The sequence below is a fragment of the Magnolia sinica genome, chromosome 9, assembly GCF_029962835.1.
Source record: "Magnolia sinica isolate HGM2019 chromosome 9, MsV1, whole genome shotgun sequence".
Taxonomy (NCBI): domain Eukaryota; kingdom Viridiplantae; phylum Streptophyta; class Magnoliopsida; order Magnoliales; family Magnoliaceae; genus Magnolia; species Magnolia sinica.
Genome location: NC_080581.1, coordinates 25,615,815 through 25,687,903, shown reverse-complemented (window position 1 = coordinate 25,687,903; position 72,089 = coordinate 25,615,815). Strand labels below are relative to the sequence as shown.

Below are 72,089 nucleotides of genomic sequence, written 5' to 3'. Positions count from 1 at the left end.
AGGTATTGAAAGTTTAAAATGGGCATGGCTAAACCAGTTATTACACCCCATATGCTCACTTTCGACTTTCTTTAGAGCAGTGTCCCATTACAGATGAAGAAAAGTAATTTATGTCTCGTGTGCCCTAATCGAGTGCACTTGGCAGTTTGATGTATGTCATGGTCTCTAAAAGACCGAACATTTCACATGCAGTTGGTGTTTTTAGAAGATACATGTCAAATCTCGACAAATAGCATTAGAATGTAGTGGAATGGCTACTTCGTTATCTATGAGGTACAACGAACTACGTGTTGACACTTGAAAAATTAGAAGAAGTTTTGGTAGGATATGTGCACATAGATTACCCAGGAAATATGGATAATAGATGGTTGACTTTTGGTTACTCGTTTGTGTTAGCGGGTGGAGCGATCAGTTGGATGTCGAAGCTTCAGTGTGTGGTTTCTCTTTCCACAAACGAAGCTGAGTATATAGCAGTGACAAAGGCTTTAAAGGAAGATGTTTGATTGTGTGAAATGATGAATGAGTTGGAGCTTCAGTAGGAGGTCGTGTCGGTTAATTGTGATAGTGAAAGCAGGATCAACTAGGGAAAGAATTCAGTTTAATACTTTAGAACTAAACATATTGATGTCGTCATAATTTTATCCGACAAATGCTTGAGGAATGCGGTGTTACTCTTAAGAAGATCCACATGAGCGTAAATCTAATGAATATACTTACAAAGGTGGTTCCGATAGAGAAGTTCAAATTATGTTGAACTTCTTTAGGTCTAGCAAAGGTTTGATGAATACGAAGTGTGCGTGAAAAGCAGAGATAATGGTGAAGATATGATGGAGGCGATTAGAGATGGAGCTTCAAGTTGTGGTTCATTATGATAGAAGCCATGGTGGAGATTGTTGTCTAGATGTATTCAATATGTACATGAAACAGGAGTCTTGATCGATCGACCAAACTGATCAATCAATCGAGCCCCGGATTATACAGATTGATCTTTGTACAGTTTTGGACATGTTCAGTTGATCGACCAGGGAGGTTCGAGCGACCAATTATTTTGAGATAATATTTGTAAATTCTGTGAACCCTTTTGAGCATGTTCAAGCGATTGAACATGTGGCTCTTGATCGATCGAAGGTTGCTTGATCAACAGTGCGTTCATTTTTGCATAATTGTGCAAATTGTTTCTTATTCCGAGTGTTATGCTATAAATATAGGTGTAATGCGAGTTAGGATATTATTAAGAGAGCTTAAACATTTCTAAGAGGGTTTTGAAGGGAGGTTGGAGTTTTATGAAGGATTTTGCATTTATAAGTTCATCTAATTTCTTGTAATTTGTTCTTCACAATGGATTTGTTTGTCGTTTTATGTTGTGGTTTTTTTTTGTAAAAATTTTTCATATAAAACTGTATGTTTCTCTGCATACTTTGTTGCGTTTATCCTTCGCTTGTTTGATTCAAATTCGGGGTTTGCTTCAACGGTCCCCCAACACCTATCTCCAGCCAATGGATTTAAACTTGTTAAGACTAATCGGCTTGACTCTGAGAATCCTCATATGGTATGGTATAGCCCATGGAACCTGAGCATGATAAAGTCATCTCTTCACATTACAATTAAAATGAAGATGTATCAATTGATTATTATCCAAATAGTCTCCCCTACTTTCGACAGTGAAATGGTCCAAATCAAACATGTATAGTTGATGGTTAGAATATGTTAGATTGAATATCTACACGACCAGATCTACCCCAAACATCTCAAAATATCCTCACAGTAGGAAGAACTTTTATATCCAGCCGTTGCTTTGGACCCTGCAACTTTAAGAAGTTTAATATGTTAGTTCATTATAGCAAGGGAAGCAGATTCCCTGATAACCCTGCCAAAGAGACTCTGTGAGACCCATTGTAATGTATGTGTTTTATATCAACGCCATCAACCAATTTTGCCACCTTATTTTATGACACCAACCATTGAAACCTTCCAATGACCCATCGTGATGGTTATGCTTATTTTCCATCTAACTTGTTCGTACCGTCACACAAACCTAGACAAAGGGAAACACAAATATCAGCTTGATCTAAAACTTTTATGGCCACCGAGAAGTTTTTAATGGTGGGGTGTTCAATCTCCATCATTTCTTGTAGTGTGGTCCACTTGAGTTTCGAATTTGCTTCAATTTTGGGCTCATACCGTAAAATGAGCTGGCGAAATAGATGGATGACATTGATGCAAAATACATATATCACAGTGGACCCCACAATGCTGCTACCAGGCAATAGACTTCTAACAACCAGGATCACACCAATACAAAGTATCAGCTAGGAACGAGCCCCAAACATCACAGGCAGTCTCGGGTCCATTAACCACCTGCCATGCATTATAAGAAATATTGCAGAACCAAAACTAGTGTGCAGGTCACTCATCACCTCATGGAGTTTCAATTAAACTAGTGGTCAAAATAGCTGATAATAGACGGCAATGAGCAAGCCTACTGAAAATATTAATTTTTGCTAGCACAGGCTTGGCCCATTGCCAGCTTTAATCATTCCACAAATGTAACATCAATATCAACATCTTACTAATAATCAAGTGGTCCATTCTTTCTTAGATTCCATTTAATTGTCCATAGTTTATCTACTACTGAGCGTTTCTACGGCCCATCTACCACTCAGATCCACCTCATTTTTTGTCCAATGATATAAAAGGAGATGGAAAATTGTTTGATGGTATTGATCAACAATGTTAAGTATGTAGGTGGGCCCCATTTCAATCTTCCAAAGGCTCCACGAATTTCATTGTAATAAAAGAACTGAGCAGAGGTAGCAGGGTAAAAGACTAACTCAGATTCCAAAGAATGTATGATGAGCAAAGATTTCTTTTTCGATTTCTTTTGCTTTTGCTTTTTTTTTTTTTTTGACTCCCTTATAAAAAGACCAAAGTAAGCTGTGTAATCGATCGGTCTTCCTTTTTGAAATAGCCCTCATATTAGCCGTTTGAATCATACATCTAGTGGCACTAACTTGGAGTATCGCCCAGCATTCCAAAGTGGTCTCATGATGAGAACCAATTGACCTGTAGAATAAGCTTATTCTATCGAGGGGAACCGCTGCTGGACAGGTTGATGGCAGCTCTCATCACAAAATGCATAACCCTCATCAAATTAGACTTGTTCTACTAGAGATCTGCGGAGGAGCCATCCTGGCATAATTAGCACAAGGTTGGTGTAAATAATACTAGGCATTGTATAATTAAAATTTATTGAAAATAAAGTATTAATTAACTAACACTCACCATACACATGGCACAGATGAATGGATCCACAATTTTCTTCGACCGAAGGCTCATTAGAGAAGAATTTTCTCATTGGATATTGACTAATCGCAAGTCTTGTTTTTCGGGTTCGCTCCCGGTCTTCATCCAATGTGAAAACACATGCAAATCTATTGAGAAAGCAGATGCACTGCCTCACCATACACGTGGTCTTCATCTAACGTACAAGGAAGTCAAGTCTAGCTACAGAAGTCATGGCTTATCTTCTCCAACCACTGAAAAAGTGTAGGGACAACAGCAATGCCCTGTCTCAGCCAACTTGAAAAGTAATTTTGGCCAAGGAGAAACCATGCCCCATCTCTTATATGAATCCTGGGATGGTATGGTGTAGCCAATGGAACCTGAACATGATAAAGCCATCTCTTCTGTGAAATGAAGGTGTATCAATTGATTACTATCCAAATAGTTTTATCTACTTTGGATGGTAAAATGGTCCAAATCAAACTTTAATAGGATGTCCCAGCTGTTTATTAATTAGCATGGAAACTTGGAGAAAATTGATGGATGAGATTGTCTAACATGTGTAGTATTGATGGTTAGAACATGTTAGATTGAATATCTACACCACCAGGTCTGCTACAAACATCTCAAAATACCCTCATGGAGGTAGGAAGAAATTCAGATCCACCTGTTGCTTCGGACCCCACGGCTCTTAGAAGTGAAATCGGATTGCCTACTGAGTTACTCAGTAGGCTTTTCTCATACTGAGTAAACTCAGTTGGGCCCACTGTTAATGTATATAGTTTATTTACACTGTCCATCATTTCTCCAGCCCATTTTAGTGGTTAAGCCAAAAATTGAAGCATATCCATGGCTCCAGTGGACCACACCACAGGAAACAGTGGGAATAATGACTTCCACCATTAAAAACTTTCTAGGGCTCAAAGTGATTTTTATTTGTCATCCAACCTGTTAATAAGATCACATAGATATGGATGAAGGGAAAAAACAAATAACATCTTGATCTAAAACTTCTGTGGCCCATGAAAATTTTTCAACGGTGGAATTTCAATTCACACTCTTTCCTGCGGTGTAGTACTCCACTTGAGATTTCGATATACTTCATCTTTAGTCTCAAGCCATAAAATTATCTGTTAAAATGGATGAACAGAGTGGATAAAATATATAAATCACGTTGAACCCGACAGTGTTTACTCAGTAGGCAATCCACTTTCCTTATAGGTTCATTACGTAAACAGTGGGAATTATGACACCAACCCATTGTGAAACCCACTGATGTATGTATTTTATATCAATTCCATCAATCATTTTTACCTGTTCATTTCAGGGCAGGAGCCAAAAAAAAAAAAAAAGGCAATCCAAAAGCTTAAATGAACCACACGACAATAAACAGTGGGAATTATGACACCAACCATTCATACCTTCCTATGACCGATCGTGATGCTCTTGCTCATTTGCCATCCAACCTGTTCATACTATCGCATACACATGGATGAAGGGAAAGACAAATATCATCTTGATCTAAAACTTTTGTGGCTGCCAAGAAGTTTTTAATGGTGGTGTGTTCAATCTCCATCATTTCCTGTGGTGAGCTTTGGATCTGCTTCAATTTTGAGCTCATTCACTAAAATGAGCTGGAAAAATGGATGGATGGTGTTGATGCAAAATACATACATCAAGGTGGACCTTACAGCGCCTGACACAACAAGGATCACACCAATATAAAGCATAAGGTAGGAACCAGCCCCAAACATCACAACAGTATCGGGTCGATTAAACACCTGCCATGCATCATAAGAAATATATTGTAGCACCAAAACTAGCCTTCAGGTAAATCGTCACCACACGGACGGCAATGAGCTGCAGTTGGCTCAGGCCTACGCAAAATATCGATTTTTCCTAGCCCAGGCTTAACCCATTGCCAGCTTTAATCATTCCACCGATTCAACATCTATACCTATATCTTACTAATAAAAATATTCTACTACATGTTTTTCCATTAATGTTTTCAATAAACTGTTGGACTACAGATTGTACAATTGAATAGACATGTAAATATCTTTGCACTGAGATTGATGCAACCACCTAATAAAAGCAGAAACAGGGAAACCAATGGCCTGTTTAAATCAACCACACATTTAGGAGGACAAGCCTCCATCCTAGATCTGACAGTAAAAATGGTGGCTGACAATCATGGCCGGAATTCAGTTGCGCATAGCGGGCATGACATCCATGTAGTTGCCCCATCTTCATCCCATGCGAAAAGAAGTTAAGTCAAAAAAGAATTAAGAAAAAAAAAAACGATAAAGAAAATGAAAAATGAAAAATGAAAAACACGATGCATTGTCTTCTCCTTACACACTGAAAAAATAAGTCTACCCCCATCTTCATCCTATAGGAAAAGAAGTCAAGTCAAAAAAGAAAGAACGATAAATAAAATGAAAAATGAAAAACACGATGCGTTGTCTTCTCCTTGCACACTGAAAAAATAAGTCTACCCCCATGTTCATCCTATAGGAAAAGAAGTCAAGTCAAAAAAGAATTTACAAAAAAAGAAAAAAGATAAAGAAAATGAAAAATGAAAAACACGATGCGTTGTCTTCTCCTTACACACTGAAAAAATAAGTCTACGGACAGAATCAATGCCCTGTCTCTTTCTGTTTGAAAAGTATGCCCCCATCGATCTCCACCCTATAAATGGAACAATTGATGCCATAAAAATTGTTTTCTCTACTTTGGATGGTAAAATGGTCCAAATAAAACTTTGATGGGATAGTCCCAGCCATTTGATTAAAATGGGAAATTGAAATTTGATGGGTGGATCTATCTAATAGATACTGGCCGTTAAAACATATTAGATCAAATATTTGCACTGTCATATTGTTAGATTAAAATGGTTAAAAAGGAATATTTGAAAATTCCAGAAAAAATTAAATTTTGTCTTTATCAACCCACTTACCTTAACTGTGTTTAATTTCGTCTAATATTAAAAAGCTGTTAACAAAATTAAGTTTTTATATTAAAACCTCTCACTAATTCTTTGTATTCGAAAACAAGGGTATGCCATGGGAGTAACCTCACACAACTACGGGGGCCGCGGTCGGGGTCATAGCTTGGCACGGTATGATGTGTCTTTAATCGACACTTTCTTTCTTTCTTTTTCTACGCATATTTTTTTTCTTACTCATGGACATGAAGACAGAGTTATCTTGCACCTACCTTATAATTAATGAGAGAACATACAATTATTACGTTGCTCGCATGCATCTCAAGCTCAAATGACTACCTATTTTTCCTTTATAAAGACATCTCCTCTTGATTACAAATCCATTAAAAAATTCTTCATTCTCTCTGGTTTTTCTCTATGCTTTTTTTTACAAATTCTGTTTGGACAAATGAGTACGAGCAATCTTGGGTTTGTGTGGCTAAGATCATGAGTGCACCTAATCAAAGCTGCTAATCTTAGAGGAGAACTGTTGTATCCCAGAAGCATACTTATTGGAGCCGAGTACATCAGGGATCGTCTTCCTGTGAGGAAAAATTGTCTTTAAGACAACAACGGTAACATGCCCCAGCTCTCAAGATTCTTATTTTATTAGTTATTATTTTTTAATTTTGAATTTTCTACTATATCTTGGTATATTATAATCAATAATTTAAAGACAGATTTCTCTCTCAAAAATATCAAAACTATTGCTACTGTGTTTAAGAATTCTAGAATCAAAATTTTTTTATTGGAAGAACTTTAAGAAATGATAGCAGAAAATGGAGTTCTATCTCACTACCCTCAAGCTAATTTACGTTACCAAAGAATCTACCCCATCCTTTGAGGAAAATGAACCAACAACAGTTTTTAATCAATCAAAATGTAAGAACGGTGACTATCTGTACAAAAATCATATTATCTATGTTATAACAAATGAAAACTATGATATCTATTGTCATTAATCCACTACCAAAGAGCTGTGGGAGCATCTTGAAAAGAAATTCAGGCAAAGCATGCTAGAACAAAAAAATATGTAGCTAGTCATTATATTAATTTTAGAATGTCGGATGATAAGTCCGTGATATATCAGGTATATGATGTACGAAAGATTGCTCATAAAATATCATCTGAAGGTATGATGATTGATGAGGCTTTCTAAGCTATTATAATAATTAAGAAACTTTCATTATCTTGAACAGATAATAAAAATTCTCTAAAGTATAAGAGAAAGGACATGAGCTTGGATGACCTCATCATTCATATACATATATAAGAGGAAGCAAGAAACCATAATAAATATTCTTTTTAAAATCTGTAACTTTGGATATGCTTCAATTTTGACCTCGTGCCCTAAGATGATCTGATAAAATGGATGGATTGTGTGGATAAGCCACAACTTCATGGTGGACCCTACCTATCCTCATGAATTTACATGAAGTGACGATTCATGGAATTAATGAACCGAATAAAATGGGAAAGAAATGGATTGCAATACCGTCATTTGGCAAATATAAAACATGGGAAGGGGTCAAACAATAATATATTGGGTCAACAAGGTGTAAGACAGACTTTTTCACAATTAACATTGCATCCCTTAAGGGCTCGTTTGATATCTGTACTAATAAGATCTTATTTGCTTATTATTATTTAAAAAAAAAAGAAAAAAAAAAGACTCTTCTGTTTGAAATAGATTGTTCGATGAAACTTTAATTTTAAAATTTATTCTTTTAGTAAATATTAAAAAATTCTTTTAAATAAGTGATGGGTAAATTTATTCTTTTAGTAAACATTTTTTTGTTATTTTTTTTTATAAGTTTGTTCTTAAATTTTTTTAAGTAATTCCCATCTTACCCTCCCCTCTTATCTTTTTAATATCTCTAAGGTGGACCTCACATGATGAGCAACACATATTAGAATTAAGTGGGGCTCTACATGATGTATGATCTACATTACGGTGAGCTCACATAATGCACAGTGACATCAAAGGTGGGCCCCACATGATAGATGCTCCACATTAAAGTGTGGCCTCACATGATGGATGACCCACTATTGAGAGTAAAATATTGCATATTTAACCATTCAATTATATTAGCTTTCTTGGCATATTAGTGTTAACTCAATTTAATTATATGAGTTTTTATCATGCAAGGTAATTTGGAAGCTTATGAAGAATATCGCTTAAAAGGATGAATTTAGAGCTCAAAAAAAGATAATGAAAAATTAGAGATTTGGAAGTCATCATTGAAGAATTCACATGCCAAAGATCCAAGGAAACCAAGTGAGGAATGAAGAGAATCAAATATTTGAAGTGAAGGAAAGGAATCCTGAAAATTGGCCAGAAAAAACATATTTTGAAATTCCGGGTCTAAAAAAAGAAAGTTATGAAATAATTTCAAAAATAAACTTTGATAGCATCGACAATTTAGGAATTTCGGGCTTAACTCGTTGGACAGTTCTTGACGATTTTCAATGACATTGAAGATAGTTCGATGCCATCAAAGACCTCTCCAATGACATCAAAGTTGTCATCAAAGATGCGCAGTGCATAAATTTGAAACAGTTTGCGAACTTTTTCAAGGCGGTGTGAAAGTTTAAGTTGTAAAACTATTTAAAGGAGTCCTTACGCTATTCAAAATCATCTTCTAGTGTTTATAATGGAAGAGAAGGCCTAGGTGGAGCACCGATCATGTTCTTCCACTTCGATTTTTCCATGGGTTCTAGTTAATCATTTTGTTTTTCTTCTAGGATGTTAGTCTTCTCAAGCTAATCTCTTAGTTAAAGCTAAGAGATGAAACCTGTAGTTTATTTTGATGTTTAGTTTACTTTGATTCAAGAATATATTAAACTTTCATTAAGTTTTGAAAAGGCCGAGCTAAGAGTCCTAGAAGGGGGGGTGAATAGGACTATGTCAAATTAAAAAATTAACAGGGGAATTTAAACAAATATAAATATTGATAGCAATAAACAATCCCACAATGCAGAAATGTAAAACAACCTCAATAGTACTAGTATTTAGAGGTTGATACAGATGTTGTTCTAAGGACAACCTTGCACCAAAAACCAAAAGTTTATAGTAGGACAACCTGATTCCTAGAACGGTCTGTGTATCAAAAACTCAAACTGATACAGAGGAATAAAGAAATAAATAGCAAAGGAAATAACTAAGCTATTACAACATTCCCACACTTGCATAAAAGAAATTACACATTCTCCACAAATGCATAAAGGAAAATTTCAACATCCACAAAATAAAATAAACAATCAATCACCACAAGACCAGAAATTATAGTAGTTCGCTTGTGTGTACACCAACTGTTTAGTAAAACAACCACACAACTACTCCACTCCTAATATCCTCACATAGTGGATATTAGCATTCTCTATGAAAATAGGTTTTTCAAGGTTCACCTAAAACCCTCACAATTGTGTCTTTCAAGTGGGCTTACACAATTCAAAAACCCCACACTGTGAGTTTTCTAGATCAACTTAGACGAACTAAAACAAAGAGATTTTTCTGGTACAATCTCAATGAAACTAAAATAATGAATTTACAAAAACTGTAAGATACTTATCTGGATATTCTCCTTTTGATGCGGCCCGGAAGAACCAAATCGGAGTAGAAATTCAACGTAGAAGTTCAATGTTCACACTCACTTGTAAAATGGTTCTAGGTTCTAAATTGATTTTAAATTAAATCACCTTGGGCCAGCTTGATTTGATTTTGATTCCAAGAATTGGAATCCTTTAATCCATCTTTCAAATAAAATTGGAATGCAGAATACAAAATCAAATGCAAAGAAAGCTAATTAAAGAGAATATAAAATGAGCAATATATAGCTTAAGAATATCATTAATTTATCTATTAGAGCGGCGTATTGATTTAGCTTGAATTGAATATGAAACTCTGAAATTCGTGCTCTATTTATAAGTGCAGAAATCACACTCTCGACTGGTCCTGAGGTCGGCATGACTGGTCGTAGGACCAACAAACTTTTAAAAATTTGGGCGCGATAAGATAAGGTCGTTCCACGACTAGTCGTAGGGCCTGCTCAATCGGTCGAGTGGCCTCCACGACCAGTCGAGTTCTGTCTACGACTGGTCGTGTAGGACTCTTTTTAGTTGCTAGGCTTTGAGTCGAGCCTACAGGACTGGTCGAGCACAGTTCACACGACCGGTCGAGCAGTCTCTAGGACTTGTCAAACCTTTAACAAAAACTTTTAAAAATCAGTAACAAACTTAGGACTGGTCGAGGAATTCTTGGACTAGTCAAGCTAGTGCTAGGACTAGTCGAACTTAATCCAAGACTAGTCGAGAAACAGTCTATGCACTTATAAAATGACTCAATTAAATTATGTATACAAAATGACCTACCCTATGGTCAATCTAGAGTCATTCATACCTTATTCATGATGTATGAACATTGAATCTTCTTTTTTTGCTTCAGTTGACAGTTGTTCTTTGAAGTTCACGAAGCTTGATATCTTATCATATGATGAAGCTTGAACTTGAGACTTCTGAAGCTTGAATTTGACTAACATTGAAGCTTGAGCTTGAGATTCAAAGTATAAGAACTTTGTCTTGACTTGGACGAAGCTTTGAAAACTTAAACTATTGAAGCTTGAAAGATTGAATTCACACTTGATGTTATACTTGAACATGAACATATAATCTTGCATTTGAAGTTCTTAAAATAAAGACCTTTGTCCTTGTACATGAGATCCACTATCTTGAATATGTAGATTCGCTATACAAGACATAGATTCCAAGAGGTTTTGGCACTACAAATTTTAACAATCCTATGAGCTAGATACCATAGAACTTACAATCTCCCCCTTTGTCAAATTTGTGACAAAACACACTTCATAATAACATAAGCATTATACGCACCAGTTATCAATATAAACCAGTTACAAGCTGGTTAAAGAATCATGTACCAGTTATAAACAGGTCAAAAATTCGCATCTACTCCCCCTTACAAATGGATGTACACTTATTAGCCGCAATCCACATCCACAATTCACATCCACATGACAAAATTCTCCACCTTTTTTGTCATAATATGACAAAGGAAGGAACCAATAGATGAGGAAGTAGATAAAGAAGGAAGAATAAGAAGAGTGATGAGGAAGAAAAGAACAAGATAATTAATAGATGAAATCTATAAACATGCAATGTTCAAGCATAATCAACCATGTTCAACCAAATTCAACCAAGTTCAACCCCATAAGACAAAAGAAAGCCAAGTATCATAAAAGTTATTACAAACCAAGATAAGCAAATACTAATCAGAACTCGATGAAGGAGCAAGAATGGTAGGATCAAGTTTATGAATTCCATTGTTAAGGCGCCTAAGATGTTTGGGCATATATTTGAATTGCAAATCATGGGATACATTCATGTTTTCTACCTTCTCCTCAAGTGAGCACAACCGCACATCAAAGTCAGATGGCTGATAATCAGGATCATCTACTGAGTTGGATTCGATCTCATAAAAAATATCATCCATGTTAATGTCATCTAGAGGTAAATCACCTTCCTCTTCATTCACAGCATCAGCTCCACCAACACGCACATTGACTTAGCCTGCGGCCAACCTCAAATTCATTTTGTTTATATTGGAGTTGTTGAAACTTAGGTATTGAATGGGAGCTTCTCCAACAGGCATAGCCACTAAAATATGGGTAGCCAGCACAGTCATAAGATTAGCGAAAGGGATATCACTATGTCCAGGATGGAGAAGGAATTGAATGATACAATGACAAATTAGAGAAAGAAGATATATATTGGTTCCAGAAACAATGGAATGAAGAATTCGAACCATGAAAGTAGTGAGTTCAGTTTTGTTACCAGAATGAGGATAGACATTTGAAATGAATATCTTATGAAGGACTCTGTATCTGGGTAACAAACACTTTAAGGCAAGCGCATTTCCTAGAGTATTCCATTCTGCATCTATATTACACAAAGCTCTAGTAAGCATACGCTTCTTAGATTTAGATGGTTTAGCCACTAGAGTGCTGAGAATACCTTCATCATTAACAAGTATGTCCATTAGACCAGAGATCAAATGTCGGTTACTTCAACCGGACCTTCTCTAGTTGCAATAATAAATTTCAGATTTTCAGCAGAAAAATTAAAAATACATGCATACATAGCTTGCACAATGGACCGGTATGCCGGCCCACCCCAATGCAATATGTTATCCCATCCTACAGATTGGAGGAGAGGAAGGATATCAAATGGAGCAGATGTTCAACATGAACAGGTCGTTCAACTATAACATTGCGCAACCTAATATCCCGCACATAAGAGGGATCATCTTCGGGTGACCGAAGGTGGTGCACTGTGATAGGAGTCGACCTAGAAGTTAAAGGACTATGAGAACTTTTCTTTTTGGCTCTACCTTCCATTTGCAACAAAGAAATTAAGGAACAATGTAATTGCCAAAGAAGTAAAGTGGGTTTTCACTAGATCAGATTTTTGAGAAGAAAACCCCACAAACTACTATGAATCAAGAAATAAATCACACCAATGATAAAAAAGGAGTGTTAAAAACTTGAATTTATAAGAAAAACGTAAATAAAGTACCAACCTTAAAGAACTAGGAGATGGGTTTGACCGGTCGACCTAGGACCCGTTGGAAAAGAAACCCAAAATGAAGAAAAATGAAATTTTCCCCCAAATAAAGCACCAACCCGCGTTATACGGCTGATCGAGTACATGCTCGATCGATCATGCCACGACTGGTCGTGCACAGTCAAAAATATGTAATTTTCATATAATTTGAAATTTTAAACATATAAAATAACAAATATATATACATTATGATATAGAAATACATGAATAATTAATTCAAATTGCACATACCAAGATCAAATTTTAATTTAGAAAACCTTCTTTTGTCGAGCGATTTTGTGAATATGTCAGCAAGTTGAGTCTCGGTCAGAATATATTCCAAAGAAATTATCTTGTCTTCCACTAATTCATGAATGTAGTGATATCTAATGTCAATGTGCTTGGTTCGTGAATGTTGAATTGGATTTTTAGATATATTAATTGCACTGGATTATCACAATATAAAACCATATAATCCTGTGCAATTCCGTAATCGCTTAACATTCTTTTCATCCATACAAGTTGAGTACATGCATTACCTGCTGCAATGTATTCAACCTCAGCAATTGAGAGCGATACAGAACTTTGTTTCTTACTTTGCCAAGAAACTAAATAGTTCTCAATATAGAAACAACTACCACTGGTTGATTTTCGGTCATCAATGTTACCAGCCCAATCAGCATCCGTGTAACCAGCTAATTGAACACTAATATCATGTGGATACCAGAGACCAAGATTAGCTAAACTAACGACATATCACAAAATGCGCTTAACAACAATTAAATGTGACTCTTTAAGGTCAGATTGATATCTAGCCCAAATTCCTACGCTAAATGCAATATCAGGTCGGCTCGCAGTTAAATATAGCAAACTACCTATCATACTGCGATACAATTTAGGATCCACTCTCTTACCTGTAGAGTCTTTTGAGAGTTTTAAAGTAATACTCATAGGAGTATCAAAATTTTTTTCATTCTCAAATCTGAACTTTTTAGCTAAGTTCAGAGCATATTTGGTTTGAGAAATGAAGAAGCCATCAGGTTGGTTTTTAACTTACAACCTAAGAAAATAATTTAATTCTCCAATCATGCTCATTTCGAACTTAGATTTCATAAGATTTGCAAACTCAATAGTTATGTTAGCACAGGTAGATCCATAAATTATATCATCAACATAAATTTGAACAATTAAAATATGATCATTATGTTTCTTTACAAATAATGTCTTATCAAACTTCCCATTAAAAAGTTATGACTTAGTAGAAACTTAGTCAACTTTTCGTACCATGCCCTGGGAGCTTGTTTTAAACCGTAGAGTACCTTTTTCAAGCGATGGACATGATTAACATTCTTAGGGTCTTCAAAACGCGTTGGTTGTTCAACATACACTTCTTCATGCAAATCATTATTTAATAAAACACCATTTACATCCATTTGATATATTTTGAACTTTCTAAAACATGCAATGGATATAAATAGTCTAATTGATTCAAGACAAGCTACTGGGGCAAAGGTCTCATCATAATCGATGCCTTCAATTTGAGTGTACCCTTGTATAACCAGTCTAGCCTTGTTTCTAATAATATTACCAAGTTCATCAGACTTATTTTTAAAAATTCATTTTGTTCCGATAATGTGTTTATCTTTCAGTCTAGGAATAAGTATCAAACATCATTTCTAACGAATTGATTAATCTCTTCTTGCATCGCAACTATCCAGTTTTTGTTAGTAAAAGCTTCTTTTATGTTAGCCGGTTCTATCTGAGATGTAAAACACACGTAGTTACACATATCTTCTAGTTGTTTACGAGTGCGCACACCAGTGAGATGGTTTCCAAGAATTTGATTAGTTGGATGGTCTTTAACAGTCCTCAGTTAAGAGTTATTTTGACTTGATGAAGAATTTGGTTTATCGATTAGAAGTACTTCATGATTTTCTAAACTTGAAACAGGTGTATTCAAGTGATCGTCAATAACAACATTAATATACTCTTGAATTACACCGGTCCTCTTATTAAGAACCCAATATGCTCGACTATTCAAAGCATACCCTAAAAATACCCTTTCATCACTTTTGGTGTCAAACTTACGCAGATTTTCTCGGTCACGTAAAATGTAGCACTTACTGACAAAAACTCGAAAGTATTTGACAGTAGGCTTCTTATCAAACCACATTTTATAAGTCGTTTTACTATTTAATTTTCTAGTATAAACGCGATTAATTATATAACACGTAGTATTTACGCCTTCGGCCCAAAGATTTTTAGGGAGCTTCATACTATTTAACATTACATTTGTTATTTGTTAAAACACTCTATTTTTTCTTTCTACTATACCATTTTGTTGTGGTGTTTTGAGTATAAAGAATTCATGTGATATTTCTTGATCACTGCAAAACTTCTCAAAACCGCTATTCTCAAATTTTGATCCATGATCACTACGGATCTTACAAACTTGAGACTCTTTTTCAGTTTGGATACGTCTAAGTACCCTTTTTACTTCATCGAGAGTTTCTGATTTGTCTCTTAAGAAGACTACCCAAGTATATCTGGTAAAGTCATCAACAATTACCAGTATGTACTTCTTGCTACCTCAACTCTTCGTTCTAGTTGGTCCAATAAGATCTATATAGAGGAGTTCAAGCGGTTTAGATGTGGCATTGGAGTCCACCTTTTTATGAGAACTCTTAGTTTGTTTGCCAATCTGGCATTCGACACATATTTTATCTATTTTTTATATTTTAGGTAAGCTTCTTACTAACTCTCTTTTGCTCAATCGATACAAGTTGCGGTAGTGTACATGTTCAAGGCGTTTATGCCATAACTCGGTCTCATCGGTATGGACCATGTAACACGATAAATTACATGAGTTTGAATCACTTACAATGTAGCAGTTTTCAGAAGTTCTGTAACCAGTTAATATTACAGAACCATTTTTATTTAAAATTTCACACCCTAGGTTAATAAATTTTACGCTATGATTATTATCGCATATTTGAGAAATGCTTAATAAATTGTGTTTTAACCCTTCTACATATAAAACATTCTCAAATAGAGGGAGGTTAAAGAGTTGAACCATACCTTGGCCAACAATCCTGCAATTGCTACCATCACCAAAAGTGACTGAACCATCAGTCATGTCTTTAAGATTGGTGAACAGACCTTTGTCACCAGTCATGTGTCTGGAGCATCCACTGTCTAGGTACCACTTTGAATGGCTTGTAGCTTTGAAAGCAGTGTGGGCAACCAAGCAAGTAACCTTAGGAACCCATTTCATTACAGTCTTGCGTTTAGGAGTATAGTTAGTCTTCTTATGTTTGTAGTTGACATAAACCGACCCATTGAGTTAGATTTTAAGAGCTCCTTAAGTAAATCAACAATTTTTTCAGCTAAAGGATTATGATTCTGATTTTTATAGTTGATATGGTTGCTTTTAGGTCTTAAGGATTGAAAAGTTTTAGCATTTTTAGGATAATTTTAATTTAGACTTTTCCCTTTTGAGTTTGAAGACTCTCATTTCACAAACTTAGGAGGTGTGTTATTATGTTTAGGAGGAATACTTTTGTCATAGCCTAAACCAGATCGGTCTCCACATTTTCTTAATCCGGATAAGAGTTTTTCTAACTTAGGATCACCTTGGGCATACCTCTAAGTGTCTTTTAAACTCAAAACTAAAGAGACTTCAAGTTTTAGCTTTTCATTTTCAGATTTCAAGTTTTCAACTTGGGAGTTTTTGAAATATAAGTCACACTTAGTTTTTTCAAAATAATCTGAAATGTGAGATTTTTCTAAAACAATATTATCAAAATTTTCTTTAAGTTTTAAAAACTTTTCTTTCTGAAGTTTTAGTTTTACTACAATTTTACAACTTTTTTTGTATAGGGCATTATAAGCATCTTAAAGATCTTCTTCATTTTCATGATTACTATTCATATTTTCTTCACTAGTTGAATCATCATTATCTGAAAAAGTGAACTTGGATAGAGTCATAAGGGCTTTAACTTCATTACCCGACTCGGTTTCAGAATCTTCTGACTTAGAAGAGGCTCCAGAGCAGGAAGATTCATCCCAAGTAGCCAACATACCTTTCTTTTTTAAGTTTGTCCTTTCTAGGACACTTGTTTATTAAATGCCCATGGTAGTTGTAACATTGACTGTCTTTTAAAGATTTTTAAGTTTTAGATTTAGATATTTTCTTTTCATCAGGTTTTTGAAAATTAATCCTCTTTTTATTTTTGAAAATCTTATAAAACTTTTTAGCTAAAAGGGCCATATCATCTTCAGAATTTTCTAAATCAGAATTACTACTATTTTCTTGAGAAATAAATTTAGAAGATTTAAGAGCAATGGATTTACCTTTAGGAGTTTTAAAGTTTAACTCATAAGTCTGTAATGAGCCAACTAATTCCTCTACCCTCATATTATCCGTATCATGAAGTTTCTGGATCGCAGTCACCTTTGAATTGAACCGTTCAGGTAGTGAGTGTAGTTTCTTTATACAGACTTTGCCTTCTGGGATTCTATAACCGAGACCCCACATAGAGTTGATAATGTTATTTAATCTTGTATAGAAGTCCATGAAAGTTTCACTTTCTTCCTTACGTATTTTCTCAAATTTGGTTGTGAGGATTTGGACTTTAGATTTCTTGACAATTGTTGTTCCCTCGTGTGTCATTTCCAAAACATCTCAGGCTTGCTTTACAGTATCACTGGATATAATTCTCTTAAATTCATCCGGTAATAGTGTGCAAGTGATTGCATTTAGAGCCTTTGCATTGGCACTACTTTCACTTTTCTAAAGATTGGTCCAAGTAAAATAAGGTGTTACTTTAACAGTTACAGATCCATCAGCACCAGTTACTTTAGTGGCAGGAGGGGTCCAATTAGTCACTGTGGCTTGCCACACGCTCTCATCCATGGATTTTAAGAAAATCCTTATCCTGGCTTTCCAATAGGCAAAATTAGAGCCATCAAATGGTGGAGGTCTAGTGACTGAAAGGCTATTAAAATTTGACATCTTACAAAGCTTAGATCGATTAGCTCAGGAAATTAATCCAAAAGAAATAACAATTAAAACGAGTTATTAAGCTCCAATACCACTTGAAAAGGTTGATCTTAGAGTCCTAGAAGGAGGGGTGAATAGGACTATGCCAAATTAAAAAATTAACAATGAAATTTAAACAAATATAAATACTGATAGCAATAAACAATCCCACAATGTAAAAATGTAAAACAACCTCAACAGTACTAGTATTGAGAAGTTGATACAGATGTTGTTCTAAGGACAACCTTGCACTAAAAACCAAAGGTTTATAGTAGAACAACCTGATTCCTAGAACGGTCTATGTATCAAAAACTCAAACTGATATAGTGGAATAAAGAAATAAATAGCAAAGGAAATAACTAAGCTATTACAACATTCCCACACTTGCGTAAAAGAAATTACAACATTTTTCACAAATGCATAAAGGAAAATTTCAACATCTACAAAATAAAATAAACAATCAATCACCACAAGACCAGAAATTATAGTGGTTCACTTGCGTGTACACCAACTGTTTAGTAAAACAGCCACACAACTACTCCACTCCTAATATCCTCACACAGTGGATATTAGCGTTCACTATGAAAATAGGTTTTTCAAGGTTCACCTAAAACCCACACAATTGTGTCTTTCAAGTGGGCTTAGATAATTCAAAAACCCCACACTCTGAGTTTTCTGGATCACCTCAGATAAACCAAAATAAAGAGATTTTTCTGGCACAATCTTAATGAAACCAAAATAATGAATTTACAAAAAACTATAAGATACTTATCTAGATATTCTCCTTTTGATGTAGCCCGGAAGAACCAAATCGGAGTAGAAGTTTAATATAGAAGTTCAATGTTCACACTCACTTATGAAATGGTTCTAAGTTCTATATTGATTTTAAATTAAATCACCTTGGACTAGCTTGATTTGATTTTGATTCCAAGAAATGGGAATACTTCAATCCCTCTTTCAAATAAAATTGGAATGCAGAATACAAATTCAAATGCAAAGAAAGCTAATTAAAGAGAATATAAAATGAGCACTAAATAGCTTAAGAATATCACTAACTTATCTCTCAGAGCGGCGTATTGATTTAGCTTGAATTGAATATGAAACTCTGAAATTTATGCTCTATTTATAAGTGCAGAAATCGCACTCTCGACTGGTCTTGAGGTTGGCACGATTATTCGTAGGACCAACAAACTTTTGAAATTTTGGGCACAATAACATAAGGTCGTTCTGCGACTGGTCGTAGGGCCTGCTCGACTGGTTGAGTGGCCTCCACAACCGGTCGAGTCCTGTCCACGACTGGTCGTGTAAGATTCTTTTTAGTTGCTAGACTTTGAGTCGAGCTCGTAGGACTGGTCGAGCACAGTTCAAGCACAGTTCACACGACCGGTTAAGCAATCTCCAGGACTGGTCGAGGCTTTAACAAAAATTTTTGAAAATCAGTAACAAACTTAAGACTGGTTGAGGAATTCTTGGACTGGTCGAGCCAGTGCTAGGAGTAGTCAAACTTAGTCCAAGACTAGTCGAGAAACAATCTATGCACTTATAAAATAACCCAATTAAATTATGTATACAAAATGACCTACCCTATGGTCAATCTAGGGTCATTCATACCTTATTCATGATGTATGAGCATTGAATCTTTTTCTTTTGCTTCGGTTGACAGTTGTTCTATAAAGTTCATGAAGCTTGATATCTTATCATATGATGAAACTTGTACTTGAGACTTCTGAAGCTTGAATTTGACTAACATTGAAGCTTGAGCTTGAGATTCAAAGTATAGGAACTTTGTCTTGACATGGACGAAGCTTTGAAAACTTGAACTATTGAAGCTTGAAAGATTGAATTCACACTTGATGTTGTACTTGAATATAAACATGTAATCTTGCATTTGAAGTTCTTGAAGTAAAGACCTTTGTCCTTGTACATAAGATGCATTATCTTGAATATGTAGATGCGCTACACAAGACACAGATTCCAAGAGTTTTGGCACTACAAAATTTGACAATCACAGGAGGTAGATACTATAGCACTTACAAGTTTTTGTTTAAATAAATATATATTTTCACTTTTCTATGATTTATTGTGACTAAAATTACAGTAGATGCTGTAAAAGCTTTTGATATGATCTTATTGGCTTTGGAATTGTGTGATCTGTAAAAGTCGTTATTCACCATTGTCTATGGGCATGGTGGATGATCGAATTTCCTACAATCATTGTAATTAGACAGATATTTGGGAACTAAACTAATGAAAAGTTCATAATTTTATTATGTTTTAAATGCTCCATCATTCGATTGGATATGATATGACTTTGATTCCAATCGAGTTATCGTTAAATCAAGTAGATTGAATATTGAGACTATTATAGGTGGATTCCTGGATCCTTAATATTTTTATCTTTATTTATTTCAAAACTTTTTTCTTCATCGCTTAATTAAAAATCTAAACAAACCATTAGACTTGGATTAGTTCTAGGTTGTGTTCCCCATTACCTATGGATTCAGCCTCGGTCTCATCGAGTTATTACTACATCGCGGCCCTACACTTAGTGTTGTGAACACCCACATCAAAGGTGGGACTCACATGATAAATGGTAGACATCGAAAGTGGGACCACATGATAGAAGGTTGACATCAAAGGCGGGCCTATATGATGAACAACCCATATTGACGGTTGGGCCCCACATGATGGATGGTCCATAGAAAAGGTGGGATGCACATGACTAATGGTTCACATTAAAATGTGGCCTCGCATGATAGATTATCTACATCAAGTGGGCTCCACATGATGGATGGTCCATAGCAAAGGTGGGACCCATATCAACATCAAAGGTGGGTCCCACATGATAGACTATCTACATCAAGTAGGCCCCACATTATGGACGGTCCATAGCAAAGGTGGGAGCCACGTGATGGATGGTGGACATCAAAGTTGGGCTCGGATGATGAACGATTCATATTGAATGTGTCACGCCCTGAAAATCATCACCCTAGTACGAAGGCTCAGATCTCAAGTTTTCGAGTGTGAACCTAGCAAAAATGCATGTAGGCAAGTTCTTACGTGCCCGCGCAGCCCGATTAACGTTCACTAATCAGAGTAGTTTTAAATCAACGGCATCAAAAGTTAAGTAGAGATAACTAAGCCAAAAAATAGATGATTAATATTAAAAATGTACAATTCCAAGAGTAGTATCTGCCCAAATGAGAATTATACAAGCCACGATATATATATATATACCCAAAATGATTAAAGTGTAAAGTTCTCTCAGTTTTGATCCAATCATTCAAAACATAACGGCGGTGGTGTAGTCCGATGTAAGCATACTCGTCAGAGATTTCGATAGTATCTGCATTGATAATATCGCATGATTGTTGTTTTAAAACATCGTCCCAAGCAGGAGTGAGTAGTTAACTCAGTAGTTCCATTAGTTATAGGTTACATATGTTATTAACTTAATCAGTGCGGGTAATGATAACATATGAAACTAACAATTCTTAAGTCGGTTATTTAATGTATGATGTAATGTTATGCGCAATGGTTGGCCTGCAGCACAACTCAACAATAATTTTCATGATGATATACGCAATGGTTGGCCCGCAGTACAACCCAATAATATTGTCTTGATGATATACATGATTAGCCAAGTTGTTATAATTCACGATTCAAACAGTAGGTTAGCAAAGCTAGGATATCGATGTTATATCACAAGTCCTTATCCAGATCACGTGGCTCGTTGTTGCACGTAGCAGCTCCACACGCATGTCCCTTGATCCAAATTTAGGTATCGTTTGTTATATCTCACAAGTCAACAATTCCAAAGGTATGATACTAAAGGCATGAGGATCAATTCGGGATGGGTTGTCACCTAAACACTAAGTATGATCACTCAATTCAAAGGTACAGGCTTGTCGTATAAAACCAAATCACCACAAAGGAAATGCCTCATTACCCAATTTCATTCACGCCAGAGTCGTTCGAATGGTACTCTGACATGGATCCCTTAGCCGAGTATTTAACGGGGCCGTTTGAACAAAAATCTATCACCTCCATCAATGCTCATTGTTTACTATGGGGAGGCTCGTCTCCTAATATTTCACCAACATGATTGGCTCATCACCTAATATTTTGCCTATGTGGTAGGCACGTCACCCCAACGTAGGCTGACAACTTAGACGTGGTGTCCCATACTACCATGCTAGCTCATGAGTCTTTGTGGGATCGCGTCGTACTAACGGTTATGAATAGACTCATCCATTAGGAATGGGGTATCCTAAAGTCAATTTGGTTGTATCATACATTGTAAATATATATGATCAATCGGCTGTTAGACTAATTTAATTGACTTAGGAGAACCTCAGTGCACCTGGCATTGGGTGCAAGCATCCCATGTAGTCTAGTTACTATCTGTTGTCCGTGTTCAACACGGGTCAATCGAATAAGCCTAGGGTGACCAGCCTAACTCGGTTCACCGCTTAGTTCGAGTGACTTATTGATTGACCCAATATCGTAAGCAATTCTAAACATCGCTAAAGATTAACAATTCATCGGGCAATTGTAACAAAATTTTATATGAAGCCTAAATTTAGCAACACAACCACCTAAGCATTTCATCAGTATGTGGGCATCTATAACACAACACCATCAATCAGGCATTTCATCGAACATGTGAGTATTAATAAAACAACACAATCACTTAAGCATTTTGTTGAACATGTGAGCATCAATAAGCAAGAATTAGCAATGCATGTAATTATCAAAGCGTAGACATGTTATCATACACCATATCATTCACTATCAAGAATTATTAACTGAGACCCTCAAGGGTCAATAAATTGCAACTTAGAAATAATGGTCTGCACCTTAAGAAAGAAATTTTAATTTTTGAGCTTCTAAGGTTAGGATTTTAGGGAAAAATTATTCTTACACCAAATCTAAAGGAATTAGGTGAGATTCATGTAATTCATCCTATAAAAATCTAAGTTGGGAAGTATGGTTCATTTCTTACCTTTCAATTACGAATGAGGTGGATTTAGTGGAGGAGAATGGTCAAGGCTAGAGCTTTGATTGAAAGATTTGGTGAATGTAACACCAATCTCCTCCTCACTTCCTTTCTCTTCTTCTTTCTTTCTTTCTCTATTTCTATAGGGTAAAAATTGGATGGGAGCAATGGTTGCCCCCAAGTACCCTATTTATAGTACCATGAATGGTACAAATAGTCCTAAAGCCTATTTTTTCATTATATTAGCCCTATGGGAGAGTGTTTCTAACATTTGGGGTCCACTATAGGGTGTAATGGGTCAATATACACCATATAATAGTTGGCCCTAATGATGATCTACATATGAATACGATCGGTGCACCATTTGAATGCGCCGATTGACGGGTATAATCAAGTCAGTTCGATAGTCAACGATGGTTGATCAAGATTGCGGCTATACATATATGTACTAGGTCTTAACTTGTTGTCTTAAATTTGGTCGCAATCTAATAGTCTAAAAGACACAACTTTAGCAAAGACCGAATGAGGACAACTAACTAAGTTTTTGCTTAATTTTAAGAATATTCACACATCTCATGTATTAGATTTGTGAGTCTAAGTTGAGTGATTTGAGACGCGATCTCAACTCGATATCCAGCGATGAACGACAAGCCCGCTAGGACGAATGTCTTTCTATAGTCTCGGCTTTAGTGGTCCACAAACGAGCGGTTTGGAGCTTGTTCAGACAATCAGGGCATTTTTTTTGGAATAAATTGGATAATGAGATTTCTTATACCCGATGATTAATGTTTGGATTAACTAAATTCATAGTGTGGCCTATTCGCAACTAGCGAAAACAGTGATTCGATCCTAATCACCCTAAACCGTTGGTTCTTGAGATAAAGGAGTAATTAGGTCAATTTGGTTTGTTAATTAAGATCTGACCCCTAATTGTCCTGGCTTTAGGTAGGTCATTATTTAGTTGCATTTGTCTTGATTGGCCAGTAATAAGTTGGCTAAATTTAGGCCCTAGATGTGTTGAGGGTCAAATATTGCATATCAGACCCATTTATTGCATGGATTTACAAGCATGATACCGTTTAATAGCCTGATTTAATTGTATTTGTGACGCAGAGTGTATTTACAAGCATGAACTGAAAAAGTATGCTTAAACCATGGATTTGACGCTCTGATGACACCCAAGGCAAGGGACGGACCCCAGGGGACCAAGATCGATGGAATTACACACCAAGGATTCTAGAAAATCAAGCCATTCACGTTAAAGAGGCCCGAAATTGGTGAAAAATGCAAGATTACATAGTTCCCGCCATCTGATTGGCTCGAAACTCCATATATGGCCTGAAGACCTTAAATAAACCGTACAAATCAAAAATCACCCATTAGATCACCGTGAAAGTGGCTAAACAGAGAGATCAGCCCCTTAAATACTTAAGTGGGGCCCACCCGATATCTGGATACTCTCCATTTTTGGTCTCAACTGTTTAAATGAGCTTGCCAAATGGATAGACGGAGCGGATTTCTCACAAACATCTCTGTGGGACCCCCTGGAGTATGCGTGTGCATAGTGCATAAGTGCACTGGCCGTGCACAGGAACGAGAAGTCGGTCAAACCGACTTCTGACCGAGTCCTTCTTCCAAATCCGACCAAAACGCAACAGCGTCTTACGCCGTGGGTCACGGTTTCAAGTTGTGGGCCCCACACATCATCCAAATTGATGATCAGTGTCGTATACTGTATCCATAGGGGGGCGAAAACCCTCTCCTAGGTGTCCGTTCGTCTTCATGCAAGCTACGGGAAGATCGTAACTTTAAATCGCAGGTTGGACGGCAGCGAGCAAAGATCAATGGACCACACCAACTACACTCCAAAACCGTCCATCCCAGATGGTTTTTCGTCATGGAAACAATGGACGGAGTGGATTCTACATTGGAATTCCAGCGTGGGCCCACAATCACCACTGACTCAAACGACGTCCGCGGCTCTGTTACTTCTGCGAAACAGAGGCTGCGGATGATCGTAGTGGGCCATCATCACGGACCGAATCCTCAATCCGATCCATTCATAATGCAGAGGGGTACGATCTGGTCAAACCTATGTCGATTTTTATGAACTCATGCATACACACGGGCTAGTTTCAGCAGTCATAAACGGACAGCCCGGCGACGATTGCAGCGTGATTATTGCGTTTGGCCGCGTCAAAAGCATTCCAAAACCAGTCACCTCCGGTCAAAATTTCGAGGAGCAGCTAATGAACGGAGTGGATCTCTGGCACGAACTTAAGAACGGGCCCCACAGGAAAATTTGCGTGAGAGGTTTCGGTTGCTGCGCACGCTGCCGTGCGTGAAAGAATTGCTGCGCATGCTGCCGTGTGGAAACGGGCCTTCGCTCTCTCCGGCTGCAGGAAGGATAAAAGAGGAAGCCTGCTGGACCGTGGGGGAGGCAGCTGTGAGTGCTCGGTTTTGAAGGGAAGCAGCAGAAAAAAAGAAGAAGAAAGAGAACGAGAGGAGCAGCTACATCTGGAGCAGAAAACAAAAAGGAAGAAAAGTGAAAGAGGAAACGGAGGGTGGCTGCTGCTGTGCACGAGAGGAGTTTGGCTGCTGGTCCATTGGCAGGGGAAGTTCTTTTGGAACGTGAAGGTGCTCGTTCTGGCGCATGTGAAGGAAGGAAGGAAGAAAGGGAAGTGTTTGCCTGATTTTCTTCTCCTTATTTTTCTGGGTTGTTGATCTCTTCTATTCTTATGAACCCTAAGGATTTTTCCTAATCATGGTTGGATAAACCTCTTAGCTAGGGCTAAGAGGTGAAGCCTGTAGCGAGATGGGACACTATTTCCTGCTTTTCATTTAAATTTATGAACTGAACTTGGTTTTGAGTTGATTATTAAAAGAATATTTACTCAGTCTTTAATGGTCTGTTGTGACTGAAATTACAATGGATTTGCAATGGCTTTGAATATTTCTTTCCCTTTCTATGTTTATGAAGTCAGGAAGCCCTGTTGTTCATCATTGCTCCACGGGCATGGTAGGATGACAGTACCCTTCCTGATCCTCATACATTGATGATTGGTTGGTAATTAGTTCAATCCTGTTGTTTGCTTTGTCTCCTGGGCATGGTTAGATGATAGAATCCATTCTAATTCATATACCTTTCATCTCTTGAAAACCAGATCAAATAAGTTTGAATTCCATAATCCTTGATGCAGGCATAAGATCTCCCTGATCTCTACAAGTGGATCCTCTGAATCCCTAGTTTTCCTTCCTCAGAATTCCTTAAAGTTTTAGATAATTATTCCACAATTGTTTCTTAAATTCTATTTGATTTAGATTGCATCCTGGGCTAGTTCTATTTCTACCTAGTTTCAGGAAACGTACAGGTTTCAGTCCCTGTGGATTCGACCTCGGTCTTACCGAGTTTATTACTACATCACAACCCTATACTTGGGGAGTGAACAAGATTTTGGCGCCATTGCCGGGGATTGACGGTTACGTTTTTCTGAAATTAATTAGTTTTAGAATTAAGTTAGGATTAGGATTTTACTTACTTTAGGATAGAAGTTTTTATTTTATTCTATTTTTAGAACTTAACTTGTTTCCTGTTTTATAGGATCTGGACATAAGTTTCTAAATTGGTAATTCCTTCCTAATCTCTCTACTTTTTCATATTTTTAGAATTAGGGTTTAAATTTTAGAAATTTTCTAATTCTGGCACTTTTAGAACCTAATTTTGTTTCTTAATTTATTTTTAGAATTTTTTAGAAACTAACCTTCCTATTTTGTAGGCCTTTAAGATAGAAATCTCTAATTCGGTACACTCCTTCCCTACTTTCTATTTTTCAATTCTCTTTTAGTAATCTACTTTCTAGTTTAGGACTCTCTTAACTTATTTTAGAAATTTTCACTTTCTTTTAGGAATACTTTCTTTTAGAAAGTAGCTTACTACTACCTTTATTTTAAAGGATTGTTCCTCTTCTTTTTAGTATCTAACTTATTTTTGTTTTATTTTGCTGGTCCTTAACTTAGGAGCTTCAATTTGGTAATTCCTTTCCAACTCTCCCTCTCTTTCTTTCTAGATTTTCTTTTCCTTTCTTAGGATTAGGTTTTTAATTGAGGGCTGCGAGTGTTTCCATGCCCAAGTGGGCCCGTGGTGACACTCGAGGTCTCTTGACTGAAGGAGGATTGGTTGAGGGGTTGACTATCCATCGCAGTACTAGACACCGCTCAAAATCCCCTGAGTTAACTGAGGTTATGGCTGAAGACCAACCTCCTCCACTTCCACCCAGGGTGGAGGATACCCAGGATGAAAATGAGGTGCAACAGGCACCCCCGCCTCGTACTTTACGAGATTTTCTACAACCGGCGGGAGTGAGTACGCCCTCATGCATGATTTTTCCTGAAAATACAGGACAAATGGACATCAAGCCAGGAGTTATCCAACTCCTTCCCAAATTCCATGGACTTGAATCAGAAAGTCCATATTTACATTTGAAAGAGTTCGATGAGATTATAGCTACATTATGTTTTCCTAATGTATCTGAGGATACAATTAGGCTGAAACTCTTTCCTTTTTCCTTAAAAGAGAAAGCTAAGACGTGGTTACATTCACTGCGTCCTAGATCCATTGGCACATGGAACGACATGCAGAGGGAATTCATAAAAAAATTCTTCCCACATCATAAAACGATTACCCTCAGAAAAGCAATCATGAACTTTGCCCAAAAGGAAGATGAAACATTCTTCCAATGTTGGGAAAGGTTCAAATATTTGGTCAGTTCATGCCCACAACACGGATTTGAAACGTGGCGCATTACAAATTTTTTCTATGATGGACTAACATCTTCCATGCGCCAAATGGTCGAGACAATGTGTAATGGAGAGTTCATTAATAAAGATATCGACGAGGTATGGGACTACCTCGACAGTTTGGCTGAAAAAACACAATCTTGGGACTATTACCCAAAGTCGAACACCACGTCTAGGCCAACTCAATTAAAGGAAAAAGGTGGATTATATCTCTTGAAAGAAGAGGATGATCTCAAGTGTAAAGTGACTACGCTCATAAGGAAAATTGAGGCCATGGAAGGAAAGAAGGATAAGGTCAATGAAATTGTTTGCGGCATCTGTGATTGCAACATTCACACAACTGAAAACTGTCCTACAATACCTGCCTTTCGAGGAGTGTTGAATGAACAAGCCAATGCCGTAAATAATTATCAAAGACCTTTTACTGGACCTAACTCTAACACATACAATCCTGGCTGGAAAAATCATCCAAACTTCAGTTGGAGAAATGGACAAACGGCGACTCCTCCAGGTTTCTTCAATCAAAATCCAAATCAAGTGAAACCTCAAGAGGAACCGGTTCAAAATCCCATACAAGAGCTGGCTCAGGCAATGCGGGGAATTACAGATTTTATGCAAAAGATAGATTCTCGTATGACGGTTATAGAAAAGGGGATGCTTCCTGCACAACCTCTCCCCAATCCTAAACCGCAATACGAGATTAATGATCCCAGCTCTTCAAATCAGATGGGGCATGCTAAATCCATCACCACTCTTAGGAGTGGGAAGATCATTGATAAAACTCTTCCGGTTAGGCCCGAAAAGCCTCAAGAACCAGAAGAGGACAACAATGATGGATCTAGTGATGCCCCACAAAAAGTAGAACCGGAACTTCTAGAGAAGCCAGTTGCTTCATTCCCCCAACGGTTAGTTTCACCAAAACCTCCCTCTAACTCTCAGGATATCCTAGAGGTGTTGAAACAGGTGAAAGTCAACATTCCTCTGCTTGATGTCGTTAAACAGATACCTTCATATGCCAAATTCCTAAAAGACTTATGCACGACCAAGCGACGGAAAATTATTCAAAAGAAAATCTTCTTGACTGAGAAAGTGAGTGCCATCCTGAAACAAGACGTGCCGCAGAAATTCAAGGATCCCGGTAGCCCAACCATATCATGTGTAATCCGGAACCATCGAATTGATCACGCACTTCTTGACTTAGGAGCGAGCGTCAATTTGATTCCCTACTCGGTATACAAACAGTTAGGTTTGGGTGAATTAAAACCCACCCTAACCACACTACAACTTGCTGATCGCTCTGTTCGTGTACCAAGAGGGATAATTGAGGATGTGTTAGTCCAGGTCGATAGATTTTACTACCCTGTAGACTTTATCATCTTGGACACCGAACCCATCAATAACATGAGCACTCAGATTCCCGTCATTCTTGGTCGCCCATTCCTCGCCACGTCAAATGCAATTATCAATTGCAGGAATGGTATCATGACTATGTCTTTTGGAAATTTAACATTGGAGTCAAATATTTTTTTCAATAACAGCAGCAACGCAGAGGATGATGACGATTTCCATGACATTAACATGATTGACTCTTTCGTGGAAGATACGACACCTCTAACCTTATCCTCCGACCATCTGGAGACGTGCCTGGCCCACTCCCATGATTTCGATGATGACATGATTAGGGAGACATGTGCCTTGCTTGATACTGCACCGGTACTTGAAGTTAACCGGTGGAGGCCACAATTTGAAGAATTACCACAAACCGATATAGTGCCTCTACCGTCTAACCTCAAGCCGCCGAAGCTTGACCTAAAACCTTTGCCCTCTGATTTGAAATATGCATATTTGGGTCAAGATGAGACATACCCGGTGGTGATCTCTGCCCACCTGGAGAAAGAACAGGAGAGTATGCTTATATCTACTCTCATTGAGCATAAAGGAGCCCTGGGATGGACGATCGCGGACCTCAAAGGAATCGATCCCTCGATTTGTACTCACCACATATATCTTGAGGATAATGCAAAAACCGCTCGGCAATCACAACGTAGACTAAATCCAAACATGAATGAAGTGGTTAAAGTTGAGGTTCTTAAACTATTGGATGTGGGTATTAAATACCCTATATCCGATAGTCAATGGGTGAGTCCAACTCAAGTGGTTCCTAAGAAGTCAGAATCACCATCGTAGCCAATGCCAATAATTAACTCATATAAACTAGAGTCACTACCGGTTGGAGAATGTGCATTGACTACGGAAGTTGAATACCGTCACGAGGAAAGACCACTTTCCTTTACCATTCATTGATCAGATCCTGGAAAGGTTAGCTGGTCATTCCTATTACAGTTTCCTTAACGGGTATTCGAGCTACAACCAGATAGAGATAGCCCCTGAAGACCAGGAAAAGACCACATTTACATGTCCCTACGGCACCTTTGCTTACCGAAGGATGCCATTCGGATTATGTAATGCCCCTGCCACCTTTCAGCGATGTATGCTTAGTATCTTTTTTGATATGGTAGGGCAATATCTAGAGGTCTTCATGGACGATTTCTCTGTTTACGGTCCATCTTTCAACAAGTGCTTGGAAAGTCTTAAATGTGTGCTGAAAAGATGTGAAGAAAAGAACCTGGTACTTAATTGGGAGAAGTGCCATTTCATGGTTCAAAAGGGAATTGTCCTTGGGCATATCATCTCGTCCAAAGGAATCGAGGTAGATAAGGCAAAAATCGATCTTATCTCTAACCTACCTCCACCCAAGAACATCAGAGACGTGCGATCCTTCTTAGGACACGCGGGATTTTACAGGCGATTCATAAAGGACTTTAGTCTTCTCTCTCGTCCTTTATGTAATCTTCTTCAAAAGGATGCTCCGTATGAGTGGACTGAGCAGTGCCAGGAAGCTTTCACCAAGCTTAAGAGCATGTTAACCACTACACCTATTATGCAGCCACCCGACTGGAGCCTTCCTTTTGAGCTTATGTGCGACGCCTCTGATTATGCTCTTGGGGCGGTTCTAGGCCAGAGAAAAGATAAGCGGCCCTACGTCATTCATTACGCAAGTAGAACTTTAAATTCTGCCCAGGTGAACTACTCGACTACGGAAAAGGAACTCTTAGCTGTAGTGTTCGCCTTGGACAAATTTAGGTCCTACTTGATCGGATCCAAGATCATTATCTACACAGATCATGCGGCACTTAAGTATCTTCTTTCGAAAAATGATTCTAAACCCCGCTTGATACGATGGATCCTTCTACTCCAAGAATTTGATTTGGAAATTAAAGATAAAAAGGGAGTAGAGAACGTAGTGGCCGATCACCTTTCTCGCCTTAATACCTCTGATTCCCTTGAGGCGACCCATATCAATGACATGTTCCCTGATGAACAGCTGTTCAGAGTCTCCCATTCACCTTGGTTCGCTGATATTGCTAATTATCTTGCTACAGGTGCCATACCGACACAGTGGACTGCGCAAGATAAGAAGAAATTTTTCACCGAGGTGCGCAACTTTTTCTGGGATGATCCTTATTTATTTAAATATTGCCGGACCAAATTCTAAGGAGATATGTACTAGACGATGAGCATCAGAGTATCTCCTTCTGTCACTCTCAGGCTGTGGTGGTCACTTTTCTGCTAAAAAGACCACGGCCAAGATTCTGCAGTGTGGCTTTTACTGGCCCACTATGTTTAGGGACACTCATGAGTTTTGCAAAGCTTGTGAGCGTTGTCAGAAATTGGGAGCATTGTCCCGTCGAAATATGATGCCTTTGAATCCCATTCTTATCATTGAAGCATTTGATTGCTGGGGCATCGATTTCATGGGACCATTCCCCCAATCGTTTGGGAATCTGTATATTTTGCTCGCCGTGGATTATGTCACTAAATGGGTCGAAGCGATTCCGTGTCGAAAGAATGACCATCGCACGGTCATTAAATTCCTAAAAGAAAACATCCTTTCTCGATTCGGAATGCCTCGAGCCATCATTAGTGATGGGGGCTCACACTTCTGTAATAAACCATTTGAGAGTTTAATGAAGAAATACGGTATCTCTCATAAGGTGAGCACCCCATACCATCCTCAGACAAGTGGACAAGCTGAGATTTCCAATAGGGAGATCAAACACATTCTGGAGAAAACGGTTAACCCAGATCGTAAGGATTGGTCAATCCGATTGACCGATGCCTTATGGGCATACCGTACTGCCTTTAAAACTCCTATTGGAATGTCTCCCTTTAGACTTGTCTATGGGAAAGCTTGTCACTTGCCTGTGGAATTGGAACATAAAGCATACTGGGCGATCAAAAATCTTAATTTCAATCTAGACAACGCTGGCTCGCTACGCAAACTTTAGTTGAATGAACTTGAAGAAATCCGGAACGACACATACGAGAATTCGAGAATTTACAAGGACAGGATGAAGGCGTTTCATGATCAACATATTCTACGAAAATCATTCACGCCAGGCCAGAAAGTCCTTTTGTATAATTCTCGATTACATCTCTTTCCGGGTAAGCTTCGATCTCGTTGGACCGGCCCTTACATTGTTGTTACTGCTTATCCTCATGGGGCCGTCGAGATAAGGGATCTCGACAATGGCAAGGAGTTTAAAGTAAATGGACATCGTTTAAAGCCATTTGTCGAGAAATTTGATTCAGAGGACATGTCCATGCCTCTGACTGATCCTGTTTACCAGGATTGATCTCCTAGTCTGATGGAGGTATTGGTAGGTTTCCTGTTTTCATAGGACTAGGGTAGTTGCTTTATTTGTCTGGCTAAAGACGGTAAACTTAGCGCTCCTGGGAGGCAACCCAGCCCTTCACTTCTTTTCATTCTTATCATTAGTTATTTCAATGTTTGTGGGCAACATTACTGCAAACCCTCACGAGACTACAACTCGTCCACTAGGGGTAACCTAGGGGTTTAAAGGCTTGTTGCATACGCTAAATGCAATCGAGAGCACCTACGAAAGTGGTATAGGTAGGATTGTATTTTGTGTTATTTTTGTTGCCTTTTCTCTCGTACTGATCGGTGCCCAGGCTGTGATCTCTTGAAAAGTGTCTCTCTATGCATCATCCAGGTACTATCTTCCCATTACTTCTCATTTACTCATTTTGTCTCATGTGCATTACATGCTTATTTCTTTTACATTGAGGACAATGTAGATTTTAGGTTGGGGGGCTTCCTAATCAGTATGTTCCTAGTCTTGAGCAGAGATTGTGAAAATTTTTAAAAAATTTTCTAGAATTTCATATGAATTTGAAGCGATTTTGACGGCCATCTTGGATTTAGAACTACAAGATGCGTGATATTGGTACTTTATGACTCTTGGATTCAGTTATCTATTAAATTTCACAGCTAAGTTTGAATTATTAATCCATTATTAGAATTTGTAAACATTGGTTGAGTCATGAATTCGCAGGACACATCTCGCTTGCATATTAAGGTTTCAGTTCGATATTAAAGGATTAATTTGGTAATCACTAAACACGAAAGAAACCAACTTGAAAAAATTGACAGGATTGGGCAAATGGTCTTTACCTTAGGTTTGCTCCCTATAAGTGTAGATTTAATTCCCCATGAATGATATGTGAAAAAGTTGGGTGTACAGTCTTTACCTTAGGTTTGCTCCCTATAGGTGAGGATCTGATCCCTCTTCTTGGCGTTACTTCTAATAAAAAAAATAAAAATTAAAAGAATAAAAAGATAATGTGTAAGACAAGAAGAGTTATCGTGAATTCTCTCAGTTGTTACCAATGATATCCTTAAATATCAAGGTGAATCTTAATGTTGACAAGTCGAGATTAGATTATACATTCATAGATCTCAATGGTTAGAATTTCTCTAATTAATGGAATAATACTTTGAACTTGATTATGAAGTTTACCATGTACTGGAGTCTAGGAGAAAGTAATATCCAACAGTCATGAATCTAAAAGTTCTCATATCTGGATTATTCTACAAAAATCATCCGAGTTTATAGAGATTGTTCTGTAATTCTCAACTTACTTTTCGCATATTTTGCTCGGGACTAGCAAAATGCTGGTTGGGGGTTGTGTTGAGGGTCAAATATTGCATATCAGACCCATTTATTGCATGGATTTACAAGCATGATACCGTTTAATAGCCTGATTTAATTGTATTTGTGACGCAGAGTGTATTTACAAGCATGAACTGAAAAAGTATGCTTAAACCATGGATTTGATGCTCTGATGACACCCAAGGCAAGGGACGGACCCCAGGAGACCAAGATCGATGGAATTACACACCAAGGATTCTAGAAAATCAAGCCATTCACGTTAAAGAGGCCCGAAATTGGTGAAAAATGCAAGATTACATAGTTCCCGCCATCTGATTGGCTCGAAACTCCATATATGGCCTGAAGACCTTAAATAAACCGTACAAATCAAAAATCACCCATTAGATCACCGTGAAAGTGGCTAAACAGAGAGATCAGCCCCTTAAATACTTAAGTGGGGCCCACCCGATATCTGGATACTCTCCATTTTTGGTCTCAACTGTTTAAATGAGCTTGCCAAATGGATAGACGGAGCGGATTTCTCACAAACATCTCTGTGGGACCCCCTGGAGTATGCGTGTGCATAGTGCATAAGTGCACTGGCCGTGCACAGGAACGAGAAGTCGGTCAAACCGACTTCTGACCGAGTCCTTCTTCCAAATCCGACCAAAACGCAACAGCGTCTTACGCCGTGCGTCACGGTTTCAAGTTGTGGGCCCCACACATCATCCAAATTGATGATCAGTGCCGTATACTGTGTCCATAGGGGGGCGAAAACCCTCTCCTAGGTGTCCGTTCGTCTTCATGCAAGCTACGGGAAGATCGTAACTTTAAATCACAGGTTGGACGGCAGCGAGCAAAGATCAATGGACCACACCAACTACACTCCAAAACCGTCCATCCTAGATGGTTTTTCGTCATGGAAACAATGGACGGAGTGGATTCTACATTGGAATTCCAGCGTGGGCCCACAATCACCACCGACTCAAACGACGTCCGCGGCTCTGTTACTTCTGCGAAACAGAGGCTGCGGATGATCGTAGTGGGCCATCATCACGGACCGAATCCTCAATCCGATCCATTCATAATGCAGAGGGGTACGATCTGGTCAAACCTATGTCGATTTTTATGAACTCATGCATACACGGGCTAGTTTCAGCAGTCATAAACGGACAGCCCGGCGACGATTGCAGCGTGATTATTGCGTTTGGCCGCGTCAAAAGCATTCCAAAACCAGTCACCTCCGGTCAAAATTTTGAGGAGCAGCTAATGAACGGAGTGGATCTCTGGCACGAACTTAAGAACGGGCCCCACAGGAAAATTTGCGTGAGAGGTTTCGGTTGCTGCGCACGCTGCCGTGCGTGAAAGAATTGCTGCGCATGCTGCCGTGTGGAAACGGGCCTTCGCTCTCTCCGGCTACAGGAAGGATAAAAGAGGAAGCCTGCTGGACCGTGGGGGAGGCAGCTGTGAGTGCTCGGTTTTGAAGGGAAGCAACAGGAAAAAAAAGAAGAAAGAGAACGAGAGGAGCAGCTACATCTGGAGCAGAAAACAAAAAGGAAGAAAAGTGAAAGAGGAAACGGAGGGTGGCTGCTGCTGTGCACGAGAGGAGTTTGGCTGCTGGTCCATTGGCAGGGGAAGTTCTTTTGGAACGTGAAGGTGCTCGTTCTGGCGCATGTGAAGGAAGGAAGGAAGAAAGGGAAGTGTTTGCCTGATTTTCTTCTCCTTATTTTTCTGGGTTGTTGATCTCTTCTATTCTTATGAACCCTAAGGATTTTTCCTAATCATGGTTGGATAAACCTCTTAGCTAGGGCTAAGAGGTGAAGCCTGTAGCGAGATGGGACACTATTTCCTGCTTTTCATTTAAATTTATGAACTGAACTTGGTTTTGAGTTGATTATTAAAAGAATATTTACTCAGTCTTTAATGGTCTGTTGTGACTGAAATTACAATGGATTTGCAATGGCTTTGAATATTTCTTTCCCTTTCTATGTTTATGAAGTCAGGAAGCCCTGTTGTTCATCATTGCTTCACGGGCATGGTAGGATGACAGTACCCTTCCTGATCCTCATACATTGATGATTGGTTGGTAATTAGTTCAATCCTGTTATTTGCTTTATCTCCTGGGCATGGTTAGATGATAGAATCCATTCTAATTCATATACCTTTCATCTCTTGAAAACCAGATCAAATAAGTTTGAATTCCATAATCCTTGATGCAGGCATAAGATCTCCCTGATCTCTACAAGTGGATCCTCTGAATCCCTAGTTTTCCTTCCTCAGAATTCCTTAAAGTTTTAGATAATTATTCCACAATTGTTTCTTAAATTCTATTTGATTTAGATTGCATCCTGGGCTAGTTCTATTTCTACCTAGTTTCAGGAAACGTACAGGTTTCAGTCCCTGTGGATTCGACCTCGGTCTTACCGAGTTTATTACTACATCACAACCCTATACTTGGGGAGTGAACAAGATGAACAAATCACGAGGCTAGGCTAGAGGTTTAAGTGATCAGGTGAATTCGTTGGCTTCCTACGGTTGATTAATTATACTTATGCGGTTCTTTATTGGTACCACCTGTGTATAGGCTCACCTCGACCGTTAAGGGTCAGTAAGTGACAACGTAAGCTAATTATAATGAAAATTTTTAAAAGTTTTTGAAAATTCAAAATAGCGAAAATCTAGGATATTACAGAAGGTTCCCCCCACATGATGAATGGTCCACATCAAAATAGGCCCACATAATGCACGATTCATATCAAAGGTGGGCCCCACATGATAAATGACCTACATCAAAGTGTGGGCCAACATGGACCATCCATGTTAAGTGGGCCCCACTTAATGGACAATTCACATCAAAGGTGGGACCCATATAATGGGCAGTGGACATTAAATGTGGGCCCACGTGATGGACAATCACATCAAAGGTGCACCCACAAGATGAACGATCTGTATTGAAGGGGGGGCCCACATAATGAATGGTCTATATCAAGGTGGCCCACATAATGGATGGAGTGAGCCACACATGATGGATGGCCCACATAAAAGTGTGGTCCCTCGTGATGGATAGTTAACATTAAGTTGGCCCCACCTAATCCACATCTAAGGTCTCACATGATGGACGGCCCATATCCAAAGTGGCGTAACATGATGGATGATCCATATGGAAGTGTGCCCCATATGATAGATGGTGGACATTAACAGTAGGCCCCACATGATGGACAACCCACTTCAAAGGTCCACACAATGGACACATCAAATGTGGATTGCATCTAGTGGGAGATTAATATAATGGAGTTGTTGTAATCTTTACAAATGACATCAACTACTCTTAAAAAAACCCTTATTTAAATGTTTTACCAAACATATTTCTTTAATATATGAGTAGTTTTTGGCTTTGAAAACTTGATTTTACCATACAAGCTTATTAAAAACAAGAGTTAGAATAAAATAAGCTTATTAGAGTAGCTCTTATTTGATTAGAGTATGTATGCCTAATGAGCCCAATGTATCTGTTACTGTAAGCAGTTGCAGGATGTACATGAAATATGCAAGCAGGTTTTGGGAAATAATTTAAGAGAGGGAGGTTTTTGGTCCATAGTTGAAAAGGTTGCTAGACATGTGAGAAATTACCTATGATAAAGGGATTTTTTTTTTAACCACAAAACGCCTTAAGATTTAGATTTTACCAAATAGTGCCTCTAAACCCAATACAACTCAAGTGAGGTCCCATAATCAAGCCAATGCCTGCGAGTTGTCAGCTCTATCTTCAACAAGCTTGCAGTTAGAGATTTCTCCTCCCATTGCTCAAGAGCTCATGGTTTTATATTCCATTTCACCTTCTATTGAAAGATCTTTTCACATTCCCCTCGGAGTACTACTGCGCTATCGGTCACCAGAAGCATTTAACCTTGTAAGGTAGTCCTTATCATCTTTTTATGTTCATCCAAAGTATTTAGTCTTATAAGATGTCCCTTATTTATCCATATAGAATTCCAAGTGTCCTGATACCTTGAGTTTTACACACGCATTCACAACCCACATACACTCACACCACAGTACTACTTGACAACGTGTATTGAACCTATGACCTCAGGTTGAAACTCTCGTGAATCTACAACCAAGGCATGAGTAAGGACCTGTCACATGCTACTCAGATTCGAATGTTGGCCAGTGATGCTTTCAACTACTGTCATCTAACCTGTCTAACAGATGTATGCTAATATAATTATTAGGCGAACAAAAAATATGGACTATATGATGATAAGGTAAGTAATTCATAAAATATAATATACACCATTCAAAACATCCAAATTGATTTGTATCCTATTTAATGACTCAACCGGTCTGCTTTTTTGTTCATATGATCCCCATAATGGGTTGCATATGTTAGATGGCTTGGATGTTATACACATACCACATGGTGTATTGGACATTTTTTTTTAAAGGGAAATGTAGACGAATGTAGTTGTATAATTTCCTTCCTCAAAAAAGCTCATCCCAATAATATCTAATAAATTTAAAATGTATTTATAAAGAAGGTTATTTTACGTGTGAAATTAAATATAATTAACAGTGAGAAATTTTGTCACAGCGAATCTCTGCCTTTTTCTGAGAATGATTGATAACGAGCACTGACAAATATAGCAGGTCGCATTTAGGCAAGTCTGAACTGTCCAAATATTGGGTCCCGATTTAGATTTCTTCTAAATCCAAAAATACAGTGGTTGGACTACCTAATGAAAGATCCGTGGACATTTAGTGAACATACCAAATGAAAAAAATAGTGAACGGTCCGTGTTAAACAATTAAATTCCCATTAATAAAAAAAATTAGGAACCTTAAAAGCTACGGCTGATGACCTGCCCACAGTGGGTCTCTCAATTTGGACAGTTTTATTTAATTTAATTTATGCCATGTTTATAATTTCTAAGCGCCTGCATATGAACCACCCTACTGTGCCAGAGTTTTAAATCTGGCGATTTACCTTCCACCCCGGTACGAGCAATATAGGTGGGGGACCTGATCGTGGGGCCCACCTATGTATTCCTTGTATATCTATGCCGTCCATCCGTTTTGCCAGCTCATTTAATGGCAGAAGCCTAAAAATGAAGTAGATACAAATCTCAGGTGGACCACACAACATGAAACAGTAGTGAATCACTATTAAAATCTTTTTTTTTTTTTGGGCCACAAAAGTTTTGGATCAAGCTGATATTTGTCTTTTCCCTCAATTCAGGTCATGGATTGGGGAGATGCACAACACATACACTGATGTGGGTCCCATGGCCAGGGTACCATCCACAAACCTAGTTCTGGGGCCCAATATGGTTTTAAATATTCAAATAGGTTACCCTTCAATAAGTATTATGATATTCAAATATTTAATAAAAGGTTGAATGCCAGGTGCGATACCCAGTCATCAACTGGAACAGTTAATTCAATAGTACCGTTGGAGCAAATCATGGTACAAGAATCTACCCGTTGATGGGGACCAACAACCGTCCATTATTATTTAAAAATAGGCCTGGGGTAGTTCTCAGCCTGGATTTTGAACTGTTTCCGGGTGGCCTTATTAAAAATTCTGATTTTCAGGCCCCAGACCGGCCCATTGATACCCCTATTTAAAAATCATGAATTAGCGTTCTTCCAATGCACTTTTTTTTCCGATACAATACAATGTACTGAACACCAGCTCTCTCTCTCTCTCTCTCTCTCTCTCTCTCTCTCTCTCTCTCTCTCTCTCTCTCTCAACCCTCTTTTATCGGATTTGGACATATGACTTAGGGGTCATTTGGCACCGTGGATTTGGAGGGATTTGAGAGGATTTGAGGGGGTTTCAAATCTCCTAATTGTTTGGAAGCATAAAGTAACTGGGGGTTTCAAATCCCCTCAAAGAGGGGTTTGAAATCCACTGTGAGAGCTTAGATTACACCTAAATTCATTTCAATAGTTGCATGTGTAACATATGTCACTGTACTATTATTCTATTGGGCACATGGCCCACTAATGATATCCAAAAACAATTAGATTATTAATGGCATCACCATTAATTACTTTAATATGATGATCAACGCCGTCCAAACATTGTCAATGTAAATCAACGGTTAAAAATAGTTGGTTAATGACTCAGATGTGATCCCATGTTTGCAGCTCATCCGACACTTAGAATTTCATCATTTTCTGAAAGAGTATATATTTCAACAGGCATATTACAACCATTGTGTCAAAAATTACATAAGTTCACTAATTAGAGATATTAAAGTTGATTTAGTAATTAAATTCAAATCCCTGCAAATATGCTATGAATTGCTACTTTTGGATTATAGTTGATTCTCAATCAATGGTGCCAAACACAGCAAGAGGATTTCAAATTCAGGGGGTTCTGAAGCCAGGGGGTTTCAAATACATGCTCCCAAGCAGGCCCTTACACACTCGCCTTTATTCATCTACTGCACCGCTCACTAGATAAGAAGGGGAACATGGCATCTGTCATCACTCGCCTTTATTCATCTACTGCACCGCTCTCTAGATAAGAAGGGGAACACCGCGTCACTTGCAGCACTTTCCTTTGCCGGGGACATGGACTAATAAAAACAACGGAATATTGATTTGAAGCGCATTATTTTTGCAGCTTGTCCCTTATGTAGGAAAGAGTTTATGGCCCTGATTAATGACTAGGCATTTCATGTTTCAATTAAAACCTTTAGGGTTGCTAGGTCAGCAGAAATACTCGATCGGCCTCCCATGTTTGGTGGTGCTTGGGTCGAGGGCTCGAGTGAATTGTCCCAATCTGTCAACCATAGCTCGGAAACTCGACTAATATGGAGCCAGGTCGGGTTGACTCCGATACCCAAATCGGCTTGACTCATTTTTTAAAAGTAATGATAAGATTAGAAATGATATAGGTACATAGCAAGGTGGTTAACCACATCTGGGTCCTTACGCGGTCAATGGTTCGAGTACCCATAGGTGGTGAAATCCCACTATGGCGTGAGTGTGTGAGGGTGTGTGTGTGTGGGTTTAAAAAAATATTTTAAATAAAAAAAGAAAAGAAAAAGGACCAAGATTTGCCCACGGTTAGAAAAAGCTTTGTTTCAAAGTCAGTATTTCTGAAAAGAAAGCTTTTATTATAATTAAAAGTTTTCAATAAAAAATATTTAGAGAGAGAGAGAGAGAGAGAGAGAGAGAGAGAGAGAGATTGGTGGTCATCCCCCATTGATAAAAATTGAGTAGAAGGTGAAAACTTTTAGTAGAGAGGGACTAATTTATATGTGGATTACTTTAAAAGGAAGCATTTGAGAGAGGCAAAGAACACCATTCAACTATCAATATATGTTGTTCTTATTCTACAAAAATACACAAATTATAATTATTTTAATTAAAATTTTATATTTGACCCTATTTATATATAATATATAAACACAGCCATTTGTTTCACTATTTTTTAGGCCAAAATGTATTAAACCATGACTTCTCATTCTCTGAATTTTTGGGGTTTCCATACCTCTCTCTCTCTCTCTCTCTCTCTCTCTCTCTCACACACACACACACACACACACACACACACACACACACACAGCTTTGGGCATTTAATGTGGAGCATTCCTGTGTTTTGAGTGAACCATTCCTTTCCAGGTTAAAGAGAAGTATGGCTGGCCAGTCCAATCCCCTTGATTTTGGGGATGGGACCCATCCACACGGTGACCCACCAAGCCAACCATCCCGATCAAGTACCACACAGTAAACATTGCACAAGTCCTGCAACCATAGAAAGTTGGACTAGAATGGAAAATCCAACAAACAACCTTAACAAATGATATAGATTACATCTGTGATGAAACTTTAGGCACTCCGACACCATGGACCTTTCCACACTGGACTCGCTTTTTACATTCCTACAATTGATCTCATGGTTTGGGCAAAATCCTGACCATTGGATGGATCATTCTCAAAACTCTTGCAGATCAGAACAAATCTGAGCTGCAGATACTGGGACTTTTCTCAGTTGATTACTGTGTCTCTTCCTATCTATCTATTTACAGGCCACTGGATCGAAAGGTTAGTATCTGATCAGCTGATCGCTCCATCGAGAACTTTGCCCATTGTTCATCCACAATGAGAAAACATTCACAAAAGAATCCAATGATAATTAGCCGGGACTTCACGCAAGCTGAAGCAACCCTTCCAAGAAGGATCACGATGTGGAGTGTGCGCAAGATCTAGACTGCTCATCAGACAGGACCTGCCATCTCTGTGCCAAAGCCCTAAAACCTTACATCTGTGGTCATATTGATGACAGGGCTGCCTGACTTTCGGCAGTGGGGCATTACACAATGTGGTCAACCTGCTGAACCCAGACCTCGCACGCAGACACCATGTTAGTGCACAAGCTGCATTAGCATGTTGAGAAAGAGTAGGGTCCACCATACACAAAGACCTCCTTTCTAAGTTGTTGAAAATAGGTTGGGGTCATGATCTGATGAACGGCCTAGATCTTACACAGATTAAAAAGTTCGTTGGAAACTTTATTTTCTGCAGGGAATCATCAAGGTATACTTTTGGCTACATTTAGACAAGAATCTTACAAAAATCTCCATAATCAAAACAAATCAAAATTTTGTGGGGCCCAATACTGTTATCAGTGGTTAGGATTTCACAGAAGCTAAGAAAGGGCGTTTTGTTTGTTTCAATTATAGACAGAAGTTAGCATAGGCAGCATATACAAAAATCTATTTCTTTGCCAAAAGGCAGTGAATGCAAACTATTGCTAACTTTATTTCCTTGAGAGAGAGAGAGAGAGAGAGAGAGAGAGAGAGAGAGAGAGAGAGAGTACTTAGTATTCTCAGGCTTTCTTCTGAGAGAGAGAGAGAGAGAGAGAGTACTTAGTATTCTCAGGCTTTCTTCTGCTTAACAGGAGGTGGGAAGATAAACCGGAAAACCCAAGCAGCAAGAATCGCTCCAATGAAGGGGCAAATCCAGTAAACATAGTACTGCTCCCATTTATTGTGGGATTTATTGAGATATGCCCAGCCAAACGCCTGCAATAAACCATGAATTTTGTTTTTTAAGTTATTGCTCAAGTTATACAGAAAGAATAAGCATCAAGAGCAGTGACAGAAGATGCGACAATGAACTTGTTGCATGTTGCATTCAATGCGCAAATATAGAAGCTGCAAGTAACCCAGGTCTCTACATGCAGGCAAACATGAAAATCTGAGACACCCATGAGGTGGGCCACACCAGGTAGATAAATGGCCCAAAAATCACAAAATGTACGAAATAGACAGACACCTAGAAAATTAAATTTGTTTCAGCAGTTCCATTTGTTTTCTATGTTTTGGACCATCTCATGAGTATCAGACATGGGCTATACGGCCCCCTGATGAACTGCTTAGTTATCAAAAGCGTGCGCCAGATCCAACCCATGTGCTGGCATGGGTAGAGGAGATGGGTTCTGCATGCACATGGTATTAGCAGACCTCGTACATGTTTCATGTTTTGTGAAAGCTGTTCTTCACCACTAACAGTAATGTCTGGAAATTTACAGCAGCAACACATGTCGTCTGAAATGGTCTGGCAGATATGAAGCTGTCCAGTAATCTAGCCACTTGAAATTTACTTGTGCATTGATACACTTTCAGATCATTCATCAGGTCAATCCCTGGGTGAAATTCCCAAATTGATTCTTTGATGAGTAATTTTCGACCTTTAATTTCAATTAATAGAGTGTCTGCATGAATTTCAACCTATGAACGGAATTCTTGAAAAAGGCATTTTTATTTTTCAATCTATTTTTAAAAAATCACAAAAAATAAAAAATAAAAATTGAATTACACCAACCAAAGTCGATCGGTCTACACACTCAAAAACATAACACTTACATAGAAAGTAAATGGTAAAACAGAAGAAATTCGGATTTCACCAATTTCATCCATTTTTCACTTTGGAAATCAAAACTTTCTTACTTCAAATCAATTTCAGTGCATCAACATCATGCATAGACTTGGATTTCAACCTTGTTTTGTTAAGATCTCTTGAAAAACAAAACAAATTTATCAAAAGAAATTTTAATTTTTCTCACTTTTGGAGTTCTGGCTCAAAATCCCTCTCTGATAGTGATTTCTCTACCACAAATCGTGTTTTTGATACAGAAAACTCAAGTCTACTTAGTCTAGTGCCGATATATCACAATAAATTAACTATTGTGATATATCTTCGATATACTATAAAATGTGTATTCCATGCCAGTTTGGTATGGAAAGCTCGCCGATGCAGAAAATATCGGCGTTGATGATGAACCATTTCCTCTACCGATGATTATTGATAGTCCTCACAGTCCAGTTCAAGATCAGTCCAAGCCCGTCGAAAAGCAGTTGAAGGTGTACACCCGGAGGAAAGACAAGGCCCTTAAGAGTTGCTCATTGATCATCACCTGTCCTCGAACTCGATACCTTTGCTTTTCTCACATGAGTTTCTGATTGCTCTTCGGAAGGCAAAACAGTCATACATCTCATCCCCATCAGTAACTGGGTCATATACACACTTTTCTACTTTGATGACTCTACTTCAGATCCTAACGCTGTAGATGCCCTGACCATCACTAAAACAAGATGACGGCCTCAGAGAAATAAGAAATTTGGGATCTACACTAAAGTTGCTGGAAGGTTAAGCATGCCGTGGGCTGCAAACTGGTGTTCACCATAAACATAAGCATGATGGATTAATAAAGTTCATATGAAGCGCATCTAGTCGCAAAGGGATTCAGTCAATGGTATGGAGTCGGTTATCACGAGACATTTGCCCAGTTGCCAAATTGAACTCTCCAACTACATATAGCCCTTAACAACAGTTGGTTGTAGAGAATGCATTTCTTTACAGATATTTTTAAGAGGAAGTATACATGGATCCTCCACCTAGTTTGAGTCTCAAGACTCAATGGAAGCATGGGAAGCTGTGTATGTTGAAAAAGGTCATTTAAGGGTTGATACAGTCCCTTTGGGCCTGATTTGATAAATTCAAACTATGATCTCAAAGATTGGTTTTCCGAGTAAGACAAATCACTAACAGCCTTAAATCACTAACAGCCTTCCCACTATACTAACCATATGCGTCGATGATGAGCTTTGCTAAGCCCACATGGATGTGCAATAAAGCTCATATGCATGCCACAAATGTACCAGCATGGCACTTGTATGGGATATAATCTATCCATCGGGTTGGTCTGACCTACATGTTTTCCCAAAAATAAAATCTTGTCCAATCAGCATGCGGGCCCCAATATTGGAAACAGGTAGATGGGTTAGAAAACTTCAACCAAGTTTTTCAAAGTGGTACATTTGTTTTGCAAACTGTGACCCACCTGACCAGTGGGTCGACCTGGTTCTTGGGGCTGGGCATCAATGTAATGGCGCTGTTCTAAAGGATGAATTGGATCTTAGACCTATCCTGCCATGTTAGCATGTGTGGCATGTACATGAGCTTTATTGCACACGCATTTGGGCTTACCAAAGCTCGTTGATGATATAGTTCTCTTAAGATGCAGTGATACTGAGATTGAAAATGTTAAAGCCTTCAAACTTTGATATTAAGAATTTGGGGCACCCTTTAAAAGTACTTTATTGGGATTGAAGTCGCAAGGTCCAAGCACAGCATCTTTTATTTGCTAAAGAAAATGTGTTACATCTCCTCAGTGTTACAGGCATGTTGGATGCTAGGCCATCTAATGCTCCTATTGAAGTGAATCATCATCTCCATGATAAACGATCCAAAGTCTGGATCACGCTGGGTTCTGTCATTGAGATTATTGAAGGGTGAAATAGTGGTTCTTCTAAACCTCAAGGTGCACTTTGGATGAAATTGCCCCATGGCATAATGCAGGAAAATTGGAAAGAAAGGAAGAAAATAAAAATATTCAAAGATAAGAAGTTTTCATTGCTGTCCTTGCATACTGAAGTAAATGTTTCCCTTGCCTCTTTGGGAAGCTATTTACATGTTTTCCATGGGATTCCTCTATCCAATGTTCTTCATGAATGGAACTGAGTCAATGAAGATTTTCAACGAGGTTCCTTAATTACTACTCAGTGCTCTCCCTGCTTAAGAATTTGGAAGCTTAATGCAAATGGCAGCTCTCTTGGAAATCATGGGGAGTCGGGGATTGGAGGTATCTGTTAGCAAGGATTGAAAAACAGTATTGGTGTACTGTAACAGTCACCACTGAAACCAGGTAGTCTAATCCAGTATCGCCCTATATCAAGCCATTTCAGGCTGATACAGTCATATATTTGTTTGGAAAAAAAATGACCTCTGTATTGGGCAATACATACCAATTCCGAATGATACTTTTAACTCTTCGCATGGGACAGAATGTTAGGCAGTTGAGGAACAACACATTCATAGGATGAGCAAAAATGAAATGAGGATGTTGAGAAGGATGCATGGCAAGACAAGGATACAATTACACATGAATGCATTCAAGGGAATTTAGGAGCAGCACCAATAGGTAATAAGATGAGGGAAAGTAGACTTAGATGGTTTGGTCATGTGCAACGGAGACCAAGAACTTCGCAGGTAGGAGTGAGTTGGTACAAGTTGAAGGCTCTAAAAAGGCAAGGGGAAGGCTCAAAAGGATGTAGGTGGAAGTAGTAAGAAAAGACATTGATGACCCATGGTCTAACTTAAGCTATGGTCCTCGATAGAGTGGAATGGTGGAAAAGGCTTCATGCAGTAGACCCCAACTAGTTGTGAGAAGGCTTAGATGCTTTTCTCATCGCAAAGGGTATCAACAATTATATAAGAGCTGAAACCATGGCGGTTAAAATCAGGATTGAGCTATTTGCTGATTGTTTCGGTGGCTGGCTCATTCTTAAAGGACACTCCTTGGCCATTGCATAGGCCTTTGGGAAGGTCCCTCCTTGGATTCTACCCTTCATTCTAAATGAGATTAGAATGCAATGCCATTCTTTATACGTTACCTTTAATCTTCTCTAGAGAGAAGCCAATTGCCTTGATGAATCTTGTTTCCTTTTCCATTTGTCTTTTTTATTACTTAGGGGTTAGCACACATGAGAGAGAGAGCATACGGGGGAAGGGCACAGGCTACACAGAGATAAACAGTCTCCAGGCTACTTGGAAAGAGGGACTGACCTACACAGAAAGAGATCCGCATGTAGCAAGAGAGGGATGCAGCCAACAAGCAGAGAGAGATTAATATGAGCTACACGTGGATAGAGGGTGTTATGCGAGCTTTTTGTGGGTAAAATATATAAGCCATTTAATAGATTTTTGCGAGCAAAATCCGAACCCTTAGTTGTTAGGAAGCCACACCTCCAACTTAAAAAAATATCCATGGCTCTATTTAAAATGTCTTCCCATGTCCTTTAATATTCAAAGTTCATCGCTCTAGGAAAACTAATTGCGCAGGTAAAATGATCATCTCCGCTACTTGCGTCATATATAGTAAGATAAAATTCGTTATTCAAAGAAAAAAAGTCATTTGACCAGCCTTGTGGACCATCTCAACCAACTAGTTACACCTAAAAAAGTTGACCATTGACCCATGGGGCCCACAAAAGCAATCAATTTGGTGTTTTGAGCAATCATGGGGCCCACATGATCCATGTGATCACACAAGTGGAGTCATCAGCAGGATTAGTATCAGTAGTTTCCTATTTTTGAACAAATTAGTACTTGTTTTCCTTTTATATTTTGAAAATTGCCTGGCTAATTAAAGTTAGTTTTAGGAATTGAGGTAAATTGAGAAAGTTATTAACCAGTGTTTTAAATAGCTTTGCTATTTAGCATATAGCTTAGCCTTAAAGCTACATAACTAATGAAAATACCTTAAACAACGGGTAGCCTATGCTACATGCTACATGGCTTACACGAAGTTATTTTTCACTAAAACATTAAAGGCAATTCATGTTTTCAAAGATTTGTTACATTTTCATTTATAAAAAGAAATTAGTTAATTTTTTCAATTATTACAGTATTTATTTTTTTTGTTGAAAGATGAAGTAATAGTATTGATCTTTTCCTATTTATCAATTATTTCAGTTAGGTTGCTTAGTCTTTACCTTTATACTTAATCTTTGCCTATTTTTCCTATTATTTTAGCTATGTTTGGTCGCACCAAATGTCATTAAATTTCATTCTTAATCAGATTGATTTGGTGCAAAATCACATGAAATTTCTTGATATTTGGCACAATCAAGCACAACCTTAATTAAAAATTTAGAAGTAGCATGTAGAAGTGATTGCAGTATTGATGGTATTTATCACTCATAGTTGTTGGCTGCATGCTAGTCATGATCCCTACTCTGTTAAAGTCTCAAAGACAATAGCTATGGCTACCTACTGATGAGAGGGTTTGTGATGGGTTTTGTTCATGAAGAAGAAATAGTAAGGGGCTGTTTGGATCATAGATATGAATATCAATATCATATCAGTTGATACGACCGTATTGTATCCATATCGACACGAGATGATATGCGATGCGAGGTCGTATTGGCCCGATACGAAAAAATTAACCCAATATAGCCAATAAAGGCCGATACGCCCATAAAAGCCCAATTTTGTTTTTTTTTTTGTTTTTTTTTTTTTAAAAAAAAAAAAAATTCACTCTCCTCTTCTTCTTTTTTTTTTTTTTTTCATTTAAACCATGGAAGAAGCTTAAAAACTCATTTTAGGCTAGATCTAGACCTATTTTAGGATCAAAACAAATGATTTGAGGGAATTTGACAAATCGAAGTGAAGTAGACCATTATGGGAAAAATAGGAAAGAATGGTAAACTTTCATTTTCTTTTTTATGTTTTCTTCTTTTTGTTGAATTTCAATCATGGGTCCTAGTTCACCAAATCATGCTTGAGAAGGTTCAATTGTCCAAAATGAATTTCTAGATCCATGGATTCATCAAGATGGTAAAAAGAGCCGAATTGTTGTGATCGATGCAATTATGTATGATCCAAAATAAAATAAAATAATAATAATGGAAAATGTTATGCTTGCTTTGTTTATACTGTTTTTCTGCGAGATGCCAGAAATTGCTTTTATCCCATTCCTAGTAATAGTATGTATATTGCAAAGAAGACTACTTGATCCCCCCCCTTCTTTTTTTAATCAAAATGGGCATGTTGTGACTATGCTAGGCCTCCCATCGGGAGATTGTAAATGCCATGTAATGCATCAATAGTTTTTTTGTACCTAATAGAATCGAATTCTAGTAGATAATAGGCATAAGTAGGAGGAGAATACATGCAGATAAATGAAAGGAACAAATGATTCTAGGAGCGATTACTCATCTTCCTAATCTTCCACACAAGAAAAGGAATTTTCCACCCTTTTCTTATGTGGAAATAATAATGATTCTTGATCCTGCTCGTCAAAGATTACTATTTATTTGATTTTCCAGTTTTATCAGAACTCGTTTGTTTAGATTCATAAGTAGTGGACAAACCAAAAAAAAAAGGGGTGGGAGTAAATTACTGAGCAAATAAAACTTCTTCAATGAACTTACTATTTAAAATTAAAAAAAAAAAATTAAAAAAAAAAAAAAAAAAAAAAAGCAAATAACAAATGTAATGAGATCATCAATAAGGATTTGGATATGTGCAAAAATCCAAGATTCCATCTTTTCGCCCAGAGCATTAAGAGTCTTTTTTTTTTTCTTGAAATTTTCTTTTCTTTTTTATAGAGTAAGATCAGTATCGAAATGATTTGCAAGATGTCTCATCTATAGAAATCGATATTGTGTCATCCAATCCAAAATACGAAAAAAAAAAAAAGAAAGAAAGAAAGAAAGAAAGATTGTTTGTTGAATATCTTATTATTTTCTTTTTTCCTAATATTTCCCTTAATTCTTTGACTTTAAAAAAAATAAAAATAAAATAAAATCTGACCAACATGGGCTGATATGGCCCCGATACCAATACATATGACGCCTTATCGTATCATTTTTCTGCCGAGCCAATATGCCGATCGATACTGACATTCAGAACCATGGTTTGGATACAACAATTGTCTTCTTCTTCTTTTTTCTTTTTCTTTTTTTTTTTTTTTGTTATGGTTAAAAAAAGACTAGAACTAAAAATAATAGTTAAACTTCGTTATGTACAAAATTTTAACCCTGTTTGGCAAACGTGTTAATATGGAGAATTTTGAACTCCATTTAAAAAATAATGTACTTTTCTAGAATTGAAATTAAATACACAAAGTATCATCCATCAGGCATCCATGAATCTGACAGTTAAAAAATGATTTTTACAATTTTATGTTTGTTTATGATCCATCTAAAGTGGACACACTATTTGGACGGTCTAATTTGAGAGAGACATAATTGAGTGTTGACATATGCAATCACATATGCCATTTTAACTGCATACACCGCATATATCATAGTGCCGTATGCAATTTTATGACCATTGGGCATTTGTTTGCAACTGCATGTGCCATAAGTACGTGATTATGCCATCACATGGCTGAGCTTTTTTTTTTTGCCTTTTCTTTGATCTTATCCTACCTTAATCATCTCTACTAATCCTCTTTGATTCATCTTTCTTTATAAATAAAGGAGTTCCTCAGAGAAAATACACATCGAAATGGAAACTATTGAGAGAATAAAGAGAAACAAAAGCAGGTTTACATTTGTCCACTGACTCCACTCATACAATAATAAACATCGATCCTATCTAGTGGGTATATGTAACTATGTTGGATTGCTGGAAGAAGGCCCTGCATATGCTGCCTTTATGAGTGAGCCTGTTTTTGTCATTGCCCAAACATTATAAATAAATTAAAAATTAAAATTAAAAGTGATACCAGCAGTGGTAGCCATGGCCACCATCACCAAACAAAGAGACTGACATCCATGGCTGACCACCGCTAGATCAGCAATGTGAGCTGCTGCCGTAGCAAGTTGCTGCTAATTGCATGCAACAAAATCCCCTCCTTCTCATCTCTTTCCTTTGTTCAAATCCAATTGCAATCGGCTACCGGCCACAGCTGGCTCCCATGGCTGCTAGCTGCAACCATAGCCCACAACCGTGGCAGCTGGCAGCAGCCAGCACTCATGGCTATTGGCCGCATGCTGGTGATGATCCCTACTCCAGTGAAGTCTCAAATGCGGTAGCTATGGTTATCTAGTGATGAGAGGGTTTTTGGTGGGTTCTTTCCATGGAGAAGAAACACTATGGGGCTGTTTGAATACGACAAATTTTTTTTTTCTTGTGGTTTAAAAAAGATCAGAACTAAAAATAATAGTTATATTTAGTTTTGTACAAATTGTTAACCCTGTTTGGTGACCACGTGTTAATATATGGAAGAAATTTGAACTCTGCATAAAAAAATAATGTACTATTCAGGGAATTGAAATTAAATACACAAAGTATCATTCGTCAGGCATCCATGAATCTGACAGTAAAAAATGACTTTTATGATTTTATGTTGGTTTATGATCCATCTAAAGTGGGGCCTACTATATAGTTTAATTTGAGTTATATATTGGAGTGTTGTCACATGCCATCAGTTGAGGTTCTACTGGTGTTCAAAATTCGGGCACCATTCCTATGAGTGACCAAAAAGGAAATGGTTAAGACACAGTTCAACTAGTGAAGAAAAATAAAGATAATCAATGCACAACGGAAAGACAAATGGAGGTAGTGATTGAGATATAGTTATGGAAGAGCTTATACATGGCAATGGGATGCCAAATCTCTTTGTATGACATGTGCTATGGTCTCCAAAATCTTCAAGGGAAGAAGATTGGAGTACCAATGCTTCCATGACAACTTGCAAGCAGAAAGAGAGAGCGTAAAAGTTGGACATCGATAACGGGTGCTGAGGGAATTACACATCAAAGATGATATTGGAGAAATTGAAGATGGATGTTGAGAGGCTCATACTCACTTGGCAAAGGGGTTTTGAAATGAGAACAAAATCAAGGTAGCATACCATTGCTTGATTTCTTTTTCAGCCAATGATGACTAACACAGGTTTGGCATGATGTAGTGTTGATGGATGTGTGTGATAGATCTGTGCGATGTATTACTCAGAAGGCCATTCTAATAGGTTCTAGATCCTATGATCTGTAGATGTAAATTCCGACATGATCAAGAGAGATAGAAATAAATTCGAGTTCCATTCGAATCCGATTGATGGATGTATCAAATATCAGGTTTAATCATGAAGCGAGCCAAGGAGATTAAGCTATTGAGACCAATCGATACTTGTACCCTAGGTAAGGAGATCAAAATTTTGACAGAGAATAGTGCAAGCAAAAACAACCACAAGAAGCGTAAGATGAAGAAGCACACCCCTATAAAACACATTTTGCAAGTCATATGGCTTGTCCAGTGGGTCCCACACATGGAAATGTGTGTTATAAATTTTTAAAGAGATTGATGGATTTTATCAGGAGTCCAAAATTAGATTGCTTTGATTGTCTTTACTTAATACTTTCCAAGTATAAGGAATCTTATGTTAAGTCATTAGCAATTTTTCAGTTTGGGAGATTAGTGTTTTCAGGGATCTTTAATAGTATATGTTAAATAAGAAAGGGATAAACATGAGAGAATAAAAGTAAGGGAGCCCATTTGTATACTATTTTGGGTTATTTCTTCACTCAGAATTATAGAGATTTTATGTCTTCTCAGATGTCATATGGCAATATAATTATGAATAAAAATAAATTTTCTTCAAGGGAATTACTCCTCATGAAGAATGTGAACACCCTAACCCCAGACTCCAAACATGCGTACGCAAAGGTTCGGTCCTTCTTTATCCATCTTCCATTATTGCTTGTGCAAAACCCTTCTACCCTATGTCACTCCCCCAATGAGAAAATCCTAACACGGAGATTAGTGACCTGCAAGAAATGGGTGGCTACCAAAGGAAATACAAGAATGATCCCATTTTATAACTGAAAGAAGGCCAAAGATCCAATGCTGGGATCATCCAATGTGGAAGATATTTGGAGCATGCTCATCCAACATGGGGACCAACAAACTAATGACTGGATGGATCACTGAACCATGGACCCCAATTGCAGAAACTGAAAACTGAAGGACCATATGTATTTCCTAAGATAAAAGGATTTAAGGAACTTTACAAACTAAGTTTGTTCAACAATCCTAACACAGATCAGCGACCCAACAAAATGGGTGGACTGCCAAGGGAAATACAAGTATGGTTTGAATTCAACTGAAAAAATAAAGGCCAAAAATCCAAACGCTAGGATCATCCAATGTCAAAGAAATTTTGGGTGTGTCCATCAAACACGGGGCAAAACAAACTAATGGACCAGATCACTAAAACACGGGTCCCACTGATAGAAACTAAAAACCTATGCATTTCCTACAGTCAAGGATTTGAGGAATTCTACAAATTAAGTTTGTTCTGTGATTATTATTATTATTATTATTTTAAATTTATTTTTTATTTTTTTAAATGCATCCTCATAGACCATTTACACAAAATAAGGAGGCATATACATCAGCCATATATTTAAAAAGAAACATTTCCATTACAAGTAGGTTAAAGCCTTAGATTCACAAGCAACAGAAGACTAGGAATATGATATGAAAAATCAATGAGAAGATGAAACAAAGAAAGAAAGAAAATTCATAGAAGAAGAGGTCCAACTACTCACATTGACAGGATTCATGGATGGCCCAGTATAACCAGATCCTGCAACAATCATTGACATGGTCGAAACAGATAGCAGACATGTCTGCAACAGTACATTTTTGGGCCCCTTCTGGATTATGAGAAGGGCAGCAAAGCTTATTAAGAAGGTCAAGACACCTTCAGCAATGGCCCCAGTGTGCTGATCGACTTTCAAAGAAGGTCCCACAAGCATATGTTTGTATTGTGGAGGCATGAATTCCATGATCGCCATGGCCCCACCAACTGCCCCAGCTGCCTGTTAATTGATAATAATAATAATGTAACTGCAATCAATACAAGTGTAGAAATCTCTCCATCCTTTAAGGGGGAATGTGAACGGCACTCACTCAAGTGACATGAAGAGGGGCTTAATCACACATGGAAATGTGACAAACATATGCAAGATCCAGACCATTCATTGGATGGGTGCCACAAAAAACTTGCCCTTGCCCAAAGATCGAGCTGGTCTAATCATTATGTTGGCTACATGCATATGTTGAACATCAACAAGTGGACCCATCAAATATTTTTAGGCTCCAACTGATTAATGGCCTAGATCTTTCTTAAGCATGCCATGTCAGCATGTGAAGATGAGTCCACACTCCATCTCAATCTAGCAAGCCCCATCAGGCATCAGCAGCATTCATCCATCTTTTAAAAAGGATGAAACATGGGGAAGTTCAATTGAGAATATGAGATTCTGTTGGCCAGGCCTGCCTTCCACCGATCCAGGCCGTTCATCTGATGCGCAACAGGAAACACCACAAGAAACTTCACCCATCAGATGATCCTAACCGTCTGATTTGGCCCATCGATCGTGTTTTACCTGTTTTCTTTCTTGCTTTGATAAGTGGCAGTGATACACCAACAGACAGCTAGGATCCTCTGCAAACTGTACATGTGGGGCCCACATTCTAGTGTAATGTGGGCCCCACGGTGGATGGAAGATAACCCCCAGAATCTCCCCTTGTCAGATGATCCTAATCATCCGAATGTAGGTTGGAGGGGACGCGGCTACAGGAAGTTCCTGTGATCGGAAGCTATGTGGGGCCCGCAGAGATTCCCATAACAAATCCAATCCGTCCATCAGTTTCTCAAGACCACAATATGATAGGAGTCCAAAAATCATGCAGACCCAAAACTCAGGTAGGCCACACCACACGAAACAGCAGGAATCGAAGGCGCACCATTGGAAACTTTGTGGGGGCCATCAGTGTGATATTTGTGCCTACAGCTAATCTGAGTGGTACTGACACTATGAACGGTTTGGATGGCATATAAAGATAATGGTCGGCTCCATGAAGGTTTCAACGGTGGAAATTTCTGTTCTCATTGCTTCGTCTGGTGTGGCCTACCTGAGGTTTAAATCTGACTGATTTTTGGAATCATATCCTATTGTGATCTGGAGACACTGATGAACGGAGTAGATCTGTAACGGACATCTCTGTGGGCCCCACATAGCTTCCAAACACAGGAACTTCCCGTGGCCAGGTGGGCCCACCAGATCGAAACTGGGCCCCAATGACAATGATAGATCATCTCCATTTCTGTCCGTCAAATGCTGATAAATAAATAAATAAAAACATGGGGAATGGGGGATTGCTAACCTGCGCAGGGAGGCGCAGGCCGACAGAAACGAGGTCGTCGTGGACCCCACCAACGCCAGCAGCGTAGAAAGAGGCGGTGGCTGTGGGATTGAAGCTGGCGCCACCCAAGAGCTGGCCGAGGAGTGTGAAGAAGAAGACGATGAGAGAAATGAGAACGGTGTCGATAACGAGATTGGGGAGTGGGCCCACCAGATGATGGTCCAGATTGAGAGCTGACGCTATGATGGACGCCAAAACGCCGAGTCCGGAAACGCAGAACATCCACGTGAATGTGATGAGCCCATCGAAAATAGCCAGCTTCACCACACCCATTCTCTCTCCTCTCTTCCAACTTCGATTTTAACAACGCACCAGATGATGAAAAAGAGAATTTACCTACGACCTTTTTAAAGATACTAAGGTAAGGGTCATAGTTCACCACCACTTATTAGGAAACAGATTGGCTACTGGCTGATGGTCGGTGCTCTGTGGGACCCACAATGATGTATTTGTTTCATCCATTCCGTCCATATATTTTTATAGATCATTTTAGGTTACGAGATCAAAAATTAGATATATTGTTTTCCTGTGGTGTGATCCACCTTAGATTTGTATCCCTATAATTTTTGGAATCAAGCATAAAATTATCTGTAAAAATGGATGAACGGCATGGATGAAACACATACATCATGGTGGGGTCCATAGAGCACCGACCACAGCCACCGGGTTACTGGCAGGGGGAGTAGCCAATCCGTTTCCCACTTATTACGTCTGTCACTTGCACCATATCAAAAATCGGGTAAATCGAAAGCTTACCTAGGCGCATTGAAATCTTATCATGGCCCACTTAAAGTTTTGGATCGGGATGGTATTTTGTTTCGCTATTACCCTTTTGAGATTAGCCTTACGAACGGTTTGGATGGAGTATAAGGGCTAGTTTGGACGAGCAGCGTGCGAAGGAGTAGCCTGTATTAGGTGGAATAGGCTCCTCAACTCCCACAACGTCCGTATAGCCATTGCCATCTGTTTGGACAGGCGGTGGATTTGCGACAGGTGAGAAAATTTGCTAGATTTGGAAGGATTACGTCTTTGGATTTTGGGGGTTATCGGTGGTATAGCACAATCCTATGAGATCAGTGCTGGATTGGGGTTTTTTTCTCCCTACCAGTCTCACGCCCGATGTCCATCGTACGAATGAAATTCGGATTGGTTTTCTGACGTTCGGATTTGGCGGTTTGGGTGACGAGATGGTAGTGGGAGACGATTATTTTAACGCGAAATGGGGTTATAAGAAGCTGTTTCAGGTCACGATGGCCATCACCAGTCGAGCCGGTGCTGTCATCGCGAACTAACGGTCTTCTCGAGCAGAGGTAGGTCATCTTCCTCGCCCAAACTCTATGAGTAAACCCTGATATCTCTTGCATGTTCTAGTATGGCCTGATCTGTGTTGCGCCTGAGAGGGATGAGGTGGTTTTCCATGCATGTGATGTATGCGGCTTCGTCACAGGCGAGACAGGCCCTCCGATATGGAGTTGGCCTGTGTCGTTGGCTACAACGGCTTTGTTTGACATTCTGATTATGGTTTAGATGGATTTTCAGACAATACGTCATATACCCTGATCTTTTGCTTCCTATTGTTGCCGCCTTTCATTGATGAGTTTTCTGTTGTTGGTATATCTCAGATAGTTTTGCATAGGTGTATCTCAGGTATCTTTTCTATTGTTGGTATATCTATTGCTTGATTTTCTATAGTGGGTATATCTGAGAGGGATTTTCTGTTGTTGGGATATCTGAGATGGATTCTCTGATATATCTGAGGTGGATTTTCTGTTGTTGATATATCTAATGCTAGATTTTCATTGTGTATAAATCTTTCATATGGATTTTACACATGTTGGTATATGTCAGATGAATTTTTACTGCTATATCTCAGATGGATTTTTGTGTTCTAGGTATATATATTGTTGCATTTTGTTATATCGGGTTTTCTCAGATGGGTTTTACAAATGTCGGTATATCTGAGATGGATTTTTTGGTATATTTCATATGATTGTCTGTTGTTGGTATATCTATTGATGGATTCGTCTGTTGTTGCTATATCTCAGATAGAATTTACACATGTTGGTATATCCTAGATATATTTCCAACATGTCATCAAATTTCAATGACTTTGTTTTATGTTTTTTAAGTATTCTAATATCACATTATTAGAAATCTGTACATGTGTTTCTTGTAGCATATAGTTCTACTTGAATATTCTTGCTTTTTCCTGCTTATGGGTAGCTAACATAATGCAAATTACGGTACATAGTCTATTTAGCCATTACTCGATATTGTTTTCATGTTCTGAGAAATATATATTTTAGATGTTCTTATTTTGGTGTTATTTTTGTCTTTGTCTTCTTTTTTTTTTTCCTATAAATTTATTCCTTTTCTTGTTTTGAGTATATGGTATCTTCTTCTTTTATAATGAGATGGTTTTCTGGTATATGTCACATGAATTTAGTGGTATATCTCAGGTGGTTTGCAGTGTTGATATATCAATTGCTGGATTTGTCTGTTGTTGTTATATATCAGATGGATTTTCTGTTACAGGATTTTACACTTGGACATCATAATTCTGTTATCAAAAATCATGTTCTGCTGATGAATTGTACATGTATAGATGATAGTTTGATCAATGTACAGATGACAATTATGGATTTTGAAGGATTGTTCTGGGAATAAACTGTATGCCTTGGAATCCAGTTATGAAATTTTGTATTTTTTAGTACATGTATAGATGATAGTCTGGGAATGTATAAATGCAAGCTGTTTAATTTGATACTGTTCTTCTGAGAATAGACTAATCTCGTTGGAATCCAGTTATGAATTTTTCATATAGAAAGTACATGTATATATGAATTTTTGATCAATGTATAAATGATAGTTATGAATTTTTTGTTTTGTTTTGTTTTGTGTTTTTTTTTTTTTCTTGTGAGAATAGACTATTCTCCTTGTATTCCAATTATGTATTTCTCTTGCCTAAAGTACATGTACAGATGATAGTTTGATCAATGACACCTTCTTCTTCTTTTTTTCTTTTTTTTTTTTTTTGTTTATATTTATCCAAGCAATTTTTACTTTCATCAAACAAATGCCTGGAAATCAGGTTCTGGGGAATTTCTAGGATCACATTGTGTTTGACAATTGTGAAAATCTTTGAACCGTCCTCAGTTGGTGTTTGTTTGGGTTGCATAAAGTGGATATTTTTAGACTGCTTGACAAGATAATGATTTCTTTGAAAATTAAAATGGACATTTAGTCTCTGTTTTGCTGAGAACAGACTGTTCTTTTGGAATTTCACATAAAGTAGAGATGTATACATTATAGTATGATGAAGGTAGCCATGACAATTATGGATTTTTCATGTTTATTTGGGAATAGACTGTTCTCTTTGAATCCAGTTATGAATTTTTCATTTGGTTAATGTACATGTATAGACGATAGTTTGATCAAAGTATAGATGATAGTTATCAATGTTCTTATGATTATGCTGAAAATCGATTGTTATCATTTGAGTATACAGTTATGAATATTTCTACTCTAGTGTACATGTATAGAGGATAGTTTGGTAGTTAAAGTGGAGACTTAGTCACCGTTCACCGTTCTTCTGAAAATATAATGTTCATCTGGATTGTTACATACAGTGGACGTTTCTGGACCTTGTTGCAATATATTTGTACTTATGAGAAATTCTATTCACCTAGTTGCAGTGTTACATTGGTATATCTTACATGGAATTTCTGTTGTTGGTTTTCAACGAATCCAGGTACTTGGTGTAATGTATGCCCATAAATTTCTCTCTGTTTCACATTTAGTTTAGACTATTGATTTGCGTCAGAATCCTGTTATCTTATAATTGTGTGTTTCCAAATTTGAATCCACTTTTGACAACTGTATTGTTTCTCAAAATGTTTTTCAATATGGACTAAATCCAACTGATACAATATGGAATTTAAGACATTAGGTTTGACAAATCTGATTATCTTTTCAAACTGTATAATTTGGGGTTTCTTTGGGTTACAGAAAGTGTATATTTGGTGTCATATATACCTGTAATATACACCTAACAACAGAAAATTGTACCTTTTGGATTGTTACATAATGTGGATATATGTGGACTATTTGCAATAGACTGTTCATATGATAAGTTCAATTTATCAAGTTGGAGTGTTATTTACGGTATATCTCAAATGGATTTCCTGTTGTTAGTTTTTCTTGACATCCAATTATGAATGTTACTGATTTTTAAAGTACATGTATAGATGATAGTTTCATCAAATGCTATCTTGTTCATCTATTGTCGTCTGTCCGTGCTTTTCTGTCAAAAATCAAATGAGAGTAAATCAGGTATTTGGAGTAATGTATGGTCATAAATTTCCATTTGTTTCACATTCAATGTACAGTATGGATTTGCATCAGAATCCTGTTAATTCAACTCCTATTTTCCAAAACTGGAGCCTGTTTTGAGGGCTGATGTGTTTCTCGGCCTGTTTTTTAATATGGATTCTTACTTCGACAAACTGTTGAATTTGTAGACATTGGGTTTGACAAATCTGATTATCTGTTAACATGTATCATTTGCAATGTTCATCTCTGATATCTGTAGCCATGGATATGAATTATGAATCCTCTTTATTACTATGTTTCCATATTCTTTTATTTTTCACAACGAATTCTTTTTTGTTCTTTGTTGTATATTTGGGTTCTCCTTCATGTTCTGAGTTTCCGTTTGCCTGCAAATCTAATGAACGACTCATAGGGAAGATTCCACTGTTCAAAACATGATGTCCATCGGTGCATTCAGAATGGTCATGGAAGTAGTGGGGCCCTTTTCTCTTGTGAATTTGGGCTTCAACGTGTGATTCCCATTAGAAGAAGTATCATGATGTTGTGCTTATCTTTTTGTTGAATTTTCATTTGTTTGGAAAATTATGAAAGATATGCTTTTCAATTGTTAGGAAAATTGTTTAGGTCAGTTTGATTTTCATAGTAGGATGGATGCATTATATGGAAACAATAGACACTCTAAATAACTCACTAGTTACTATCGCTTCTCTTCACACACAGGTGGCTCACCTTATGGGCTAGCTGGATTGTTATGCCCCGCATCAACTAAATGGATCTTTTTTTTTTCTTTTTCTTTTCTTTTTTTTTTTGTGATGTGCTCCATGTGACACCCAACTGTTTACGAGGATAACTAATAGAAACTTGGTTTTATCTTCTTGTGATGTGCTCCATGTGACTCCAACTGTTAGTCTTTGTTGATTGTATTACAGATTTTAATTTCTAGGATATACTTGTGCCATCTATGATAAGAAGTGCAAATATTCTTGCAATAATTTACTCTATAAGGAGCTACAATTGTTCTATTATTAGGCAACAGGTTTGAGAAATGTGTTACCTTCAGTTTCATCTGTTTAGCTCATATTTAACAATCCCATGTTTTTCACCAACATTCATTTACCATGTGTGTTTTCCTTACTTCAAATGCTTCTATCACTTCATTTTTCTTGCAGTATGCCTTTTGGTTTTGCACTTGGGGTTGATTCTGTTCTGTAACAATGCATCTTGAATGCGATTAACTACAGTCATGCGATTAACTATAGTCTATTGTGAATGCAAAGATCAAGTGAATCATATCACAGGAAACAGTGGGGATAATGATTTCCACTGTTAAAACCTTGCTAGGCCCCACTATTTAATGCTTGTGCATCAAGTGTCAAACTAAGCCACAGTAGTCAACCACATAGTCATTCTTCTGGTGGTCCCTACATACATCAGGCCGGTATAATTATATGGTGGGAGCCAGGGGCTATGGGGCCCACCTTGATGTATGTGTTTTAGATATCCATGTCTTTCATCTGTTTCGCTACCTAGTTTTAGGTTACAAGCCAAAAAATTAAGCAGATCCAAAGTGCAAATGGCGCACACTACAGGAAACAGTGGGGATAATGCAAACACCGTTGAAACCTTTCTAAGGCCTACTGTAATGTTTATTTACCATCCAAACTGATGATAAGGTCACACAGACCTAGATGATGGGAAACACAAATATCGATCAGCTTGATCCAAAATTTTTGTGGTGTCCAGGTAAATTTTAATGGTGGGCGTTCAATCACTACCATTTCCTGTGGTGTGGTACACTTGAGGTAGCTTTTCATCCGTTTCGTTTTTTATTTCATGCTGGAAAATGATCTATCACAAATACTTCCTTTGTATTTTGTCTTCATAGAAATTCTTTTTCTTTTTGCTGTTTCGTGGAATTTATATGTTGTTGACTTCTCATTTCGTTAATCGCAGCATGGTTGCTTTTCCTTGAAGTTTATCTAGTATGGTTTCTCTAATCTCACTGTTATCTGTTATACAAATCTGGTATGGTATTGGTTATGATCTGGTAGTTTATATTGCATACTCTATTCATATGGGAAAAGCCACTGTCCTATTGCGAACAACGTCTAACTTATATTCAATGGTGTATGACGTGGTCCTGCTTATTATGGTTGTGTGTTATTTTAACTGAAGGAATATTTCCTATACATGTTGTCTCATTTTTCAAGAAACAGTGTTGAGCACATCGTTCTTGTTCATTATAGAGACGTTTAAGAGGTAAGTTTCTACTCTTTTGCTCATATGGGAAAATAGAAATTTGCTTTATTGTTTGAATGGCGAGCAAATCTCTATGAAATGTACTTGGTTCCATAGCTAGCATTAGCGATGAATACTTTCATTTACATATCTGATGTGTTGCTGCCAATCAAATGATGTTTATGAAATTATGTCAGGACAACTGCTGCATATCATTCCAGAATATGCATGTCAGCATGAGCATGCTGTCGATTCATAAGTTACAGAAAAAATATGCTTTGAGTTATCAGGACAACTGGTTGATCTCATACCATCATGTAACATGGAATTGCCTGTTTCCTGGTATGTATCAAGTTATGGGCTTGTTTTAATTTACTTTCTTGCGCTTCAATTCATTTTCATCCCATATAATGAACATATTTAGATAACATTGAGTAGCCCATATATCATTTTAATTTAACTCTCTGCCTACTGTGAAGCTAGTTTTTCATGTATCTGCCACATAATCTTATTTGTTTTAACCCCCAAACGGTATTATGGGCGTTATGTTTGGATTTTCAATTGGAATCTTTAGCTTTAGAATTATTTGAAGAGATTCAAATATGATTGTTGATGTTGAAGAAAATCATGGGTTCTGAACTTTTTAACATATAATCATAGTTGAACTTACCCAACCATATAAATTATTCAATTTTTTTCTGGAACAAGAAGAGATGAAAAGACTTCAAATGTTCCAAAAACCTTCTCATGCACGAAAACTTGACTTATAACTAGAGTCAAATTGAAGGAACAATTGAGTGTTTAAATTTTTCGATATTTTTCTACGCTTGTAAAGTTGGTTTAGTCCCCATTTCATGGGAGAAATACTAGTAAATATTGTCAATTTGAGTATACGAGCCTGATAGTGTTCGTTATTAATTAGTGATGGAGAGTGAAGACTCGGGAGAACATACAGATAGTGTCATAGTTGCTCGAGCGATGATGGCTTGTGTAGCAGCTGTCGAGGAATATTGTCGTGAATACATGCTCAAAAAGTCGGCTCATCATTTTGAGGATGAGCGAGCTAGGTTCATCAACTTTATCATTAGGGCCAGTGACCAGGATTGTGTCATGCAACTTAAAATAAATCGGGAGACGTTCTTCGAACTATGTACCCATCTACGGGAGAAGACAATGCTGCGTAATATGAGGCGTGTGAGTCTTGAAGAACAGTTAGTTATGTTCCTACACATATTGGGGCACAATGTTCAGAATAGCATCATTGGTCATAAATTCATTCGTTCGGGTGAAACAGTGAGTTGCCACTTTCACAGTGTACTAGATGCAATTGTATCTCTGTACCCAATTTTCATTAAACAGGCTGGACCAACGACTCCCTCTAGATTTAGACAAACACAAATTGGGCTACTTACTTTCAGGTATTAATTATGGTGGGTCAGATTTCCATGTATATATTTTTTACTACCTTTCATTCACACCTTTATCCAATGTATCTCGGATTGCATTAGGGCAATTGATGGTACACACATTCCAGCTCATGTGCCTGCCGGTGACCATACGAGCTTCCTCAATCGAAAGGGGGTCCTCTCCCAAAACGTATTAGCGGTGTGTTTATTTGATATGAATTTCATATACATATTGGTTGGTTGGGAGGGTTTTGCTTTAGATGCAAGGGTCTTACACAACATATTGAGTTGATCAGATGATCCCTTGGTTGTCCCACATAGTATTGGTTATCTTTTAAGAGATTGTCAATCTATTTCATCTACTTGAATTATTTTATTGTTCACTCAATGGGACTTTGATTCAAATGTTTAGGAAAATATGACGTTGTCGATGCCGGATATGCACATTCACCCAGTTTTATGGTTCCATACCAGGACGTTCGATACCACTTACAGGAGTATCGAATCGGGAGAGTACCCGCCAACATGAAGGAGCTGTTTAATTACCGACATGCACAATTGCGCAATGCAATTGAGCACTGTTTTGGTGTTATGAAAGGCAGATTCCCCATCTTAAAGACCGCCATGCAGTATGAATTCTGCACATAGATCCAAATTGTGATAGTCTGCTATGTCTTACACAATTTCATACGTACTAGACCAGAATCTCAAGAAGAAATGGAATATGCTGGAGTATCTGTTGTTGATGGGGAGAGTAACCCAATGCCTCATGAGGTATTAATGAATGACGAGCGACAATGGTTACTGCGAGCATCTTAGCGTGAAAAAGGATGCTTGGATTTATGTGTGCAATGATATAGCAACCAGATTATGGGTGGATGCGCAGCAAAATAGTAGGAGTAGATAATTGATTGCTATTTGTTACAAATTCCATGACTTGCTGTTATTTACTTTCTACAAAACGTTACGTACCTGACAATGGAATTGTAATATTCCAACCTCTGACTAGATAGATCCATCATATGGAGATACCAGATGATGATTTTGCTAATCATTCATTTGAATAGCTGTCATTCTTATGATTATCGTTGACTTTTTACAAACCATCATATGTACTTGATATTCAGGTGGTATGGCAGACCCGATGTCTAATGATTCATTGACACTAACACATTCACAAGCCAAGACACCAGTGGTGCTGACACGACTTCCCCACGCACGAAGACAGTGAAATCCCTGACCGAGCTTGCATCCCGAGCCTCAAAAATAAAATGGACTCCCGATATGGATCAGGTTATGATCGACATATTTCTGGAACAAGTGGCATTGGGACGCAAGGGCGATAATGGTTTCAAACGTTAAGGCGTACCAAATTGCCGTCGAAGCCGTTACAAAGCATACCAATGTAGTCCTCAAGTGGTAAAATCTGTTGAACCGACTAAGGTATTACAAGAGGGAGTACACTGCAGTGAAGGATATGCTGGCGGCAAGTGGGTTTGGATGGGATAGTGAGCGGATGATGGTGACGACTCCTAATGAAGTCTGGGAGGAATATCTTAAGGTATAATTTTTAAAATATAGTTGTAGAAATATTTGCATCAGTATATACTTCTTACTATACTTACAAATGCTTAATGTACGGCTACAGTCTCACCCACGTGTGGAGAGACTCCGCAGGAAATGGATTGAGAGAATGGATGATCTTACAACTATCGTCGGTTCGGACTAGGCATCGGGACGTTATGTCCAAGGCAGTAGAAGTATAGCCACATCAGCATCATCATCTCGTCTTCAACAAGAACTCAATGATGCATGGAGAGAGCTGGATGATGACCTCGATGATACAATTGACCTGTCAGATGATTTTGTCACAAACTCCACAGGGACCATCCCATTTTCGCTAGATGGTCCTTCGATGGGACAACGCGGCTCACGTAGCACTACCACTCACACAGCTGATTCCAATGCTACTCGAAGTGGGAGCACAGGAAGGAAACGATCGCGCCCTCCTCCTCCTTGTGAAGTACTCAGGGCCTCTTTATAGACCGTTGTCGACTCAATGCTGAAATTTGGCCTCGGCAAGTTGGCGAATCGCACTTCCAAAGTACTTGATGTACTAGAAGAGGTCCAGGGCCTGACCAACTCAGAGTTTTTTTTAGGTTGGTCAGCTCTTGAGTAAGGATAAAGATCTGGCATCGTTCTTTGTGAGTCTGTGACCTGAGCGTTGCATTAACTGGTTGAAGAAAACACTCCATGACCACTTTTGGTGATCGAGGTGCTGGATCCATCGGAGGATTTATAGAAGCTGGTTATGTTTTCTTAGTTGTTAGTTGTTGGTATGTAATAACTTTGATATACTTGATTTTCTTGGATGATTTGATTTTTAGATCTATTTTTTGGGCTGACACAAATGGTAGTATATATGTAGTATATATGAATATGACAATTATGCTATGACGATAACTTTTATGTAATTAACATCTTTTATATGGTTTCACATGCATTCATTGGTAAGTTTATTTTCTTAAGACAAATACGACCGTATAATTCGCTTGCTTGGAAGGGTACGTATAAATGACTGGATTTTGTTTTCATTTAGTAAGTCGATTTACACTTTACGATGTTATTCGATAGGACAATACTGCATGTAAACTTCGTTTGTGAATTTCTATTCCAACACACGAATCTCGTGCTAATTACGTCCATGTCATTGCAGATGGGAAAGGATAAGTATTATGTCGTCTTGGTGGGACGTAGGCCTGGAATATACAAATGTTGGGATGACGCTCGGTTGGAGGTGGAGGGCTTTAGTAGAGCGAGACACCGCGCATTCAGGAACTGGAAAGAGGTAGTTGCATGTTGGGATGGTCACTTCAGTAAGGCATGTGCACCGTCAAGACCTTGCACGGAATCTCATGCGGTTCAGGTCGCCGCATTTTCTGATGAGCTGGACATCCGCCATTCTTCGTTTTCATCCATCCGACAGATGATGCAGACGACACAGGCAACGTAAGCCATGGTTTCTAGGGCCGTGTTGACTGATGATGTTCCCCCATCAGCTCGATCAAATGAAGAGATATTCTGTGCTCTTCCAGTTGGCGTCGGTGTCCTTTTTCTTGCCTTTCTTGTTATTTTTAAATTCTAGCCCAACACAGATGACTATAACTCTTTATATGTTACTTGTTTCTTTTTCTTTTTTTTTTCCTGCACAACTTATGTTTCTCATGTTTTCATACATCTCTTTTTTAGACTGCCATATATTTTTTGGGATCTATCTCTATAACACCACTGCCACATGATGTCATCCATGGGGATACGTGGACATGTTCCATGGTGATAGTAATATTGATTGAATAAACTAGATATTACCAGCGTTGATGAGACATACATTAGTGGGCCCCACACAATTTTATGACCCGAACAAGCTATATGTATGTCAAGGTAAGCTACGGGACTTGCTACTCCCACTAACACCAGGTAATGGCTGGTGGCCGAAGCTCTGTGTGCCCCACCACAATGTATGTGTTTCAGCCTTGACGTCTATCCTTATTTGCACATTGTTATATGGTGTGATTTAAAAAATTACATGTATCCAAAAATCATGTGGACCACATTATAGGAAACAGTGTTGATTGAGGGTCAACCTTAAAAAACACTAGTGGGGTCCACATGTAGTTAATATTCTTTGATATTTGTTTATATCTCCATCTGGGTCTGTATGCCACTCATGAACAGATTTGATGTGAAATTAGTAGTGTAAAATAATAGGCTTGATGCTACATCTTAATGTGGTGTGGTCCACCTGAGATATATAGCCCTCTAATTTTTTGGGACAACGGTGTAAGATGATATGTCAAAATGGATGAAGGGCATGGATGAAACATTTTCATCATGGGTGACACAGAGAGCACAGACTCCCCTACCACGGACTTGATGGCAGGACACCAATGCAATGTATATGTTGGCGGGAAACGGTTATAACCATCCTTTCCAAGTAACTGTTGTAGGGGTAATTCAATCCCATGGATGGCATGCAATCCCATGCCCCATCCAAACACAATCACTTTATGCAATCCCATGAGCCGTCTGCCCGTCCAAACACGCCACTAGCTGGGCCGCTGGATATAGCAATCTAGTGGGATTGCATGTAATCCACTGACGCCATCTTGAAAGACGTCCAATCCACCCTAATACAACTCAATCCCATCTAGGTCGCCCGTCCAAACAGGCCCTAAATGTACCAGTCGATCTTAAAAAAGTTTAAACGGTAACCTTCAAAATTCCTCTTGTTTGTTGTAGTTTGTACTGACGGTCTGGATTGACGTCCAACAAATGATAGGATGGATGCGGATTGCGTCTTACCCAGTTGTTTCCAGTTGGTAACGGGTAGCAGCTTTGAGTGGCCACTGTGATGTATGAGTCTTATCCACACCACCTATCCATTTTTTAGTATCATTTTAAGATACAAGGCCAAAAATGAGACAGATCCAAGTCTTAAGTGGACCACACAATGGGAAGAACTGGTGATAATGATTCTCACCATTGAAACTTTTATAGGGTGCATCATGATGTTTATTTGCCATCCAACCTATTTATAAAGTTAGATAGAGCTGGATGAAGAGAAAACACAAATATCAGCTCCATCTAAAACCTCTGTGGCCCCAAGAAGTTTTCAACGGTAAAAGTTTAATCTCCATTGTGTAGTATATTTAAGCCTTGGATCTGCCTCATTTTTTGGGCTCGTACCTAAAATGATAGGAAAAAAATGGATGGACGGTATAGATAAGACCCATACATCACAATAGCCACCCATAGTTGTTGCCCGTTCCTAGCTGGAGACGGGCGGATGGGGAGCGGATTTGCTGCGAAAGCCTTTCGGAGGAAGTTCTCGCACTGGAAGCTTAAGTGGGGCCATGGTGATGTTTGTGATAAATTTGCTCCATCCATCAGTTTAATGTGATCATTTTAGTATATGAAAATGAAAATGAGCCGGATCCAATACTCAAGTGGCAGAAAACATGAGGATTGAACGTCCACAGTTGAAATATTCGTGGGCCACATAAGTTTTGAATCAAGCTAATTTTTTTTGTTTTCAGTTCATCCCAGTAGGAATGACATTACGAACTTTATGTATGGCATGTAAACATTACTGTCAACCACATTGAGGTTTCCACCTTTCCCTTTGGTGCGGCCCACTTGAGTCTTGAATTTGCTCACTTTTAATCTCATGACCTAAAATGATCCTGTTAAAAAGATGAACGGAATAGATTTCTAACCGATCTTGTTAAAGAGATGAATGGAATAGATTTCTAACAAACATTACAATAGGCCTCACCTATGTTTCCAACGTAGAAACTTCTGGAAAGGCTTAAGCAGAAATATGGGTTGGATGAGACACCGTAACTAAAAAGAGCTGTGGTGAAATATTTAATAATGGAAAAAATGACGGGGGAATGACTAGGATTACATAGTGCATAAAACATCACTGACGTATATTAAAATATTATGGGGCTTGGCAATGTCGGTGTATTGTTTTCTCTTACAATTAGTCAGCTTGTTAAAATTGGATTTATGGCTCAATTCAAGCTAAACAACTATGATTCCAAATGTTAATAGAGGCAGACACGTAATGTATGACCCATATATAATATGTAAATAGATTAATTAGGGTTATTCGTCATATTTGAAGATATGTCACACCTTTGCTTTTCGTACAAAAAGGCTTTTTAATATAGATAAAAGGTTGAGAAAAAAATTCTTATAGTCAATTGCGGGTCACAGAGAGTAGCTATAAAACACATTTTTTTAGCGAAGAACTGAATCCAATGTGCAAATATAGACTTAAATTAGCGCTAAGGTTATCGGCTACTTGATTAACATTATAGATTACATTATGGATTGTAAACAACAATATGAAAGTAAATGATTACAGTAAGAAATGTAATTTACTTTGTAGGAAATAATTGACTAGTAATTAAAAAGGTAATTAAAAGATAATATTTGGTTTGATTTGATTGGTATGAGACGAGATCTTCCTGTTAAATTCTTTTGCTATTTATAAATTTAATCCAACGATTTAGATGATTCCCATGTCCTAGCAGTTGCTATAACCGTTTCGACACTACGACCTTCTGCGCCTCCTTCTGCTATTTGTCTTGTAACCGCTCCTCCACGATCAACCGTCTTCACAATGACGTCACATTGCTCGATGCACTGTAACTATGTTATCAAGAAATCATCACCGTACATCTATGCAGATCTTCAAAAACACCATGTGAATCCATATAGATCACATGTAACTTACTCTGATTGGTTTCATGAAGAATATTGGCAACCATAAGGATGACCATTGCCCTCCACGTGGCTTCGCCTTTAGAAAAAGGTGAAAGCGACGTGTGGCCTCTCATTAATGCAGCATTAATTATTTACAAGTGTCGCCACTCAGATAACCATCTTCGGCCGACTTATTGCAACATGTTAGCGACAACTACCCTTTATCAAAACAAGGGTCAAACCCCATTTTGACACATGTTTTCACATCGTTTCCCAAAAATTCATCATGATGCCCTAATAAATGTTCCATAGCTTCGGCTGATAGAAGCGCCATTTCAGCTCCCTTTCATTCTTATGCCCCCTTTTTTCTTCATTATGAGCATCTAAACCAGAACTTCAATATCATTTTAAATCAATAGCCACCTCATTCCATCAAAATAATCTTATCACCGTGGTAGATGTCCTTTCTGAGAAATGTTTTAATGGAATAGTATTCCAAATGTATAATGGAGAATATCTTTGCATGGGTCTAGCATTTGCTCCAACAACAGACGTCGATGAAGTTAGCATGATGGATCCTTTGTTTTCCATCTATCCTGGTGAAACTTTGTTGATTCAATCTGAATCAATCATTGATTCTGCCAATGCTTTGAAGAATCCTGGGTTATATGGCCGATGCCACTATCAGAAGGGGCTATTTGGTTTTTTCGCACTTCTTCTCGATATGAGACAACATGGAAAATTTTGGGCATCTACGAATGCTTTAAATTATCCATCCACGACTATCCATCAGATCATGCCCTTCTTAGCACTACTTCGATGTTTTGGAGCTCTTCTACTAACACATTCTTCTTTGGTTGTGGTCTTATGATTCCAACTATCTTAGACGTTGCGGCCCTGACTCAACTCCTACCTTTTGGTGAAAAAAGTTTATCCATGTTTTACACAAAAGACACCCAGACTCTTCACGAATAAAGCCGATAAAGCCTATTCTCACTTCATGCAGGCTTATCACAAACACATGGATCAGTTGATTATGAAGAGCATACGGCTTTTTCTACTGTTTTGAATTTGTCAACATTTATTGTGTGTGAATGCTATGCAAAATACAATTGAGTGTGTGTAACGCCCCGTGTTTTCAGGACCCAAGTATATAACCTGTTTCCTAAAAACCTGAGTGTTAACTTATAAAATCCGGTATAAATTTGAACTATTTATTATTAATCAGAGTTAACAACAATGAATCTAGATTAAACCATGCATTATATAAAAACATTCTGATCAGTAAAAAATTCCAAATGTAGCGCCCATACAGGACTTACACAATCTCAAATAACAAAGTTAAGGTAAGTAAAAACATGAGTCTATCAACTAATAGTGGAAATCAATGTGGGCCTCAAGGACCCCACCTAGCTTCCTAGCTACTCGATCTGCTCCAGCAACCTAGTGAACAACATCGGCTCGCCCTATACCTACATCAACTATTACGGTTTGATAGCGTCAATGGCTATCACAGTGAGGAACACCCTCTAAGATTACGAACTCATCATTCATAATCCAATATAGATTATAAGTCATGAAATTTGGATATATTAAATAGGGCACTTCATAATCATGAACATATACTCAAAATCTTAGCAAGTCAACAGAATCTCATCATAAACAGAATATAATAACAATCCCAACATAAAGGAATACATCTAGAAAATCAAATACTCAATCATACGACCTCCTATTGCACCCGAAATCACATTGTATGTGAACTCCACAAGATGGCTAGAAAATCAATAAGCGAACTTTAGCTCCACCCGAAAATTATGGTACAAGTGAAGTTCGTAAGGTGAATAGAAAACCAACCTTTAAACCTCTACTTCATCCAAGAAGCCTATCATACGTGAACTCCGCAAGATGGCAAGAAAATTGATAAGCGAACTTCAGCTCCACCCATAAATCATGGTACGATTGAACTCCACAAGATGAAGAGATAATCAACATACAAACTCTAGACCACCCGAAAATCATATTATATGTGAACACCGCAAGATGGTTAGAAAATCGATAAGCGCACTTCAGCTCCACCCGAAAATCATGATATGACTGAATACCGCAAGATGGCTAGGAAAATAATATACAAACATCTACTTCACCTGAAAATCATATCGTACGTGAACACCACAAGATGGCTAGGAAATTCCTAAGTGAACACCCGCTCCACCCGAAAATCAGGGTACGACTGAACACCGTAAGATGAAGAGACAAACAACACACAAACTCTAGACCACCCGAAAATTATATTATACGTGAACACTGCAAGATGGCTAAGAAATCGTTAAGCGAACACCCGCTCTACTTGAAAATCATGGTACGACTGAACACCGCAAGATGGCTAGGAAACCAACAAGATGTGTGAATATAACCATCACGCCACAAAGGGGCACCAATGACCCATCAAAGCCACGAAAGGGCAAATAAATGATCCAAGCCATGTGGGGCGAGTATGCGGTCCAAGCCATGTAAAGTAAGGTGTGATATATGGACCGCAAGATGGTGAGTTCGGGATAGGTTCATTCATTACATCACACAATCACAACCGACCAACATATAGTTAATTAACAATGTACGACTAAAGATAGCATGTTATCACCAAATCATTTATGCATGTTATAATTAAAGAGATATGATCATTATCTACCACAGGAATCAGGTGCGCAACACGTTATCATATTCACATATAAGTAACAAAATCAAGTAACTTAGGAGATATTGAATGGAAAGGATTAAGGCAACATCTATGATTAGATCA

General features: G+C 38.1%; 1 protein-coding gene and 1 non-coding gene across 4 annotated transcripts; both read right to left on the bottom strand.

Annotated features, from left to right (window-relative positions):
• Nucleotides 1-27,603: 27,603 nt before the first annotated feature.
• Nucleotides 27,604-27,710, bottom strand: LOC131257109 (small nucleolar RNA R71). The gene has a single exon (XR_009177128.1). It is a non-coding gene; the product is annotated as a small nucleolar RNA R71 (small nucleolar RNA).
• Nucleotides 27,711-42,594: 14,884 nt separating this feature from the next.
• LOC131254747 (aquaporin SIP1-1-like) lies at nucleotides 42,595-55,550 on the bottom strand. Of its 3 annotated transcripts, none has more exons than XM_058255463.1 (3): nucleotides 54,999-55,544; nucleotides 53,375-53,647; nucleotides 42,595-42,772 (listed from the first exon to the last, which is right to left on the bottom strand). In XM_058255463.1, exons 1-3 carry the CDS (start codon nucleotides 55,308-55,310, stop codon nucleotides 42,626-42,628), a joined length of 732 nt encoding a protein of 243 aa, XP_058111446.1. In that variant the 5' UTR covers nucleotides 55,311-55,544; the 3' UTR covers nucleotides 42,595-42,625. The 3 variants fall into 3 exon arrangements, with proteins under 3 accessions (XP_058111446.1, XP_058111449.1, XP_058111448.1); XM_058255466.1 differs by lacking the exon at nucleotides 42,595-42,772 and adding an exon at nucleotides 43,779-44,334 and having other exon boundaries at nucleotides 54,999-55,549; XM_058255465.1 differs by lacking the exon at nucleotides 42,595-42,772 and adding an exon at nucleotides 51,141-51,291 and having other exon boundaries at nucleotides 54,999-55,550.
• Between the last annotated feature and the right edge of the window lie 16,539 nt (nucleotides 55,551-72,089).

Bases quoted from the DNA above. Each gene is read 5' to 3' on its own strand.
- LOC131254747 (XM_058255463.1), bottom strand. From the start codon at position 55,310: ATGGGTGTGGTGAAGCTGGCTATTTTCGATGGGCTCATCACATTCACG. The intron at 53,648-54,998 runs GTTAGCAATCCC...ATCAATTAACAG, and splicing joins GCCTGCGCCTCCCTGCGCAG to GCAGCTGGGGCAGTTGGTGG. The intron at 42,773-53,374 runs GTGAGTAGTTGG...GGTTTATTGCAG, and splicing joins CATCCATGAATCCTGTCAAT to GCGTTTGGCTGGGCATATCT.